General features: G+C 46.9%; 1 protein-coding gene across 1 annotated transcript; it reads left to right on the forward strand.

The window, feature by feature from the left end:
- The first annotated feature begins 2,082 nt into the window (after positions 1-2,082).
- Positions 2,083-38,227, forward strand: LOC138528293 (pepsin A-like). The gene is made up of 9 exons (XM_069639757.1): positions 2,083-2,135; positions 6,080-6,236; positions 11,943-12,060; positions 15,462-15,580; positions 15,676-15,872; positions 18,027-18,143; positions 18,903-19,047; positions 36,908-37,006; positions 38,033-38,227. Exons 1-9 carry the CDS (start codon positions 2,083-2,085, stop codon positions 38,156-38,158), a joined length of 1,131 nt encoding a protein of 376 aa, XP_069495858.1. The 3' UTR covers positions 38,159-38,227.
- Positions 38,228-72,089: the final 33,862 nt, after the last annotated feature.

Below are 72,089 nucleotides of genomic sequence, written 5' to 3' on the forward strand. Positions count from 1 at the left end.
GCATGGCATGGGCCCACTCATTCCTCAGAGGTTTGGTCCTACCTCGGCCCAACCGCTTAGGGGTCTATCCCCACTGTTTCAAGGATCATTCATTACTAATGTAAGCTAAGCAAGTGTACTCCGTTAAGCTCATAGTATTAGCACTTTCTCCGAACTTGGCAGGTTAATTGTTGGGGGGGAGGAGCCGGGAGGGGGGAAGAGGGGTTGGGAGTTTGGGCAGCGGGAGGGGGAGGGAAACCAATCGGAAAATGTTACTGACAATATGCTCTTCTTCTTGTTTAACTTCTTTATTGCTAATTGGACAGGCCGCACGGCCCTCCCTGTTATGTATGTTGTCAATAAACAAATATTTAAAAAAATAAAGAGAGCTTGAGTCCCCTCACTAGTGGGCAGGACCCAAGGAGTGAAGGTAGCCCAACCGGTATCCGAAATCTGTGACAGTGCAGTTTACCGAGCACTGACACTGCAAAGTGCCGCTGTACTGAAAAGAGCCTGTAGCTGCCGATGACCTTCAAACGGCTGCCACAGGAGCCCTCCAGATGGCCTCCCTCTTGTCCCCACGACTGGGGCTCAGGAAACCAGGGTCTGCATCACTGCACCAGGACAGAATCCAGCTGGACCACGCTTCTTCTAACCAGAGGTACTGTTTAGACTTGGGGTACTTACCTCAGTGTCTTTTTTAGCTGTGTTCTTCTCAGTTGGGAATTGCATTAGCTTACCCTAGAGTTGATTTCAACTCTCCTTTCACAGGTTTAACAGCTTGTGACCCTACAAATGATTTCTACAAATTCTCTAACTTTGTATAAGACTTTTGATCTAAGAAGTGCCTCAGCTCCATAGACTTTGCTCCAATTGACTTTACCTGTCCTGGCTCCCTGCAGACTCTTCTAGTACATTGACTTTGATATTTCTGTCCCTCATAGGTGGTAACTTGTTTTAGACGGTCATAGCTGGGAAAGGCAAGTCTAGATCTCATTGGAAGATGTAAGTGCCCTCGCCTATACTGAGAAACGGTTTAACCTTTTTCCTTCCTTAAACCTTTCCTTTGTGCAACCTCAGAATCTGCAAAGTGCATTCAGTCTGATATATAAATGCCATTACTGGCCCTGTGAACAAAGTCCCCTCAGGGTGTAGGAAGTGTGTAGAAAGCATGTCTAAAGAGTATCCAGGAAACGTGTGCTGATCCTGAAAAGGATTTTAAAGTATATTTGCATTGCTACATACATTGTCATTTTAACTAATGCTTACTTAGAAATTGATGTTAAATAAAGAAATACTTATTTATAACTGATATCTTGAGTGTAAGTGTTACTTGGTTACCTGTGTTAACGAATTTCATTTCTACAGCTCACATTAACCCCTCTTGAGATGGGCCTGGCTGCTCATTCACACTACCAACTTGTGTAGTACAGCCCTATACCAAAATGTGGGTTACCTCATACCAATCAGATGCATGTTGTGTAGTCTCACACAGTTTTACTACCCCAATCCTTACCTAACATTGACTTTCACATTTCACACTATATTGTCAGGTCTCTACATGCAGAATGTATGATATATGTTGTTTGATGCTTTCTTAATATAGCATAATTGTCATACTTTCAGTTCGGCAGGCACAGGGGATCCATCACACAAGGTAATGCGAAGGAAAGTCCAGGGTGAACCTCCACCCAGGAAGGTACCCAATGGGTCCTAATCTCAGGCTGCAAAGTCTTTGTATTTGCCAGAGGTCATATGTCCTCCCACTTTACTCTGAACATACATTTCAGTGCAGTGATAGGGGAGTATTTCCGTGCATTAAAGCATACATTCCTTCTAATCTATCCCCAGCGTATGGGGCTCACAATGGAAAGTGTGTGATTTCCTGTAGATAATGGCAATCTCCTGAGATTAGGAGCCTCTTACCTTGATGTTGGGTAGGATAGTGAACGCCTATCTCGCGCGCTAACCTGCAATCGGGCTCTCAAGGTTGTCCAAGTGGTCAACTCTGCAGTATATAAGGGCCCTCTTTACATGCGCCTGCACAGCTGGAGTCCTGAGCATTAGTTCCTTGTTAGATACTGTGGACACTCGCGAGGAACCATGAAGTGGCTGCTGCTTCTGGGGCTGGTGGTACTTTCTGAGTGCCTGGTCAAGTGAGTACTCACTTCTGTGTTGCCTTAACAGCTTCTACTCTGAATAGTTCTGTACTTACTACTTGTTGTAATGCATGCCTTTGGCGGGTTTCTGTTTCTAAATGTGTGGGTCACTCTTGTATTATAAGTATTGTACAATTCAACGTCTCTTTGGTAGGTGTTTCATGGATATATATATATATGCAGGAAATAACATTTTACAAACAAAGACCAAGAGTAGTGTTGGTTTCACCTGCCAGTGAAAGCCATTCCCTACTGGGGAACGCAGCTACCACAGTTGTATGGACCTGCCCTTCTAGGCCCCCGCTGCTCTTAGCTGAGTGCCCCCAGATAAGGCTGACTTGGGAAAGCTTGGCCCGGCTGTAGATCTATCACAATTCATCTCATGCTGAGGGGCTCCGTTTCCTCTGTGAACCCCCTCTTAACCCCTCCTGCCTTCATTTCTCTCTTGGGGTGCTCTCTTTCCTCTGTGAACCCCTTCTCCACCCCTCCTGCCTTCATTCCTCTCTTGCGAGGCTCTCTTTCCTCTGTGAACCCCCTCTCCACCCCTCCTGCCCTTCATTCCTCTCTTGGCGGGCTCTCTTTCCTCTGTGATATCCCTCTTCACCCCTCCTGCCTTCTTTCCTCTCTTGGGGGGTTCTCTTTAGTAAGCATCTCAGTAAGGGTAGCTGATGCCAGAGGTTGCGGAAACTCAAGCACTGCCTTTCCCACTAGTGAGTGCCCACAACCAATGCACTGGATAGATTGTTCCTCTAAAGCATTCTCGACTGACTTCTTTCATCCAAGAAACCTGCCCCACTGCACCCCTCTTGGAACTCCACCTCTTTCCAGAGTACAACTCAGCCTTAGAGCCCACAGTCTCAGGCAGTTCCCCAATATCAGCTCTAGAGCCCACAGTCTCGGGCAGTTTCCCATATCAACCCTGGAGCACACAGTCTCCGGCAGTTCCCCATATCTGCCCTACAGCTCACAGTCTCAGGCAGTTTCCCATATCAGCCCTAGAGCCCACAGTCTCGGGCAGTTCCCCATATCTGCCCTCGAGCCCACAGTCTCAGGCAGTTTCCCATATCTGCCCTAGCGCCCACAGTCTCAGGCAGATTCCCAACTCAGCCCTAGAGTTCACAGTCGTAGGCAGTTTCCCATATCAGCCCTAGAGCCCACAGCCTCAGGCAGTTTCCAAAATCAGCCCTAAAGCCCACAGTTTCAGGCAGTTTCCCGTATCAGCCCTAGAGCCCACAGTTTCAGGCGGTTTCCCATCTCAGCCCTGGAGCCCAGAGTCTCAGGCAGTTTCCCATATCAGCCCTCAAGCCCACAATCTCAGGCAGTTTCCCATATCAGCCCTGGAGTCTGCAGTCTCAGGCATATTCCCATATCATCCCTGGAGCCCACAGCATCAGGCAGTTCCCCATATCAGCCCTAGAGCACACAGTGTCACGCAGTTTCCCATATCAGCCCTGGAGCCCACAGTCTCAGGCAGTTTCCCATATCAGCCCTAGACCCCACAGTCTCAGGCAGTTTCCCGTATCTGCCCTAGAGCCCACTGTCTCAGGCAGTTCCCCAGATCAGCCCTAGAGCACACAGTGTCAGTCAGTTTCCCATATCAGCCCTGGAGCCCACAGTCTCAGGCAGTTTCCCATATCAGCCCTAGACCCCACAGTCTCAGGCAGTTTCCCGTATCAGCCATAGAGCCCACTGTCTCAGGCAGTTCCCCAGATCAGCCCTAGAGCACACAGTATCAGGCAGTTTCCCATATCAGCCCTGGAGCCCACAGTCTCAGGCAGTTCCCCATATCAGCCCTTGAGACCACTGTCTCAGCCAATTTCCCATATCAGCCCTGGAGCCCACTGTCTCTGGCATTTCCCCATATCAGCCCTGGAGCCCACAGTCTCAGGCAGTTCCCCTTCTCAGCCCTCGAGCCCACTGTCTCAGGCGTTTCCCATATCAGCTAGTTTCCCATATCAGCCCTGGAGCCCACAGTCTCAGGCAGCTCCCCATATCAGCCCTTGAGACCACTGTCTCAGCCAATTTCCCATATCAGCCCTGGAGCCCACTGTCTCAGGCAGTTTCCCATATCAGCCCTGGAGCCCACTGTCTCAGGCAGTTTCCCAATACCAGCCCTACAGCCCACAGTCTCAGGCAGTTCCCCTTCTCAGCCCTAGAGCCCACTGTCTCAGGCGTTTCCCATATCAGCTAGTTTCCCATATCAGCCCTGGAACCCACAGTCTCAGGCAGTTCCCCATATCAGCCCTGGAGCCCACAGTGTCAGGCAGTTTCCCATATCAGCCCTGGAACCCACAGTCTCAGGCAGTTCCCCATATCAGCCCTGGAGCCCACAGTGTCAGGCAGTTTCCCTTATCAGCCCTGGAGCCCACTGTCTCAGGCAGTTTCCCATATCAGCCCTGGAGACCACTGTGTCAGGCAGTTTCCCATATCAGCCCTGGAGACCACTGTGTCAGGCAGTTTCCCATATCAGCCCTGGAGCCCACAGTCTCAGGCAGTTTCCCATATCAGCCCTTGAGCCCACTGTCTCAGCTAGTTTCCCATATCAGCCCTGGAGCCCACTGTCTCAGGCAGTTTCCCATCTCAGCCCTGGAGCCCACAGTCTCAGGCAGTTTCCCATATCAGCCCTGGAGCCCACTGTCTCAGCTAGTTCCCCATATCAGCCCTGGAGCCCACTGTCTCAGGCAGTTTCCCATATCAGCCCTGGATCCCACAGTCTCAGGCAGTTTCCCATATCAGCCCTTGAGCCCACTGTCTCAGCTAGTTTCCCATATCAGCCCTGGAGCCCACTGTCTCAGGCAGTTTCCCATATCAGCCCTGGAGCCCAAAGTATCAGGCAGTTTCCCATATCAGCCCTGGAGCCCAAAGTATCAGGCAGTTTCCCATATCAGCCCTGGAGCCCAAAGTATCAGGCAGTTCCCCATATCAGCCCTAGAGACCACTGTCTCAGGCAGTTTCCCATATCAGCCCTAGAGCCCACTGTCTCAGGCAGTTTCCCATATCAGCCCTGGAGCCCCATATCCCTTCTCAATGAGAGAATTTGCTTTATTATCATTAAGTCTAACTTTAGACCACACGCGGTGGTGTTGTTCTGGGGAATTCCGTGAGCCACTCTCCCCTTTGCAAACCCCCCACTGCTGAGACTGGGGTGCCACGCTTACGCCACCCCTTTCCCAGCGCAAGAAGGTGGCGTCACCTTCTGAGTGCACTCACCACTAATGTCGCTCTGCACGGAAGATGCAGGCGTGCAAAGATGCACACTTTCAGGGGGTGCATGGAGTAATCCGGAGTGTGGCACGGAGCTGCCAAACCACGCGGATGAGCTTCACAAACGCATGTGTTTCTTCCCCACAATGGATCACCCACCCCTTAGGAATCCATAGAGATGCACTTCTTATGTTCAATATACTTATGTCCCTTTGATTGACCGGGCCACCCTAAAGCCAAAACTCTATTACAAACTCTAAAACGCAATCATGTTTGTACGTTTTATTTGCCTGCAAACTCCAGAAGCCTGCCTCAGGGTGGTCTCCCGATACTCTTGCCCACCTGGGAAAAATAAGCCACGTGTACCCTACTGTCTTCCAGATGTGTGAATGGCTCTAAGCAATTAAATCTTGTTTCACAATAGCAACGAAAATACTCTAAGTGCTAAGGACCAGTATTCTCGTCCTTGTTGCATAGACTTGATTACAGCTCAGCAGTGAAGGGGTTAAGTGCACTACACTGCCACTGATGATGAAATGCTGCACAGCTTCATGTATGGTCTTGACTTTTTCATCTTGACACAAAGATCCTGTGTTTCATCTATGTCTCCAGGTGAGATACCCTTGCAATGGGCGTTTCATTAGATGTCCCTGTCTTCCATGAATGCGATTCTGTGGGAAAGGTATTGAATTCTTCTTTCCAGCCAATCACGCCTCTCGCTCTTTCTCTGCCTTTAGGATCCCGCTGCATAAAGGGAAATCCCTCCGGGATCGCCTGCGGGAAGATGGGAAGCTCAGGGATTTCCTGAAGACCTACAGAGTGGATCCATCCAGCAAATACTTCCCAATCATGGAAGGTCAAGTGTCCAACGAGCCCATGACCAACTACATGGATGTGAGTACCTATTGCTCCACACACAGGATCTGAGTGGGGGGCGGGGGCTATAAGGACTAAAGAATACTGACTACCTATTGCAATTAGGGGCGAGCGGAACTCTGAGGGCAAAAGCCTGTCCAGTGGCTTCTGCGTGCCATTCTCATGGTCCATGCATGGGAATTGTGAGTGTTCCCCTCAGCCTTTCCATTGGAGGTGGAGGAGCAGGGGAGCCTTTCAGTGGCTGGAACTCTCTGCATGACTGAAGAATGCTGGACATTGAATGTATTCCGATCCTATATTAGGCCAATCTTTCTGTGTGCCCCTATTGGTGAGAACATTTGACTCCTTCCACCCCAACGTCTGGTGGCATCTGTGTGTTCCGTTCCCATCTATGCAATCACTTTAGATTGCTCTCGGCTGCTTGATGCACATGATGAGGACAATGGCAATCCCTTGAGGATATGACCATGATGAGGACAATGGCAATCCCCTGAAGAGATGACCATGATGAGGACAATGGCAATCCCCTGAAGAGATGACCATGATGAGGACAATGGCAATCCCCTGAAGAGATGACCATGATGAGGACAATGGCAATCCCTTGAGGAGATGACCATGATGAGGACAATGGCAATCCCCTGAAGAGATGACCATGATGAGGACAATGGCAATCCCCTGAAGAGATGACCATGATGAGGACAATGGCAATCCCCTGAAGAGATGACCATGATGAGGACAATGGCAATCCCCTGAAGAGATGACCATGATGAGGACAATGGCAATCCCCTGAAGAGATGACCATGATGAGGACAATGGCAATCCCCTGAAGAGATGACCATGATGAGGACAATGGCAATCCCCTGAAGAGATGACCATGATGAGGACAATGGCAATCCCTTGAAGAGATGACCATGATGAGGACAATGGCAATCCCCTGAAGAGATGACCATGATGAGGACAATGGCAATCCCCTGAAGAGATGACCATGATGAGGACAATGGCAATCCCCTGAAGAGATGACCATGATGAGGACAATGGCAATCCCCTGAAGAGATGACCATGATGAGGGCAATGGCAATCCCCTGAAGAGATGACCATGATGAGGACAATGGCAATCCCCTGAAGAGATGACCATGATGAGGACAATGGCAATCCCCTGAAGAGATGACCATGATGAGGGCAATGGCAATCCCCTGAAGAGATGACCATGATGAGGGCAATGGCAATCCCTTGAGGATATGACCATGATGAGGACAATGGCAATCCCCTGAAGAGATGACCATGATGAGGACAATGGCAATCCCCTGAAGAGATGACCATGATGAGGACAATGGCAATCCCCTGAAGAGATGACCATGATGAGGACAATGGCAATCCCCTGAAGAGATGACCATGATGAGGACAATGGCAATCCCCTGAAGAGATGACCATGATGAGGACAATGGCAATCCCCTGAAGAGATGACCATGATGAGGACAATGGCAATCCCCTGAAGAGATGACCATGATGAGGACAATGGCAATCCCCTGAAGAGATGACCATGATGAGGACAATGGCAATCCCCTGAAGAGATGACCATGATGAGGACAATGGCAATCCCCTGAAGAGATGACCATGATGAGGACAATGGCAATCCCCTGAGGAGATGACCATGATGAGGACAATGGCAATCCCTTGAAGAGATGACCATGATGAAGACAATGGCAATCCCTTGAGGAGATGACCATGATGAGGACAATGGCAATCCCTTGAGGATATGACCATGATGAGGACAATGGCAATCCCCTGAAGAGATGACCACGATGAGGACAATGGCAATCCCCTGAAGAGATGACCATGATGAGGACAATGGCAATCCCTTGAGGAGATGACCATGATGAGGACAATGGCAATCCCCTGAAGAGATGACCATGATGAGGACAATGGCAATCCCCTGAAGAGATGACCATGATGAGGACAATGGCAATCCCCTGAAGAGATGACCATGATGAGGACAATGGCAATCCCCTGAAGAGATGACCATGACGAGGACAATGGCAATCCCTTGAGGATATGACCATGATGAGGACAATGGCAATCCCTTGAGGAGATGACCATGATGAGGACAATGGCAATCCCCTGAAGAGATGACCATGATGAGGACAATGGCAATCCCCTGAAGAGATGACCATGATGAGGACAATGGCAATCCCCTGAAGAGATGACCATGATGAGGACAATGGCAATCCCCTGAAGAGATGACCATGACGAGGACAATGGCAATCCCTTGAGGATATGACCATGATGAGGACAATGGCAATCCCCTGAAGAGATGACCATGATGAGGACAATGGCAATCCCCTGAAGAGATGACCATGATGAGGACAATGGCAATCCCCTGAAGAGATGACCATGATGAGGACAATGGCAATCCACTGAAGAGATGACCATGATGAGGACAATGGCAATCCCCTGAAGAGATGACCATGATGAGGACAATGGCAATCCCCTGAAGAGATGACCATGATGAGGACAATGGCAATCCCCTGAAGAGATGACCATGATGAGGACAATGGCAATCCCTTGAAGAGAGTGGTAACACTTTGACACATCCCTTCACGGCTATGGGGCAACTGTGACTATAGTGCTTATCTGAGAGAGAAATGTTGACTTGATATCCACGATGACTCCCAGGTTGCTAGGTGGAGAGCCCATAGATGATGGCCAATCAGATGGAAGTGGAGGGAAGAGGTCATAGCAAGAGCAGGAGAGCAGTTAATAACGGTGTTGCTGTGGAAAATTGAAAATAGTGGCTACACTTTGTTAGTAGTTGGGATTTGCTGCTTTGTAATGGAAGTGTTGAGGGTGACTTAATTCCTGCCCCCCATGGAAATATTATAGATCTAAGGCAATCATCGATTATATCATAGTGTCAAGAGGCATGTGTGCTAGATGTGTCAACATGAAGATAAAGCCCACAGAGAAAAGTGACAATAGCATGGTGACTCTTAGATTAGCCTGTGAGTGTGATGAGCAGAGAAGGTGCCAAAAGACCGAACTAGGGCCAAATCAGGGGCGCAACAGATTGGGAAGGTTTGAGGGTAACGGACGCATGTTAAATACAAAATTGAAAGAAACTGTAATGTCGTTACCCCAAACCAACTCTCCTTGGCTTGCTACCTGGAACATTTGAGAACCTTGTGTAGGTGATCTGAATAGTCCTCAAATTGGTAAGAACATGTCGTTGTCAACATATCAATACAGTTTTGATCAGGAAACTTGGTCTCGGAAAAGAGGACTTTGAGAAAACGTGGGAATCTTAAACAAACCTGTAGTGTCTAGTTCTGAGTTAACGTTGAATAAAACAGAATTGTTGTTAGCGTTTAGGAATTGGAATAATTCAAACAGACTAATAAGAATGCAAAGACAGGGAGAATCTCTGCTGACCCCGCTTATATCAAAGACAAGAGACATGGTGGGTCTTTAGTAAGTAGGAAGAAAGCTTCCCAAATACAATGTCAAAGTAACTGTGTGTCTGAAGAGGTCTGGTCAGTACATTTTAGGAGCCTTTTCTGTAAACCAGGGAAAGTTGTGACCAATGAACATCCCAATGTTCCTTGGGTGATCAGTCCTTCACTGGGCCTAAAGGCCTATCAAATCTGATCTGGCCTCGTGGTTAATGGTCCTCCTTCTTCTCTTTAAAAACATTATTGCTAAGAGGTGCTGCCCGGAGATTTGGAAGATGGCTGTTATTATACCAATCTATAAGAAGGGCGATCGGATGGATCCTATTTTCTATCGTCCGATCACCCTTCTTGATGCGGATAGAAACATTGTAGCTGTGGCCATCCTCTTGGAACTGGAAGGTTCGGCTGAAACAAAAGGCATCTTAGATAAATGCCATATAGCTTTCAGGAAAGGCGTGTCGACCACTCTCAATGGCTTATTGTAAACATGTTGTGGGATTGTTCCTGGAAGGCAGAAAATCCCCCTTTATATATGTCCATGATTGACGTTTCTAAAGCCTTTGATACTATAAATTGATCTTTTATCTGCGGAAAATTAAGATCGTGGGGAATCCCCCCTGGGCTATTAGCAATAATTGTCTACTTGCACCAAAATACGACCCTTCAGGTCTGGCTGGATTCTCAGGGACATCTGCAAAGCCTGATAAATATGGAGAGGGGAGTAAGGCAGGGTTGTATACTTGCGCCCTGCCTGTTTAACTTCCTGGCTGACCTGAATGAGTCTGTGTGAGCATGCGCTGGCTAGTCCAAGGATTAGTGCTCGTAAGATCAACTGGCTAGGATATGCTGATGACGTCCTTGTCTTAAACTTCACGCCTCGAGGTGTACAACCATTGTTGATGGCGATAAGTGGATATACAGAAAGAATCAAGCTTCTTATCAATCCTAGTAAGACTCAGATTATAAGATTTAGTAATCCAACAAAAAATAGGGTCGGTGTTAGATGGTCCCTCAATTTGCGGATCATTTCATTGACAGGGGGAATGCACTTACCTTGGCTTGGCAAGTTTGACGTCTCACCCGAGCTTGAAATGGGTAGAGGACAGGCTAAACGCTGAGGTGGACCAAATCTTATCTTAAATGGAGAAAATCAAAGGATCGTATTGCAAGTTCTCTCTATTGTCATTAATGAAATTCAATAAAGGCAAAGCGATACCTACCTTATTATATGGCACTGACGTAGAGTGCCAGACTTGGAGTCTAAATTGGGAGCACCTGTAGGGGAGACTCTGGAAGAGAGTGCTATGCCTCGCCCAGTCTCTTCCTATTTCTGCACTACGGCATGAGCTTGGTCTGAACTCTCTAAAGGTCCGTGTGGATTGGAGAGTGCCACAATTGCATCGTTCTGTTAAATGTCCACAGGCCAACTCCCTGTTTGCAGAGATGCTTCAGGAGGAGACTAGGCAGGTCAGGACCATCTTCAGGAAACTAACAGAGAGGGTGGGTAATATTCTTAGTTTGGCATCCAATGATCCTAACAGTCTAAAGAAGGCTTTAATTGAGACGGATGGGTAAGAACTATCGATGTGGTCCGCTCATTGAAGCTTTATGATAGCTACTCTTTTTTGGATAAATCGAATGGTGTCATGCCAGCTTACCTGAAGAAATGTCCAGATTATAGAGGAAGAAATGAGCTTTTGGGATTCTGTCTGAATTTTTTACCAACAGGGGCGATTCTGGCAAGTAGAGCAAAGTGGTGTATGAGAACTGTGCCTTATTCCAAGGCCAATCTCTACGCCATATTCTTACAGAGCGCACGGGCCTCAAGATCTTTGTATTGTCATTTTGTTCACAATGAAGACTGGCTCCAGACGGAGGAATTTTGGCAAACTCTATCCTCAGCCAACAAAACATTTTTATCCATTGAACTTGTAAAAGTATGAATAACTCTTGATTTGATGAATGATGCCGCATTGAATTGAGTCTGAATACCCGAGAACTTGCTGGAATAAGTGACATATATTCTTTTATGTTTATGTTATGTGATGGTTTTGTGTTTTTTTTTCAAGGATCTGGAAAGTGATATATATGGCTGTAACACATTAATAATACATATAGAAACGTAAAGAAAAATAATGGACCTGATAATACATCTCTGACTTGCCAAATATAGCACCTTAAAGTGTAATTGCAGGATTTTTAGATAAGAATATTAGAACTGCTAGAGTTTATCATGGACAAGCATTTCACTTCCAAATTCCCTTTTGCGATCCAACAGATGTCGTACTTCGGAACAATCTCTATTGGGACTCCGCCCCAGCAATTCACTGTGATCTTTGACAGCGGGTCTTCCAACCTCTGGGTTCCATCTACCTCCTGTACCAGCAGTGCCTGCTGTAAGTATGTCCTTTGCTCCAGTAAAGCCACTCAGCATTAGGAACATGTTCCCAAGGATCCTCTGCACCTTAACAAAAGTCCACATTCTCTCTGTCCCAGCGACGATCCCTTCCTAATGTCCACTGTGTTTCTGAGCACTCAGTGACTTGATAACCCTAAGCATAGTCCCATCACCCTGAGTGATGTGGGTGCATACCATTAATCTACATAATGGTGTCCAAAACATTTTACCAATTTTTCCTCATTATCACACTTGATCACCATTCCCAGCATGCATTCTGGGGTATATGCATATGTGTTTTGTGTGACTTTAGTGCTTCAAGGAGAAACACGATGGCAATGGCCAAACCCGGGACAGTTGCTAGTGGTCTCACAAATGTGGTAGCCAAAGTTGGTGGAGTGGATGGGGCCTGGAACATTAAAAGGGGGTGGTACAAAGTGACGGACACTGTGAATAACATTATTGATCAAGAGTACAATTTTGTACATGTTTAAAGTGTGGTTAATTGAATATTGGGAAGGGATAATGCCACTCCTGCTTGGGGGCATTCTTCAAGAGAGAGCACATGCCTTTTGATGGCCATTTTGAAGCTTATCACTTTTGTGAGTTTCTTAATCTCTGGAGATAGGGTCCTGCAGCGGGTTGTGCCAGAAGGGATAGGATCTAAGCAGGAGATGGCACAGGCCCTGTACACTGGGAATCATGAGGTAGAGAGGGTCTTGGGACCTGAGTGTAAAAGAGGGATAGGGGCGAAAGATAGTTACTAAGGTTTGGGGGGCAAGTGTGTGGATGGATTCAAAGACCACAACACATAATTTGAAAAGAGAGCCACTTTGCATGGAGAGCCAACCACAGTAGAAATGGGAATTTATTGAGGGAGATAAAAGTGGATGCAATTCTCAAAATTAAAAGCTTTGTCACTAGGACCAAATGAGTAATGTTGGAGAGTGGGGAGAAGGATGGAGCAATCATCCAGTTTGCTGAAAAATCCTGTTACCGCTGGATTAATGCACCACCCCACTATGAGTTGGGTGGAAAGTTGGAGGATTGACCTCCCACTCTGAAGCGGGAGGTAAATCTGCTGACTTTCTGCCCATTTTCAGTGGAATTACCACAGTAGAATACTGCTACAATAATTCCACTGAAAATGCCCCATTGATTCCTATGGACTAAAAATAAATATGGACTAACACTGCCACCACCACTTGTGATCTGGCAGTAATACCACCGGACGGAGTGCTGGTAACGGTAATTGAATTGGGTGGAATTCTGTCAGATTTGCCACCGGAATACTGCCCAACTCGAAATGAGGCTCATTAGTGAGTCAGGGTGTGAATAGCCCCAGCTGAGCAGAGCACTCGTGGAAAGAGTTGCCCGTCGATTGGTGCCCTTTCAGGGAAGCAATGGATGATATGTTTCTAGTTAGTATTAGGGGTTGCCAGGTCTTCTGGACTCTGTCCTTTCAGACTACACCGCTCATGGTCAAACACCTCAAAGGGATGCCCTGTCTTATTAGCTCAAACCCAGAAGGGAACACCTCCGATGCGGCCCTGTGATTGTGTGAGCAGAAGGGAACACCTCGAATGCTGACCTGTGACTGTGTGAGCAGAAGGGAACACCTCGGATGCTGACCTGTGGTTGTGTGAGCAGAAGGGAACACCTCGGATGCTGACCTGTGACTGTGTGAGCAGAAGGGAACACCTCGGATGCTGACCTGTGATTGTGTGAGCAGAAGGGAACACCTTGGATGCAGACCTGTGTTTGTGCAGGCAGAAGGGAACACTTCGGATGCAGACCTGGGATTGTGTGGGCAGAAGGGAACACCTCAAGTGCAGACCTGTGATTGTGTGGGTAGAAGGGACCACGTTGGATGCAAACCTGTGGTTATGTGGGCAGGAGGGACCACCTCGGATGCAGACCTGTGATTGTGAGGGCAGAAGGGAAGATCTGGGATGCAGACCTGTGATTGTGTGAGCAGAAGGCAACACCTCAGATGCAGACCTGTGATTGTGTGGGCAGAAGGTTACACCTCTGATGCTGACCTGTGATTGTGTGGGCAGAAGGGAACACCTTGGATGCAGACCTCTGAAATTATGGGCAGAAGGGAACACCTTGGATGCAGACCTGGGATTGTGTGGGTAGAAGGGAACAGCTCAGATGCAGACCTGTGATTGTGTGGGCACAAGGGAACACCTTGGATGCAGTCCTGCGACAGGGTGGGCATAAGGGAACAGCTAAGATGCAGACATGTGATTGTGTGGGCAGAAGGGGACCACTGGGATGCAGACCTGTGATTGTGTGGGCAGAAGGGGACACCTTGGATGCAGACCTGTGATTGTGTGGGCAGAAGGGGACACCTTGGATGCAGACCTGTGATTCTGGGGGTAGGAGGGAACACCTCGAATGCAGACATGTGATTGTTTGGGCAGAAAGGGAGCCTCGGATGCAGACCTGTGATTGTGTGGGCAGAAGGGAACACCTCAGATGCAGACCTGTGATTGTGTGGGCAGAAGAGAACACCTCGGATGCAGGCCTGTGATTGTGTGGGCAGAAGAGAATACCTCAGATGCAGACCTGTGATTGTGTGGGCAGAACTGAACACCTCAGAAGCAGACCAGCGATTTTGTGGGCAGAAGGGAACACCTCGGATGCAGACCTGTGATTGTGAGGGCAGAAAGGAACACCTCGGATGCAGACCTGTGGTTGTGTGGGCAGAAGGGACACCTTGGATGCAGATGTGTGATTGGGTGGGCAGAAGGGGACACCTGGGATGCAGACCTGTGATTGTGTGGGCAGAACGGAACACCTCAGATGCAGACCTGTGATTGTGTGGTCAGAAGAGAACACCTCGGATGCAGGCCTGTGATTGTGTGGGCAGAAGAGAATACCTCAGATGCAGACCTGTGATTGTGTGGGCAGAACTGAACACCTCAGAAGCAGACCAGCGATTTTGTGGGCAGAAGGGAACACCTCGGATGCAGACCTGTGATTGTGAGGGCAGAAGGGAACACCTCGGATGCAGACCTGTGGTTGTGTGGGCAGAAGGGACACCTTGGATGCAGATGTGTGATTGGGTGGGCAGAAGGGGACACCTGGGATGCAGACCTGTGGTTGTGTGGGCAGAAGGGGCCACCTCGGATGTAGACCTGTGATTGTGTGGGCAGAAGGGACCACCTTGGATGCAGACCTGTGATTGTGTGGGCAGAAGGGACCACCTTGGATGCAGACCTGTGATTGGGTGGGCAGAAGGGAACACCTCGGATGCAGACCTGTGGTTGTGTGGGCAGAAGGGAACACCGCGGATGCAGACCTGTGGTTGTGTGGGCAGTTAGTGTGCAGACTGGGAAGGACAGTGGGATTGGAATGTTGTCCTAATGAACCCTTTGTTTGTATCCACAGCAAACCACAACCAGTTTAACCCTTCCAGTTCCTCCACCTTCCAGTCCACCAGCCAAAGCCTGAGCATTGCCTACGGGACAGGAAGTATGACTGGGGTCATTGGCTACGACACTGTGCAGGTAAAAGGAATAGGCATGACGATTCTCACGGTGATAGAGCCGGATAGTCACAGCTTTGCTTCCTACTCCTGACCACTCCTATTCTTCGCTCTTAGGTTGGAGGCCTGACAGTCACGAGCCAGGAATTCGGCCTGGCCTACACGGAGGCGGACTTCTTTTCCCAAATGCAGTTTGATGGCATCCTGGGTCTGGCGTTCCCGAGCCTGGCATCCGACGGTGCCACCCCCGTCTTTGATAACATGTGGAGCCAGGGTCTGCTCTCACAGGACCTCTTCTCTGTCTACCTGAGCGCGTGAGTCACAGCTGATATGACCAGCTTCACTGCATGTGTGCAAACATGACACTCAACAAAGGCACATGGCGGTCTCCTGCCTGTTCTCTTCCTTCTGCTTTCTCATTAAATATATAAATAAGTCCATAGATGGCCAGTGACTGTAATGCAGAGGGTGCCCTCTGCCTTAGTGCCTAGAGAAGTCAAGGTGGGCACTGGTCTCGCGCTCACAGATGATGCAATGGAACAGATGCAGCCGGAAACCAATTCACAGAGGGGTGTACAGAAGGGAGAATATTGGAGGTCTCGAGGACCTTAACATTGCACATTGTGGAACCTATGTTCAGGAATGTCATAGGAAGGCGCGTGTTGAGTGTGAATCGCAGCCTAGCTTTAAAGATCAGTGAACACAATGACAGAGGTATCATGTCCAAGACAACTGGTACTGAGACGAGGGAGAGCAGTGAAGTAGGAGACATGCCAAAAACATCCTAAGAAGACAGGAGCAGATCCATGCTGCCCAGAGTAAAGGAGACACTGTGCACATCACGGAGGGATGGCCGGTGCTGGATGATTCTGAACAGTATTGGGGGAGTGGTAGGAAGCTAATTAATCAGCACAGTATGTCTCGAGGATGAAGCATAAGATTTAAAATGGAGGACAAATGAAATGTGAATAAGTGCCTGACAGCAAAGGCATGAGCTGACAGGATGGGCTGTGATTGCTAAATAGGTTTTGAGGGAGTCAGGAAGGGGTGAAGTAGAGTAAACCTACAGGAGCAGATAGTTCCAATTCAAGGGCTGAAGTGGGAGAAGACCCTGGTTCTTCTGGTGCTGAATGTACCCCCTCTTACATATGTTGGCTCTCTGCATTGCAATGGCCCAGATCCACATGCCCCCCTGAAATGACTCTTCTCACACAGATGGCCAGAGACCATCATTTATTTACATACGGTTAAGACCTACAATGTGCCCCACCGGCCTTGCCCACGGGTCCTTTTAACTGACAAGATAAACGCTGACATCCTCATTCCACCCTTGCCAGTTCCACATTCCACGCATTCCATATACAACATTCCCAGTAACATCACAGGATGCTGCACCCCCACTAAGCGGGATGAGAGGGAAACCCAGATGCATTCTGGGATAAACCATTGGACTCTGGGAGGACTGCACGTCCTAGAAGGATTGGAGAGACACCTCCATTGCATCCAGTCCTAGGAAGGACGAGTGATTAAAGAGAGCGCTCCCCCTTGCATGTACTTGAATCTGACACTCGAGAATAGGAAGCCAGAGTTGAAGAAGGCTCCTATGCCGGGTGCAGAAGAGCATAACACCGAGTTGATTGGCAGCTAGTAACACACTCATCATCTATGACGTCATAATGGATACACAGGCGGATCCTATCTGAAACAGGGCCATTGCTGTCATGATCCCCCAGGATCACTCACTAACACGCATCCTGCTGTCCCCTACCCTGGGTTGGAGGGAGGGCCATTATTGTGCATAAGAGATATTCCATCTCCTTGATGTCAGAACATGCAACGTGCAGCCAGACAACAATACAAAACGTTGATCCTACAGTATTGATATGATATGATATGATATGGCATTTATAACGCGCCTATACACAAGTGTTTCAAGGCGCCACGAGGCAAGGGAGGGGGAACAGAGGGAAGACAGAGCCAACGATCTTACTAGGCCAGGTGACATTGAGATCGCGCAAGTGCAGGGGAAGGGGAGAAGTGCAGGGGGAAGGGGGGGGACAGTGCAGTACATAAGATAACAATAAAATAAATAAAAGCCAATACATATAATAAATAAGAAGTGCAGGCAAGTGCAGGCAAGTGCAGAGGTAAGTGCAGGGGTAAGTGCAGACATCAGGTGTCAGGTGCTGGTGGGGGGCTGTAGGGATACAGAAACAGCCGAATGCAGGGCGTGCCAGGGGGGCAGTGCAGGTGTGCAACTGGCGGGGAGGGGACCTGAGCCAGAGAAGCAGAGGGTGGCCAGGTGACCAGTGCAGATTCAGGTTCAGCCAGGAGATCAGCAGGGGAGAGGAGGAGATTAAGCAGAAGCAAAGAGGAAGGTCTTGAGGTGCTCCACATGTGGATTCCTGATGTTCTCTTCATCTGTGTAGTCAGGACTGGAAACTCAAGTTCTATTTTCTGTCTCCCAGGAACGGAGCCAGCGGGAGCGTGGTGATCTTTGGAGGGTATGAAACTTCTTACTACTCCGGCACCATGAACTGGATCCCTCTCTCCTCAGAGACCTACTGGCAGATCACCCTGGACAGGTATGTAGACCGCATCCTCTCAACATGCAAAGGATCCTAGTGGCGGAAAGGGATCAATGTGGCCCAAGTCAGAGAACTATTTAAAAAAGAGTCATATATGAGTGTGGAAGAATGCCAGCGTGAGGTTATATTGGTAAACATGCAATGATGTGCCCAGCTCCATGTAAGTCATGTGCAGCCACTCAAGCAATGTGCTGTGCATCTCATCAGAGCCAGAGTGCAACCAGTTAGGACTGAAACTTGCGAGCATTTCAGAAGTCAAAGCCCCTCTTCCAGAGACTCAACCTGGCCCAAATATTACTCTTATATCTATATATCTATGTGTCTTTCCATCTTTCTTTTTTTAAAAGGTATTTTCCTTTCGTTTTGTTTGATGAACTGGGGTGATATTTTAATACAAGGTGTTTGTTTAGCAGAGGTAATGGTTTAAAATCGTATTCAGATAAATGAGTCCTTATAGTTACAACTGGTTCAAACTTATAAGAGCAACAAAGGAGGGGAATTGCTCATTTTAATGTGAGGCTCAAACCCCATCTGCAGCCAGAGTTTTGGGGTTCGACTGATTAGCCCCAATGTGAGCCACACTTCGCATCAAGCACTTTAAAGCACTTTAAAGCGCGCTCACTCATAGCTCAAAATTGCTATTCCAGAGGAAGATAGTTAGCTGGATTTCTGAGTGGTGTCACATGGTTATTCAGAGTCACTCTGTACATTTCCTTTTGATCTTCATGTTCATCTCTGTCTCACGTGATTGCTCAGCGTCTCCATGAACGGAAACATCATCGCCTGCAATGGCGGCTGCCAGGCCATCATCGACACTGGAACGTCTCTGATCGCTGGTCTAGAGCCTGGCATCTCCAACATCCAGAGCGCTATCGGGGCATCGCAGAACTCTTATGGGGAGGTAAGGATGGCAGTCTCACCTTCTAAAGATTATAATCCTCAATATGCTTGCAGGTTGGGTGTCAATGGTCCTGCTGGAGGACTTTGCCAGCTTCTGCTCTGGTGCAAGGATCCTCACTACCCAATGCACCCATTGACTTAGCAGAGGTACGCCTCAGGCTCTTCACCAATGAGCTTCATGTGGGGCTCCTGAGTACATGTATGCTCTGCTTTTTCAAGCATTTCCTCCTATTTGATCATGCAGTGCACCTTACTTATGCTTTTCCTGTATCCCTAGGGCCATGTGAATGCACCTTACTTATGCTTTTCCTGTATTCCTACGGCCATGTCAATGCACCTTACTTATGATTTTCCTGTATTTCTACGACCATGCCAGTGCACCTTACTAATCCTTTTCCTGTATCCCTATGGCCGTACCAATGTACCTAACTAATCCTTTTCCTGTATCCCTATGGCCATGTGAATGCACTTTACTTATGCTTTTCTTGTATCCCTACGGTTATGCCAGTGCACCTTACTTATGCTTTTCCTGTATCCCTACGACTATGCCAGAGCACCTTACTTATCCTTTTCTTGTATCCCTATGGCCATGTCAATGCACCTTACTTATGCTTTTCCTGTATCCCTAGTGCTATGCCAATGCACCTTACTTATGCTTTTCCTGTATCCCTACGGCTATGCCAGTGCACCTTACTTATGCTTTTCTTGTATCCCTACGACCATGTCAATGCAAATTACTTATGCTTTTCCTGGACTTGTACTGCCATGCCAATGCACCTTACTTATGCTTTTCCTGTATCCCTACCGCAATGTCAATGCACCTTACTGATGCTTTTTCTGTATCCCTCCGGCCATTTCAATGCACCTTACTGATGCTTTTCCTGAATCCCTACGGCCATACCAATGCACCTTACTTATGCTTTTCCTGTATCGTTACGGCTATGTCAATGCACCTTACTTATGCTTTTCCTGTATCCCTACGGCCATGCCATTGCACCTAACTAATCCTTTTCCTGTATCCCTACGGCCATGTGAATGCACTTTACTTATGCTTTTCTTGTATCCCTACGGTTATGCCAGTGCACCTTACTTATGCTTTTCCTGTATCCCTACGACTATGCCAGAGCACCTTACTTATCCTTTTCTTATCCCTATGGCCATGTCAATGCACCTTACTTATGCTTTTCCTGTATCCCTAGTGCTATGCCAATGCACCTTACTTATGCTTTTCCTGTATCCCTACGGCTATGCCAGTGCACCTTACTTATGCTTTTCTTGTATCCCTACGACCATGTCAATGCAAATTACTTATGCTTTTCCTGGACTTGTACTGCCATGCCAATGCACCTTACTTATGCTTTTCCTGTATCCCTACCGCAATGTCAATGCACCTTACTGATGCTTTTTCTGTATCCCTACGGCCATTTCAATGCACCTTACTGATGCTTTTCCTGAATCCCTACGGCCATACCAATGCACCTTACTTATGCTTTTCCTGTATCGTTACGGCTATGTCAATGCACCTTACTTATGCTTTTCCTGTATCCCTAAGGCCATGTCAGTGCAACTTACTTATGCTTTTCCTGTATCCCTACGGCCATGCCAGTGCACCTTACTTATGCTTTTCCTGTATCCCTACGGCTATGCCAGTGCACCTTACTTATGCTTTTCTTGTATCCCTACGGCCATGTCAATGCAAATTACTTATGCTTATCCTGAACTTGTACTGCCATGCCAATGTTGCTTACTAATGCTTTACCTGTATCCCTACGGCCATGTCAATGCACCTTACTTATGCTTTTCCTGTATCCCTACCGCAATGTCAATGCACCTTACTGATGCTTTTTCTGTATCCCTACGGCCATTTCAATGCACCTTACGGATGCTTTTCCTGAATCCCTACTTCCATGCCAATGCACCTTACTTATGCTTTTCCTGTATCCTTACGGCTATGTCAATGCACCTTACTTATGCTTTTCCTGTATCCCTAGTGCTATGCCAATGCACCTTACTTCTGCTTTTCCTGTATCCCTATGGCCATGTCAGTGCAACTTACTTATGCTTTTCCTGTATCCCTACGGCCATGCCAGTGCACCTTACTTATGCTTTTCCTGTATCCCTACGGCTATGCCAGTGCACCTTACTTATGCTTTTCTTGTATCCCTACGGCCATGTCAATGCAAATTACTTATGCTTTTCGTGGACTTCTACTGCCATGCCAAGGCAGCTTACTAATGATTTTCCGGTATCCCTACGGCCATGTCAATGCACCTTACTTATGCTTTTCCTGTATCCCTACCGCAATGTCAATGCACCTTACTGATGCTTTTTCTGTATCCCTACGGCCATTTCAATGCACCTTACTGATGCTTTTCCTGAATCCCTACGGCCATGCCAATGCACCTTACTTATGCTTTTCCTGTATCCGTACGGCCATGACAATGCATTTTACTGATGCTTTTCCTATATCTATACGGCCATGCCAAAGTACCTTACGTATGCTTTACTTGTATCCCTATGGCGATGTCAATGCATCTTACATTGATTTTCCTGTATTCCTATGCCCATGCCAATGCACCTCACTAATGCTTTTCCTGGATCCCTACTGTCATGTCTGTGCACCTTATTTATGCTTTTCTTGTATCCCTAACTCCATGCCAATGCACTTTACTGATGCTTTTCCTGGATCCCTACGGCCATGCCAGTGCAACTTACCTATGATTTTCCTGCATCCCTACGGCCATGTCAATGCACCTTACTTATGCTCTTCCTGTATCCCTACGGCCATGTTAATGCACCTTACTTATGCTTTTCTGTATCTCTATGGCCATGCCAACGCACCTTACTTATGCTTTTCCTGTATCCTTACGGCCATGCCAGTGCACCTTACTAATGCTTTGCCTGTATCCCTATGGCCATGCCAGTGCACTTTACCTATGCTTTTCCTGTATCCCTACAGCCATGCCAGTGCACCTTACTTATGCTTTTCATGGATCCCTACGGCCATGCCAGTGCACCTTACTTATGTTTTTCCTGTATCCCAACAGCCATGCAAGTGCACCTTACTTATGCTTTTCCTGTATCCCTACGGCCATGCCAGTGCACCTTTCTTATGCTCTTCTTGTATCCCTACGGCCATGTCAGTGCACCTTACTTATGCTTTTCTTGTATCCCTACGGCCATATCAGTGCACCTTACTTATCATTTTCCTGTATCCCTACGACCATGTACAGCCATGTCAGTGCACCTTAGCGATGCTTTTCCTGTATTCCTACGGCCATGCCAATGCACCTTACTGATACTTTTCCTGTATCCCAACGGCCATACCAATGCACCTTACTTATGCCTTTCCTGTATCCCTACGGCCATGCCAATGCACATTAATTATGCTTTTCCTGTATCTCTACTTCCATGCCAATCCAGCTTACTAATGCTTTTCCTGTATCGTTACGGCCATGCCAATGCACCTTCCTTATGCTTTTCCTGTATCCCTACGGCCATGCCAATGCACATTACTTATGCTTTTCCTGGATCTCTACTGCCATGCCTATGCAGCTTACTAATGCTTTTCCTGTATCCCTACGGCCATGTCAATGCACCTTATTTATGCTTTTCCTGTATCCCTACCGCATTGTCAATGCACATTACTGATGATTTTTCTGTATCCCTACGGCCATTTCAATGCACCTTACTGATGCTTTTCCTGAATACCTACGGCCATGCCAATGCACCTTACTTATGCTTTTCCTGTATCCCTACGGCTATGTCAATGCACCTTACTGATGCTTTTCCTGAATCCCTACGGCCATGCCAACGCAACTTAATTATACTTTTCCTGGATCCTTACGGCCATGTCAATGCACCTGACTTATGCTTTTCCTGTATTCCTACGTACCTGTTAATGCACCTTACTTATGCTTTTCTGTATCTCTATGGCCATGCCAACGCACCTTACTTATGCTTTTCCTGTATCCTTACGGCCATGCCAGTGCACCTTACTAATGCTTTTCCTGTATCGCTACGGCCATGCCAGTGCACTTTACCTATGCTTTTCCTGTATCCCTACGGCCATGCCAGTGCACCTTACTTATGCTTTTCATGTATCCCTACGGCCATGCCAGTGCACCTTACTTATGTTTTTCCTGTATCCCTACGGCCATGCAAGTGCACCTTACTTATGCTTTTCCTGTATCCCTACGGCCATGCCAGTGCACCTTTCTTATGCTCTTCTTGTATCCCTACGGACATGTCAGTGCACCTTACTTATGCTTTTCTTGTATCCCTACGGCCATATCAGTGCACCTTACTTATCATTTTCCTGTATCCCTACGACCTTGTACAGCCATGTCAGTGCACCTTACTGATGCTTTTCCTGTATTCCTACGGCCATGCCAATGCACCTTACTGATGCTTTTCCTGTATCCCTACGGCCATACCAATGCACCTTACTTATGCTTTTCCTGTATCCCTACGGCCATGCCAATGCACATTACTTATGCTTTTCCTGTATCCCTACGGCCATGCCAATGCACCTTCCTTTTGCTTTTCCTATATCCCTACGGCCATGTCAATGCACCTTCCTTATGCTTTTCCTGGATCTCTACTGCCATGCCTGTGCAGCTTACTAATGCTTTTCCTGTATCCCTACGGCCATGTCAATGCACCTTACTTATGCTTTTCCTGTATCCCTACCGCATTGTCAATGCACCTTACTGATGCTTTTTCTGTATCCTTACGGCCATTTCAATGCACCTTACTGATGCTTTTCCTGAATACCTACGGCCATGCCAATACACCTTACTTATGCTTTTCCTGTATCCCTACGGCTATGTCAATGCACCTTACTGATGTTTTTCCTGAATCCCAACGGCCATGCCAATGCACCTTACTTACGATTTTTCTTTACCATACGGCCATGTCCATGCACCTAACTGATGCTTTACCTGTATCTCTACGGCCATATCAATGCACCTTACTGATGCTTTTCCTGTATCCCTACGGCCATGACAATGCATCTTACTGATGCTTTTCCTGTATCTATACGGCCATCCAAAAGCACCTTACTTATGCTTTACTTGTATCCCTATGGCGATTTCAATGCACCTTACATTGATTTTCCTGTATTCCTACGACCATGCCAATACACCTTACTTATGCTTTTACTGTATTCCTGTGGCCATGCCAATGCACCTCACTAATGCTTTTCCTGGATCCCTACTGTCATGTCAATGCACCTTATTTATGCTTTTCTTGTATCCCTAACACCATGCCAATGCACCTTACTTGTGCTATTCCTGTATCTCTATGGCCATGCCAATTCACCTGACTCATGCTTTTCCTGTATCCCTACGTCCATGTTAATGCCCATTACTTATGCTTTTCTGCCATGCCAACACACCTTACTTATGCTTTTCCTGTATCCCTACAGCCATGCCAGTGCACCTTACTAATGCTTTTCCTGTATCCCTACGGCCATGCCTGTGCACCTTACTTATGCTTTGACTGTATCCATATGGCCATGCAGTGCACCTTACTTATGCTTTTCCTGTATCCCTACGGCCATGCCAGTGCACCTTACTTATGCTTTTCCTGTATCCCTACGGCCATGCCAGTGCACCTTACTTATGCTTTTCCTGTATCCCTACGGCCATGCCAATGCACTTTATTTATGCTTTTACTGCATCCCTACGGCCTTGCCAGCGCACCTTACTTATGCTTTTCCTGTATTCCTACGGCCATACCAATGCACCTTACTAATGCTTTTCCTGTATCTCTATGGCCATGCCAACACACCTTACTGATGCTTTTCCTGTATCCCTACGGCCATGCCAGTGCACCTTTCTTATGCTCTTCTTGTATCCCTACGGACATGTCAGTGCACCTTACTTATGCTTTTCTTGTATCCCTACGGCCATATCAGTGCACCTTACTTATCATTTTCTTGTATCCCTACGACCATGTACAGCCATGTCAGTGCACCTTACTGATGCTTTTCCTGTATTCCTACGGCCATGCCAATGCACCTTACTGATGCTTTTCCTGTATCCCTACGGCCATACCAATGCACCTTACTTATGCTTTTCCTGTATCCCTACGGCCATGCCAATGCACATTACTTATGCTTTTCCTGTATCCCTACGGCCATGCCAATGCACCTTCCTTTTGCTTTTCCTATATCCCTACGGCCATGTCAATGCACCTTCCTTATGCTTTTCCTGGATCTCTACTGCCATGCCTGTGCAGCTTACTAATGCTTTTCCTGTATCCCTACGGCCATGTCAATGCACCTTACTTATGCTTTTCCTGTATCCCTACCGCATTGTCAATGCACCTTACTGATGCTTTTTCTGTATCCTTACGGCCATTTCAATGCACCTTACTGATGCTTTTCCTGAATACCTACGGCCATGCCAATACACCTTACTTATGCTTTTCCTGTATCCCTACGGCTATGTCAATGCACCTTACTGATGTTTTTCCTGAATCCCAACGGCCATGCCAATGCACCTTACTTACGATTTTTCTTTACCATACGGCCATGTCCATGCACCTAACTGATGCTTTACCTGTATCTCTACGGCCATATCAATGCACCTTACTGATGCTTTTCCTGTATCCCTACGGCCATGACAATGCATCTTACTGATGCTTTTCCTGTATCTATACGGCCATCCAAAAGCACCTTACTTATGCTTTACTTGTATCCCTATGGCGATGTCAATGCACCTTACATTGATTTTCCTGTATTCCTACGACCATGCCAATACACCTTACTTATGCTTTTACTGTATTCCTGTGGCCATGCCAATGCACCTCACTAATGCTTTTCCTGGATCCCTACTGTCATGTCAATGCACCCTATTTATGCTTTTCTTGTATCCTTAACACCATGCCAATGCACCTTACTTGTGCTATTCCTGTTTACCTTTGGCCATGCCAATTCACCTGACTCATGCTTTTCCTGTATCACTACGTCCATGTTAATGCCCATTACTTATGCTTTTCTGCCATGCCAACACACCTTACTTATGCTTTTCCTGTATCCCTACAGCCATGCCAGTGCACCTTACTAATGCTTTTCCTGTATCCCTACGGCCATGCCTGTGCACCTTACTTATGCTTTGACTGTATCCATATGGCCATGCCAGTGCACCTTACTTATGCTTTTCCTGTATCCCTACGGCCATGCCAGTGCACCTTACTTATGCTTTTCCTGTATCCCTACGGCCATGCCAGTGCACCTTACTTATGCTTTTCCTGTATCCCTACGGCCATGCCAATGCACTTTATTTATGCTTTTACTGCATCCCTACGGCCTTGCCAGTGCACCTTACTTATGCTTTTCCTGTATTCCTACGGCCATACCAATGCACCTTACTAATGCTTTTCCTGTATCTCTATGGCCATGCCAACACACCTTACTGATGCTTTTCCTGGATATCTATTTCCATGCCAATGCACCTTACTAATGCTTTTCCTGTATCCCTACGGCCATGTCAGTGCACCTTACTTATGCTTTTTCCTGTATCCCTATGGCCATGTCAATGCACCTTACTTATGTTTTTTCTGTATCCCTACAGCCATGTCAATGTACCTTACTGATGCTTTTCCTGTACCCCTACGGCCATGCCAATGCACATTACTTATGCTTTTCCTGGATATCTACTTCCATGCCAATGCACCTTACTGATGCTTTTCCTGTATCTATACGGCCATGCAAAAGCACCTTACTTATGCTTTACTTGTATCCCTCTGGCGATGTCAATGCACCTTACATTGATTTTCCTGTATTCCTACCACCATGCCAATACACCTTACTTATGCTTTTCCTGTATTCCTACGGCCATGTCAATGCACCTCACTAATGCTTTTCCTGGATCCCTACTGTCATGTCAATGCACCTTATTTATGCTTTTCTTGTATCCCTAACTCCATGCCAATGCACCTTACTTGTGCTATTCCTGTATCTCTATGGCCAGGCCAAAGCACCTTATTTATGCTTTTCCTGTATACCTACGGCCATGCCAGTGCAACTTTATTATGCTTTTCTTGGATACCTGCGGCCATGCCAATGCACCTTATTATGCTTTTCCTGGATCCCTACAGCCATGCCAATGCACCTTACTTATGCTTTTCCTGCATCCCTGCGGTCATGCCAATTCACCTGACTTATGCTTTTCCTGTATCGCTAAGTCCATGTTAATGCCCATTACTTCTGCTTTTCTGTATCTCTACGGCCTTGCCAGTGCACCTTACTAATGCTTTTCCTGTATCCCTACGGCCATGCCTGTGCACCTTACTTATGATTTGACTGTATCCATATGGCCATGCCAGTGCACCTTACTTATGCTTTTCCTGTATCCCTACAGCCATGCCAGTGCACCTTACTTATGCTTTTCCTGTATCCCTACGGCCATGCCAGTGCACTTTACTTATGCTTTTACTGCATCCCTACGGCCATGGCAGTGCACCTTACTTATGCTTTTCCTGTATCCCTACGGCCATGCCAGTGCACCTTACTTATGCTTTTTCTGTATCCCTACGGCCATACCAATGAACCTTACTAATGCTTTTCCTGTATCCCTATGGCCATGCCAACACACCTTACTGATGCTTTTCCTGTATCCCTACGGCCATGTCAATGCACCTTACTTATGCTCTTCCTGTATCCCTACGGCCATACCAATGCACCTTACTACAGATTTTCCTGTATACCTATGGCCATGTCAATGCACCTTACTTATGTTTTTCCTGTATCCCTACAGCCATGTCAATGTACCTTACTGATGCTTTTCCTGTATCCCTACGGCCATGCCAATGCACCTTACTTGTGCTTTTCCTGTATCCCTACGGCCATGCCAATGCACATTACTTATGCTTTTCCTGGATATCTACTTCCATGCCAATGCAGCTTACTAATGCTTTTCCTGTATCCCTACGTCCATGTCAGTGCACCTTACTTATCCTTTTCCTGTATTCCTATGGCCATGCCAATGCACCATACTGATGCTTTTCCTGGATCTCTACGGCCATGTCAATGCATCTTACTTATGCTCTTCCTGTATCCCTACGTCCATATCAGTGCACCTTACTTATCATTTTCCTGTATCCCTACGGCCATGCCAATGCAGCTTACTAATGCTTTTCCTGTATCTCTACTTCCATGCCAATGCACCTTACTAATGCTGTTCCTGTATCCCTACGGCCATTTCAATGCACCTTACTTATGCTCTTCCTATATCCCTACGGCCATACCAATGCACCTTACTACAGATTTTCCTGTATCCCTATGGCCATGTCAATGCACCTTACTTATGTTTTTCCTGTATCCCTACAGCCATGTCAATGTACCTTACTGATGCTTTTCCTGTATCCCTACGGCCATGCCAATGCACATTACTTATGCTTTTCCTGGATATCTACTTCCATGCCAATGCAGCTTACTAATGCTTTTCCTGTATCTCTACGGCCATGTCAATGCATCTTACTTATGCTCTTCCTGTATCCCTACGTCCATGTCAGTGCACCTTACTTATCCTTTTCCTGTATTCCTATGGCCATGCCAATGCACCATACTGATGCTTTTCCTGGATCTCTACTGCCATGCCAATGCACCTTACTCATGCTTTTCCTGTATCCCTATGGCCATGTCAATGCACCTTACTTATGCTTTTCTGTATCCCTACCGCAATGTCAATGCACCTTACTGATGCTTTTTCTGTATCCCTATGCTAATTTCTATGCACCTTACTGATGCTTTTCCTGTATCTCTACGGCCATGCCAATGCACCTTACTTATTCTTTTCCTGTTTACCTATGGCTATGTCAATGCACCTTACTGATGCTTTTTCTGTATCCCTACGGCCATGTCAGTGCACCTTACTTATTCTTTTCCTTTAACCTATGGCCATGTCAATGCACCTTACTGATGCTTTTCCTGTATCTCTATGGCCATGTCAATGCACCTTACTGATGCTTTCCCTGTATGCCCACGGCCAAGCCAAAGCACCTTACTTATGCTTTTCCTGTATCCCTACGGCCATGTCAATGCACCTTACTTATGCTTTTCCTGTATCCCTACCGCATAGTCAATGCACCTTACTGATGCTTTTTCTGTATCCCTACGGCCATTTCAATGCACCTTACTGATGCTTTTCCTGAATACCTACGGGCATGCCAATACACCTTACTTATGCTTTTCCTGTATCCCTACGGCTATGTCAATGCACCTTACTGATGCTTTTCCTGAATCCCAACGGCCATGCCAATGCACCTTACTTATGCTTTTCCTGTATCCCTACGGCTATGTCAATGCACCTTACTGATGCTTTTTATGTATCCCTCCGACCATGTCAGTGCACCTTACTTACGATTTTTATTTACCATACGGCCATGTCCATGCACCTAACTGATGCTTATCCTGTATCTCTACGGCCATATCAATGCACCTTACTGATGCTTTTCCTGTATCCCTATGGCCATCACAATGCATCTTACTGATGCTTTTCCTGTATCTATACGGCCATGCAAAAGCACCTTACTTATGCTTTACTTGTATCCATATGGCGATGTCAATGCACCTTACATTGATTTTCCTGTATTCCTACGACCATGCCAATACACCTTACATATGCTTTTACTGTATTCCTACGGCCATGCCAATGCACCTCACTAATGCTTTTCCTGGATCCCTACTGTCATGTCAATGCACCGTATTTATGCTTTTCTTGTATCCCTAACACCATGCCAATGCACCTTACTTGTGCTATTCCTGTATCTCTATGGCCATGCCAAAGCACCGTATTTAGCACCGTATTTATGCTTTTCCTGTATACCTACGGCCATGCCAGTGCAACTTTATTATGCTTTTCTTGGATACCTACGTCCATGCCAATGCACCTTATTATGCTTTTCCTGGATCCCTACAGCTATGCCAATGCACCTTACTTATGCTTTTGCTGCATCCCTGCGGTCATGCCAATTCACATGACTCATGCTTTTCCTGTATCCCTACGTCCATGTTAATAACCATTACTTATGCTTTTCTGTATCTCTACGGCCATGCCAACACACCTTACTTATGCTTTTCCTGTATCCCTACGGCCATGCCAGTGCACCTTACTTATGCTTTTCCTGTATCCCTACGGCCATGCCAGTGCACCTTACTTATGCTTTTCCTGTATTCCTACGGCCATACCAATGCACCTTACTAATGCTTTTCCTGTATCCCTATGGCCATGCCAACACACCTTACTGATGCTTTTCCTGGATATCTACTTCCATGCCAATGCACCTTACTAATGCTTTTCCTGTATCCCTACGGCCATGTCAATGCACCTTACTTATGCTTTTCCTGTATCCCTACAGCCATGTCAATGCACCTTACTTATGCTCTTCCTGTATCCCTACGGCCATACCAATGCACCTTACTACAGATTTTCCTGTATCCCTATGGCCATGTCAATGCACCTTACTTATGTTTTTCCTGTATCCCTACAGCCATGTCAATGTACCTTACTGATGCTTTTCCTGTATCCCTACGGCCATGCCAATGCACATTACTTATGCTTTTCCTGGATATCTACTTCCATGCCAATGCACCTTACTGATGCTTTTCCTGTATCTATACGGCCATGCAAAAGCACCTTACTTATGCTTTACTTGTATCCCTATGGCGATGTCAATGCACCTTACATTGATTTTCCTGTATTCCTACGACCATGCCAATGCACCTCACTAATGCTTTTCCTGTATTCCTACGGCCATGCCAATGCACCTCACTAATGCTTTTCCTGGATCCCTACTGTCATGTCAATGCACCTTATTTATGCTTTTCTTGTATCCCTAACTCCATGCCAATGCACCTTACTTGTGCTATTCCTGTATCTCTATGGCCATGCCAGTGCAACTTTATTATGCTTTTCTTGGATACCTACGGCCATGCCAATGCACCTTATTATGCTTTTCCTGGATCTCTACAGCCATGCCAATGCACCTTACTTATGCTTTTCCTGCATCCCTGCGGTCATGCCAATTCACCTGACTTATGCTTTTCCTGTATCCCTACGTCCATGTTAATGCCCATTACCTTTGCTTTTCTGTATCTCTACGGCCTTGCCAGTGCACCTTACTAATGCTTTTCCTGTATCCCTACGGCCATGCCTGTGCACCTTACTTATGCTTTGACTGTATCCATATGGCCATGCCAGTGCACCTTACTTATGCTTTTCCTGTATCCCTACGACCATGCCAGTGCACCTTACTTATGCTTTTCCTGTATCCCTACGGCCATGCCAGTGCACTTTACTTATGCTTTTACTGCATCCCTACGGCCATGCCAGTGCACCTTACTTATGCTTTTTCTGTATCCCTACGGCCATACCAATGTACCTTACTAATGCTTTTCCTGTATCCCTATGGCCATGCCAACACACCTTACTGATGCTTTTCCTGTATCCCTACGGCCATGTCAATGCACCTTACTTATGCTCTTCCTGTATCCCTACGGCCATACTAATGCACCTTACTACAGATTTTCCTGTATACCTATGGCCATGTCAATGCACCTTACTTATGTTTTTCCTGTATCCCTACAGCCATGTCAATGTACCTTACTGATGCTTTTCCTGTATCCCTACGGCCATGCCAATGCACCTTACTTGTGCTTTTCCTGGATATCTACTTCCATGCCAATGCACCTTACTAATGCTGTTCCTGTATCCCTACGGCCATGTCAATGCACCTTACTTATGCTCTTCCTGTATGCCTACGGCCATACCAATGCACCTTACTACAGATTTTCCTGTATACCTATGGCCATGTCAATGCACCTTACTTATGTTTTTCCTGTATCCCTACAGCCATGTCAATGTACCTTACTGATGCTTTTCCTGTATCCCTACGGCCATGCCAATGCACCTTACATGTGCTTTTCCTGTATCCCTACGGCCATGCCAATGCACATTACTTATGCTTTTCCTGGATATCTACTTCCATGCCAATGCAGCTTACTAATGCTTTTCCTGTATCCCTACGCCCATGTCAGTGCACCTTACTTATCCTTTTCCTGTATTCCTATGGCCATGCCAATGCACCATACTGATGCTTTTCCTGGATCTCTACGGCCATGTCAATGCATCTTACTTATGCTCTTCCTGTATCCCTACGTCCATATCAGTGCACCTTACTTATCATTTTCCTGTATCCCTACGGCCATGCCAATGCAGCTTACTAATGCTTTTCCTGTATCTCTACTTCCATGCCAATGCACCTTACTAATGCTGTTCCTGTATCCCTACGGCCATTTCAATGCACCTTACTTATGCTCTTCCTATATCCCTACGGCCATACCAATGCACCTTACTACAGATTTTCCTGTATCCCTATGGCCATGTCAATGCACCTTACTTATGTTTTTCCTGTATCCCTACAGCCATGTCAATGTACCTTACTGATGCTTTTCCTGTATCCCTACGGCCATGCCAATGCACATTACTTATGCTTTTCCTGGATATCTACTTCCATGCCAATGCAGCTTACTAATGCTTTTCCTGTATCTCTACGGCCATGTCAATGCATCTTACTTATGCTCTTCCTGTATCCCTACGTCCATGTCAGTGCACCTTACTTATCCTTTTCCTGTATTCCTATGGCCATGCCAATGCACCATACTGATGCTTTTCCTGGATCTCTACTGCCATGCCAATGCACCTTACTCATGCTTTTCCTGTATCCCTATGGCCATGTCAATGCACCTTACTTATGCTTTTCTGTATCCCTACCGCAATGTCAATGCACCTTACTGATGCTTTTTCTGTATCCCTATGCTAATTTCTATGCACCTTACTGATGCTTTTCCTGTATCTCTACGGCCATGCCAATGCACCTTACTTATTCTTTTCCTGTTTACCTATGGCTATGTCAATGCACCTTACTGATGCTTTTTCTGTATCCCTACGGCCATGTCAGTGCACCTTACTTATTCTTTTCCTTTAACCTACGGCCATGTCAATGCACCTTACTGATGCTTTTCCTGTATCTCTATGGCCATGTCAATGCACCTTACTGATGCTTTCCCTGTATGCCCACGGCCAAGCCAAAGCACCTTACTTATGCTTTTCCTGTATCCCTACGGCCATGTCAATGCACCTTACTTATGCTTTTCCTGTATCCCTACCGCATAGTCAATGCACCTTACTGATGCTTTTTCTGTATCCCTACGGCCATTTCAATGCACCTTACTGATGCTTTTCCTGAATACCTACGGGCATGCCAATACACCTTACTTATGCTTTTCCTGTATCCCTACGGCTATGTCAATGCACCTTACTGATGCTTTTCCTGAATCCCAACGGCCATGCCAATGCACCTTACTTATGCTTTTCCTGTATCCCTACGGCTATGTCAATGCACCTTACTGATGCTTTTTATGTATCCCTCCGACCATGTCAGTGCACCTTACGTACGATTTTTATTTACCATACGGCCATGTCCATGCACCTAACTGATGCTTTTCCTGTATCTCTACGGCCATATCAATGCACCTTACTGATGCTTTTCCTGTATCCCTATGGCCATGACAATGCATCTTACTGATGCTTTTCCTGTATCTATACGGCCATGCAAAAGCACCTTACTTATGCTTTACTTGTATCCCTATGGCGATGTCAATGCACCTTACATTGATTTTCCTGTATTCCTACGACCATGCCAATACACCTTACATATGCTTTTACTGTATTCCTACGGCCATGCCAATGCACCTCACTAATGCTTTTCCTGGATCCCTACTGTCATGTCAATGCACCGTATTTATGCTTTTCTTGTATCCCTAACACCATGCCAATGCACCTTACTTGTGCTATTCCTGTATCTCTATGGCCATGCCAAAGCACCGTATTTATGCTTTTCCTGTATACCTACGGCCATGCCAGTGCAACTTTATTATGCTTTTCTTGGATACCTACGTCCATGCCAATGCACCTTATTATGCTTTTCCTGGATCCCTACAGCTATGCCAATGCACCTTACTTATGCTTTTGCTGCATCCCTGCGGTCATGCCAATTCACCTGACTCATGCTTTTCCTGTATCCCTACGTCCATGTTAATAACCATTACTTATGCTTTTCTGTATCTCTACGGCCATGCCAACACACCTTACTTATGCTTTTCCTGTATCCCTACGGCCATGCCAGTGCACCTTACTTATGCTTTTCCTGTATCCCTACGGCCATGCCAGTGCACCTTACTTATGCTTTTCCTGTATTCCTCAGCCATACCAATGCACCTTACTAATGCTTTTCCTGTATCCCTATGGCCATGCCAACACACCTTACTGATGCTTTTCCTGGATATCTACTTCCAGGCCAATGCACCTTACTAATGCTTTTCCTGTATCCCTACGGCCATGTCAATGCACCTAACTTATGCTTTTCCTGTATCCCTACAGCCATGTCAATGCACCTTACTTATGCTCTTCCTGTATCCCTACGGCCATACCAATGCACCTTACTACAGATTTTCCTGTATCCCTATGGCCATGTCAATGCACCTTACTTATGTTTTTCCTGTATCCCTACAGCCATGTCAATGTACCTTACTGATGCTTTTCCTGTATCCCTACGGCCATGCCAATGCACATTACTTATGCTTTTCCTGGATATCTACTTCCATGCCAATGCACCTTACTGATGCTTTTCCTGTATCTATACGGCCATGCAAAAGCACCTTACTTATGCTTTACTTGTATCCCTATGGCGATGTCAATGCACCTTACATTGATTTTCCTGTATTCCTACGACCATGCCAATGCACCTCACTAATGCTTTTCCTGTATTCCTACGGCCATGCCAATGCACCTCACTAATGCTTTTCCTGGATCCCTACTGTCATGTCAATGCACCTTATTTATGCTTTTCTTGTATCCCTAACTCCATGCCAATGCACCTTACTTGTGCTATTCCTGTATCTCTATGGCCATGCCAGTGCAACTTTATTATGCTTTTCTTGGATACCTACGGCCATGCCAATGCACCTTATTATGCTTTTCCTGGATCTCTACAGCCATGCCAATGCACCTTACTTATGCTTTTCCTGCATCCCTGCGGTCATGCCAATTCACCTGACTTATGCTTTTCCTGTATCCCTACGTCCATGTTAATGCCCATTACCTTTGCTTTTCTGTATCTCTACGGCCTTGCCAGTGCACCTTACTAATGCTTTTCCTGTATCCCTACGGCCATGCCTGTGCACCTTACTTATGCTTTGACTGTATCCATATGGCCATGCCAGTGCACCTTACTTATGCTTTTCCTGTATCCCTACGACCATGCCAGTGCACCTTACTTATGCTTTTCCTGTATCCCTACGGCCATGCCAGTGCACTTTACTTATGCTTTTACTGCATCCCTACGGCCATGCCAGTGCACCTTACTTATGCTTTTTCTGTATCCCTACGGCCATACCAATGTACCTTACTAATGCTTTTCCTGTATCCCTATGGCCATGCCAACACACCTTACTGATGCTTTTCCTGTATCCCTACGGCCATGTCAATGCACCTTACTTATGCTCTTCCTGTATCCCTACGGCCATACTAATGCACCTTACTACAGATTTTCCTGTATACCTATGGCCATGTCAATGCACCTTACTTATGTTTTTCCTGTATCCCTACAGCCATGTCAATGTACCTTACTGATGCTTTTCCTGTATCCCTACGGCCATGCCAATGCACCTTACTTGTGCTTTTCCTGGATATCTACTTCCATGCCAATGCACCTTACTAATGCTGTTCCTGTATCCCTACGGCCATGTCAATGCACCTTACTTATGCTCTTCCTGTATCCCTACGGCCATACCAATGCACCTTACTACAGATTTTCCTGTATCCCTATGGCCATGTCAATGCACCTTACTTATGTTTTTCCTGTATCCCTACAGCCATGTCAATGTACCTTACTGATGCTTTTCCTGTATCCCTACGGCCATGCCAATGCACCTTACTTATGCTTTTCCTGGATATCTACTTCCATGCCAATACAGCTTACTAATGCTTTTCCTGTATCTCTACTGCCATGTCAATGCACCTTACTTATGCTCTTCCTGTATCCCTACGTCCATGTCAGTGAACCTTACTTATCCTTTTCCTGTATTCCTATGGCCATGCCAATGCACCATACTGATGCTTTTCCTGGATCTCTACTGCCATGCCAATGCACCTTACTCATGCTTTTCCTGTATCCCTATGGCCATGTCAATGCACCTTACTTATGCTTTTCTGTATCCCTACCGCAATGTCAATGCACCTTACTGATGCTTTTTCTGTATCCCTATGCTCATTTCTATGCACCTTACTGATGCTTTTCCTGTATTTCTATGGCCATGCCAATGCACCTTACTTATTCTTTTCCTGTTTACCTTTGGCTATGTCAATGCACCTTACTGATGCTTTTTCTGTATCCCTATGGCCATGTCAGTGCACCTTACTTATGCTTTTCCTTTAACCTACGGCCATGTCAATGCATCTTACTGATGATTTTCCTGTATCTCTACAGCCATGTCAATGCACCTTACTGATGCTTTTCCTATATCCCTAAGGCCATGTCAATGCACCTTACTGATGCTTTTCCTGTATCCCTACGGCCATGCCAATACACCTTACTTATGCTTTTCCTGTATCCCTATATCCATATCAGTGCACATTACTGATGCTTTTCCTGTATCCCTACGGCCATGTCAATGCACCTTACTTGTGCTTTTCCTGTATCCCTACGGCTAGCTGTGAGAATGTCCAGTGATATCCGCTTATCATTCTAACACATTCTCCCCCCGCTGCTTCTTTCTTTTCCTCCCACCATAGTACGTGGTTAACTGCAACAGCATCAGTTCCTTGTCTGACATCATCTTCACCATCAACGGGGTCCAGTACCCAGTGCCGGCCAGCGCCTACATCAATCAGGTAAGGCAGTCATGGCGCTTCTGTCATGTGACCCCTCGGTCCTTTCTAGCAGCTTCTCATGGGTCACCAGATCAGGGACCCCTTCTGCATAGAGAGTTAAGAATGGGTAGGATCTCTGAGCAGAAAGAACTAATACTGAGTCTCCCCTAAAATGCGAGGTGACGTCATCCCCAGGGTTACAGGCAGGCATTGTGTTGTCATATGCCACCCCAGTCACGTAGGCAGGTGCAGGTTCCTCTAGCATGAGGGGCTGGTGGTTTAGGAGCTGACATTCTTCTCTGCAACACTTTATTCTCACATTAGAACTATTAAATATTTGTTCTCTGCCTTGAAACATTTCATAAAATATAACCTGATTTTCCTCTGCTGTGCAGTCTGAAGTTGAGCTACTACTAATGCTTTGGAGTAGCCAGAATAGGTCTAGACATGCATCACTGTTTCACCTGTCCGTGGCATCAGCAGACACTTCTCTCTGCTATATATTTAAGCAATAACGCCTGATCTGGGCTCTGGATCAGGTGGTGACGGCCTGGGGCCAGGTTTACACACCTGAGCGCATCTAGGACCCTAGAGATGGGCACCCGGCACCGTTACTGCCCAATCCAGACCCGCAGGAGTGTGGACAGTGATCCTCACTCTGCCCATCGGACTTAACCAATGTATTCATCATCCCAACCCAGCATTACCAACGTCCTTAGGGTGTGAACTGAAGAGGTTTGAGTTTGGATAAAAGGCACTGGCAGGTTAGATATTCCACAGGACTTGTCTACTAATCAAGTCATTGCTAGAACATTCTATAACCACTGTTTCCAAAGCGGTACCCAGTGGATACAGGGAGTTCTCATCCAGCCCATGTTTGTGAACCAAGATCACACCTTGAAAGGCCTATTGCTTTGCCAAGGACTTGGCCACTAGCTCTGCTCCTTCCCTTGATTGTCTACATACCATGATTGCCTTCAGACCTAAACATGAAAAGCATGAGATGATGAACCAAGACATAAAATGCCTATGTCTCTCTTCCAACAGAACTCCTGCTCCAGCAACTTCCAGGACACAAGCGGAGTCTGGATCCTGGGTGACGTCTTCATCAGAGAATATTATGTTGTCTTCGACAGGGCATCAAATTATATCGGCCTCGCCCCCGTCGCCTGAACATAACAATGTGCGAATCTATGCGTGTTTGTCATCATGCAGTGACCAATTAATAAAGAGGTGCAATCACTAAGTGTCGGGGTCATTAACTGAACGTTACAGCCCTGTCAACTGCAAGTGGATGGCCAGGATCTCCAGTAGTGGATAGTATTGGATCAGAGAGGCACGCTGCAAGTGCAGGGCATGGATCTCCAGGAGTGGACAGCATTACATCAGAATGGCAGGCTGAAAGTGGAGGGCCAGGATCTCCAGGAGTGGACAGCATTAGATCAGTGAGAGAGTCTGCAAGTGGAGGGCCAGGATCTCCTGGAGTGAGCAGCATTAGATCAGAAAGGCAGGCTGCAAGTTGAGGGCCAAGATCTCCAGGAGTGGACAGCACTAGATCAGAGAGGCAGGTTGCAAATGGAGGGCAGGATCTCCAGGAGGGGACAGCATTAGATCATAAAGGAAGGCTGCAAGTGGAGCACCAGGATCTCTAGGAGTGGACAGCACAAGATCAGAAAGGCACGCTGCAAGTGGAGGGCCAGGATCTCCAGGAGTGGACAGCATTATATCAGAGAGACAGGCTGCAAGTGGAGGGCCAGGATCTCCAGGAGTGGACAGCATTAGATCAGGAAGGCAGGCTGCAAGTGGAGGGCCAGGATCTCCAGGAGTGGATAGCATTAGATCAGAGAGACAGGCTGCAAGTGGAGGGCCAGGATCTCCAGGAGTGTACAGCACTAGATCAGAATGGAAGACTGCAAGTGGAGGACCAGGATCTCCAGGAGTGGACCGCATTAGATCGGAAAGGCAGGCTGCAAGTGGAGGGCCAGGATCTCGAGGAGTGGACAGCAGGAGATCAGAAACGCAGGCTGCAAGTTGAGGGCCAGGATCTCCAGGAGTGTACAGCATTAGATCATAAAGACAGCTGCAAGTGGAGGGCCAGGATCTCTCAGAGTGGACAGCATTAGATCAGAGAGACAGGCTGCAAGTGGAGGGCAAGGATCCCCAGGAGTGGACAGCATTCGATCAGAGAGGCAGGCTGCAAATGGAGGGCCAGGATCTTAAGGAGTGGACAGCATTAGATCAGAAAGGCAGGCTGCACGTGGAGGGCCAGGATCTCCAGGAGTGGACAGCAGGAGATCAGAAAGACAGGCTGCAAGTGGAGGGCCAGAATCTCCAGGAGTGGACAGCATTAGATCAGAGAGGCAGGCTGCAAGTGGAGGGCCAGGATCTCGAGGAGTTGTCAACATTAGATCAGAATGGAAGACTGCAAGTGGAGTAGCAGGATCTCCAGGAGTGGACAGCATTAGATTGGAAAGGCAGGCTGCAAGTGGAGGGCCTGGATCTCGAGGAGTGGACAGCAGGAGATCAGAAAGACAGGCTGCAAGTGGAGGGCCAGGATCTCCAGGAGTGGACAGCATGAGATCAGAAAGGCAGCTGCAGGTAGAGGGCCAGGACCTCCAGGAGTGGACAGCATTAGATCAGAGAGGCAGCTGCAAGTGGAGGGCCAGGATCTCCAGGAGTGGACAGCATGAGATCAGAAAGGCAGCTGCAAGTGGAGGACCAGGATCTCCAGGAGTGGACAGCATTAGATCAGAAAGGCAGCTGCAAGTGGAGGACCAGGATCTCCAGGAGTGGACAGCATTAGATCAGAGAGGCAGGCTGCAAGTGGAGGGCCAGGATCTCCAGGACTGGACAGCATGAGATCAGAGAGACAGGCTGCAAGTGGAGGACCAGGATCTCCAGGAGTGGACAGCATTAGATCAGAGAGACAGGCTGCAAGTGGAGGTCCGGGATCTCCAGGAGTGGACAGCATTAAATCAGAGAGGCAGGCTGCAAGTGGAGGGCCAGGATCTCCAGGAGTGGACAGCATGAGATCAGAAAGGCAGCTGCAAGTGGAGGGCCAGGATCTCCAGGAGTGGACAGCATGAGATCAGGAAGGCAGGCTGCAAGTGGAGGGCCAGGATCTCCAGGAGTGGACAGCATTAGATCAGAAAGGCAGGCTGCAAGTGGAGGGCCAGGATCTTAAGGATTGGACAGCATTAGATCAGAGAGGCAGCTACAAGTGGAGGGCCCGGATCTCCAGGAGTGAACAGCATTAGATCAGAGAGACAGGCTGAAAGTAGAGGGCCAGGATCTCCAGGAGTGGACAGCATTAGATCAGAGAGACAGGCTGCAAGTAGAGGGCCAGGATCTCCAGGAGTGGACAGCACTAGATCAGAGAGGCAGGCTGCAAGTGGAGGGCCAGGATCACCAGGAGTGTACAGCACTTGATCAGAGAGGCATGCTGCAAGTGGAGGGCCAGGATCTCCAGGAGTGGACAGCACTCGATCAGAAAGGCCGACTGCAAGTGGAGGGCCAGGATCTCCAGGAGTGGACAGCATTAGATCAGAGAGACAGGCTGCAAGTGGAGGGCCAGGATCTCCAGGAGTGGACAGCATTTGATCACAGAGACAGGCTGCAAGTGGAGGGCCAGGATCTCCAGGAGTGGACACCATTAGATCAGAGAGGCAGACTGCAACTATAGGGCCAGGATCTCCAGGAGTGGACAGCATTAGATCAGAAAGGCAGCTGCAAGTGGAGGGCCAGGATCTCCAGGAGTGGACAGCATGAGATCAGGAAGGCAGGCTGCAAGTGGAGGGCCAGGATCTCCAGGAGTGGACAGCACTCGATCAGAAAGGCCGACTGCAAGTGGAGGGCCAGGATCTCCAGGAGTGGACAGCATTAGATCAGAGAGACAGGCTGCAAGTGGAGGGCCAGGATCTCCAGGAGTGGACAGCATTTGATCACAGAGACAGGCTGCAAGTGGAGGGCCAGGATCTCCAGGAGTGGACACCATTAGATCAGAGAGGCAGACTGCAAGTGGAGGGCCAGGATCTCCAGGAGTGGACAGCATGAGATCAGGAAGGCAGGCTGCAAGTGGAGGGCCAGGATCTCCAGGAGTGGACAGCTTTAGATCAGAAAGGCAGGCTGCAAGTGGAGGGCCAGGATCTTAAGGATTGGACAGCATTAGATCAGAGAGGCAGCTACAAGTGGAGGGCCCGGATCTCCAGGAGTGGACAGCATTAGATCATAGAGGCAGGCTGAAAGTGGAGGGCCAGGATCTCCAGGAGTGGACAGCATTAGATCAGAGAGGCAGCTGCAAGTGGAGGGCCCGGATCTCCAGGAGTGGACAGCATTAGATCAGAGAGGCAGGCTGAAAGTGGAGGGCCAGGATCTCCAGGAGTGAACAGCATTAGATCAGAGAGACAGGCTGAAAGTAGAGGGCCAGGATCTCCAGGAGTGGACAGCATTAGATCAGAGAGACAGGCTGCAAGTAGAGGGCCAGGATCTCCAGGAGTGGACAGCATTAGATCAGAGAGACAGGCTGCAAGTGGAGGGCCAGGATCTCCAGGAGTGGACAGCATTTGATCACAGAGACAGGCTGCAAGTGGAGGGCCAGGATCTCCAGGAGTGGACACCATTAGATCAGAGAGGCAGACTGCAAGTAGAGGGCCAGGATCTCCAGGAGTGGACAGCTTTAGATCAGAAAGGCAGCTGAAGGTGGAGGGCCAGGATCTCCAGGAGTGGACAGCATTAGATCAGAGAGACAGGCTGCAAGTGGAGGGCCAGGATCTCCAGGAGTGGACACCATTAGATCAGAGAGGCAGACTGCAAGTAGAGGGCCAGGATCTCCAGGAGTGGACAGCATTAGATCAGAAAGGCAGCTGCAAGTGGAGGTCCAGGATCTCCAGGAGTGGACAGCATTAGATCAGAGAGACAGTCTGTAAGTGGAGGGCCAGGATCTCCAGGAGTGGACAGCATTAGATCAGAGAGGCAGGCTGCAAGTGGAGGGCCAGGATATCCAGGTGTGGACAGCATTAGATCAGAAAGGCAGGCTGCAAGTGGAGGGCCAGGATCTCCAGGAGTGAACAGCACTCGATCAGAAAGGCAGCTGCAAGTGGAGGGCCAGGATCTCCAGGAGTGGACAGCATTAGATCAGAAAGGCAGCTGCAGGTAGAGGGCCAGGATCTCCAGGAGTGGACAGCATTAGATCAGAAAGGCAGCTACAAGTGGAGGGCCAGGATCTCCAGGAGTGGACAGCATTAGATCAGAGAGACAGGCTGCAAGTGCTAGAGGTCATTTCTTGTGTGTTTCTTTTTATATTATTGTGGTTTGTTTGGCATCATTTTGCATAGAAGACCCATGAAAGCAAACATACAAAAAAAGAAAAGGGTGGGCGGATGAGAGAATGAGGTGCATTGACACAGACTTCCAAGAAGGCATCATTAGTGAGGGAAGTGGCACGAGAACCAGTGCATGGGTAGTGTTAGGCAAGACTGTATGCAGTAACCCTGTGGGAGATTACACCTACCTTGTGCTCTTGGCAATAGTTAAACCTACAGTTGGTATAAGCATGTACTACACAAGTTGGTAGAGTGACTGAGCAGCCAGGCTTATCTCAAGAGGGGTTAGTGTGAGCTGTAGGGTTGTAACTTAGAGTTTCACAGTGACAAGTATCAAAATAAAACGTATACTCAAGGTTCCTCGATTAAAACATTATTCATTTATTCAACAGTCAGTTTGAATACACCTTCTTTAGAAGGGAGCAAATATGCAACACTTAAAATATACTAAAAAAATACACACTCTCAGTTTCAGTAAATCAGTAGATACCCTTTGGGGATGGCACACAGACACTTCCTACACCCTAAGGTGACTTAAATAACTAGGACACTGTGGACAATGATTTACCACTAGTACATTTGAAGCAATACTGAGCTTGGTTTCAAAAGGAAAACCTATGGCAAACGAGATCGCAGAGCTACAGTCTTCAGTGGTATCTATACAATTTGCCCTCAAAATCCTGCTGCAAATGTCAGTAGAATTCTGGCCAATACCATCACACGCACGACGACCCAGGACCAGCCGGGAAACGAACGTGAAGAGGCCGATGCTAATCTGTCTGAAGCCATCCAAATTGCAGAGGATGATAATGATCAACAAAACAACGAGAACTCTCCGGATCTCGAACAAAGCCTGTTGGTCTACTTCTACCGGAAACAACGCTGACTGGCAAAGAAAGCACTAAAGAATACAAAATCTAGCACACAACCAGCATCGGAGCCAGATGTGTCCTCCCCCATAATGCAGTCCAAAAAAGCCAGGAAGAGAGCGACCAAAGCCAGGAGAAAGATCCGTCCAGCCAAAGGCCATTTAACCAGCTGGCTGCTTAAAGGAGCAAGTGAAATTGGCTGACTTGGTTGAAGTTGACAAATTGCTTGACATTTTAGACCACAGTGAAGACGAAAGGGTGCCTCATACGCCTGCCATATCAGTAAAATCGTCTGATATAGGCGACAAATCGACGAGGACAACTCCAATATTCTGGACGAGTGCAAAGAGCCATCCAACAATTGTGTGTGTCTTATAAAGAACTTATATCAGAGTGGCAGAAACAAATGGCTAGCACAATTCGAACTATGGGTGAGGTTCAATTCGGTCCCGGAACTTCAAGGCCTCAAATCTGATGATTTCTTATTTGTCGAGCCACTCAAGGGTCCTAACCCGAACGTTTCTGCCCTACACTGCAAATTTGCATCAACAGCTAAGATCATCATAAAATACAAAGAAGACCTGAGGCTAGCGGACATTGATATTGATGTCGATCTGAATAAGGCCAACCCTAATGCAGCACCAGAGGAGTCGATATCTCCAGCCAAACCCTTATTATCCCCTTCTGCTATGGAAGGGAAGCAAGTGGACATTGCGGAACTACAGGAAACTCTAAAGCGGTTGCTGGACTCTCTTCCGGGTGTGGTAGCCAACAATTGAGAGTTCACTATCCTCACATGGAACTGTAGAGGCTTCTCCCACTTGCTGAGAGCGGAAGGATCGGCCAAAGCTTTGGCCAAGCATAGCTGTTTCTGTTTGCAAGAACCCTGGGCAACTGACTCCTTGATCTTTGATGGGTATATGGGGCATCACGCTTTTGCAACCAGAGGAGAAAAAGGTCGTCCCTCGGGTGGCCTACTAATTGGCGTGACCAATTCTCTAGCCTCTTGTCGGGTTAATCGTTATCAAGAAAATAACCTTATTGCAGTCGAAGTGGAGTTGGGACATGAACGTAGACCAGAAAGATTCCTCCTCGTTAATGTATACAATCCACCTGGAGCAGCAAAAAGGGAATTAATCCAAGTAGCACTGCAGGAGTTAATGACATCTTGGTCAACAAAATTTGGGAACTCAGCAGTGGTAGTGCTTGGTGACTTTAACTGTCATATAACAGGGGCGGAAATCTCTTCTTCGAAACCCAAGCTGAAAGAAAATTGTACAATGATGCATAATAAACAGGACGCCGAGGGGATGGGTTGGTTACAGCTGTTCGATGGTTGGAAACTCGAAATGATCAACGGCTGCACCCCCGGAGATACACCGGGTAAACAGCCATGGACAAACGGTACGGCAGTTAGTACTTTGGATTACATTTTTCTACGTCCCAAAATGTTACAACTAGTTGTTGATATGTCAGTGACATTGAACAACTGGAGTGACCATGCTTTCCTCCGATGCACTTTCAACATTGTGTGGGACAGTTGTGTGCAGAGCAACATGGGTACAGTTAAGGTAAATCAGGCAGGGAATAGAATAAGTTGGTCAGACAACATCAGCCGGGCCACTAAAGCCTTACTAGATGAGGATACCTGTAGCCTGCCTAAATTCTATGCCATGTCCATGAATTCTATTGAGGAGTGGATGGCGGCCTTTTCTATTAAACATGCCACATCTACCAGAAGACCAATGACAAGAGTGAAAGGAAATGTGCAGTCATTTAACAGTGAGATTAGGGATGCCAAGAGGGTTCTAAGACCTAATCTCCCCAGAATTAAGGCACAGAAGTTACCCATTTCAGAATATGATGCTTTAGCAAGGAAAATAAAATATAGATACAGGACCACCATTAAGAACATCAAAAGGGCTGTAAGAAATTGTGCTCATCAGCAATTAGTCAAAACCATTTGCTCTAAAAATTCGCGAAGCATTTGGTCACTTCTTAGCGAGTCCAGAGGAAAAAGTAAAAGCACGCTGGATAACCCATTAAGTAGAGCTGAATGGGAAAAATATTTGGATGATCGCAACCCTGCATTAGAACCAGACGAGATGAATTCTACCAATGAAGCACTGTCATATCGCCCTTTTGATGTTTCCCCGGGAACTATACTGGCCAAAATCAAAGACCTAAGATCCTCAAGAGCACCTGGCCCTAATGGATTGGCCAATGCCGTCATCAAGAACTACCCTGAATTTTGGTCCAGTCTATTAGCCATCCTGTTCGATAAGATCTTGGAACATGGAATAATCCCCCACTCCTGGCAATCTGCAATACTCGTCCCTATTTTCAAAAAAGGAAATAGATTAGATCCTAATAACTATAGGTTATTATCTATGTTAGATACTACAGGAAAACTATTTGCATCTTTGCTATTGAGTGAAATGCAGAAATGGGTGGCTAATGCCAACATTCTGTGTACATTTCAGTGTGGATTTAGGCCAGAATATTCCACGACACACAATCTCGCTGTGATGGACATCTTACGCACTAGAGCACTCACCAAAGAGCAGCCTCCACTTTTCGCATTGTATATATATTTTAAGGCGGCATTCGATTCCGTCCCCAGAGACAGGTTGTGGCTCAAATTAGAAGCCATTGGGTGCCCAAAGGGATTACTATACTACCTCGGACTCCTCCATCATAATACTACAGTCAGGCTCAAACTAGATCAGGAAGGGCATCTGACTAATATGGTTTAGCAAAATAGGGGAGTCAAACAAGGGGGTGTCACTGCACCATTGGTCTATAACCTATATGTGCATGACATACCTGTAATAATTGAGGCCGCTAACAATTGCCCCCCTAAAATTGGAGACTCTCACTGTGCTGTGTTAGCTTATGCAGATGACTTGGTACTGCTGGACAATACCATAAGCGGCCTCAGAAGCTATAGCACTATGGGAGCATGACAATAACAACGGGCTGACGATTAACCTAGATAAAACCAAGGTCATCAGATACACGCACAAAAGAGTCCGTCGGGTCAACCTCATGGTGGGCAACACGAGCATAGCATACACACCATGCTATCGATACCTGGGGATCCAATTCGAACCACATGGCGATTATAACGCATGCAGACAAACACGTATTACCAAAGCCACACAAGTGTATGCCCTTATGGCTAATTCTTCCTACAAACAGGGGGGATTCACAATGTGGGCTACGCAGCACTTATACATCCAGGTGTTCTCTTCAATGATCACCTACCACCTGGAGTCCCAATGGCCCTCATACTGCTCAAACTCGGTCTCCTCTCTTTAAAAGCTACTGTCCTAAAAAAGAGAGCAGACTTTTTTCTGAGGTTGACTGGCGGCTCCACCAACCCATTATTGATAACTATACGACAGGAATTTGGTAAAAGCTGCACCACTAGCTCACTGTATGAGCCCATGATCAAATTCCTAACAGAGATACGATGGAATCACAGAGGAACTAGCTACTCGAAAGAAGTGCAAAATGCACTCCATAAGCAGGTAGACTTATGGGACTGGCAAGAAAACTATGCCCATTTGAGCAAGCTAAAGCGATACCAGTTTGTCCATCACAGACACTATGACTTCATGAAGCCCCAGGCATACCTAAATCTCTGCCCAGCAATCAGACTCAGACTATTCATCTTGCTAAGAGTGGAACAACTCCCCACTAGGATGAACTTGGGAAGTAGAGCAAAAATAACGATAGAAGATCGAATTTGTCGACTCTGCAAACAAGCAGACACCCCTGAGACTGTGAGACATTTACTAACTAAATGCCATGGCCAAATCCATCCAGGAAATGTTAGCCAAATAGGTACATAATTTAGGAACCATTGGCGATCGATCTTTTAGGCAATATTGCATAAACTCTGGGAATATGAGCCTATTAGTGGCTTTATACAACATATGGACAAGGATTGAATCTAAATTGGGCCCTCTGCTATAAAGTGTGATCAGAAATAACCACACCAACTGTGACTGAGGTTATCCTGAGTTGAGTATCAGCATAATTTTTTACAGGCAATACTCATTTCTTCTTTTTAACATTTCCTGTGGCTGATACAGGGAGGTATCTTGTTAACTGTGTAATTATGTGAAGATGTATATATATATATTGACATTGTGTACTCTATTTCTATTCTGTTTTACTCATTTTGTATGTTTGTTTTTTGATATGTGTAAAGTTTAATTTACTTAAACTAAATCACATGAAATAAATTAATTAAAAGGAACATGTTAGAGGGAGAAAACATTGGTTAACACATTTCTTAAACAGGTAAGTACGTTTGAACCCCCCAATGCAATGTAGATCATTTCCCAACTAAAGAAGTGAAGAATGTATGACTTTTTGGAGGGACAGATCAAAACACATAGTCAGAGGTTAGAAGAGTCTATCAGGGAGCCAGGAAAGCCAAAGTCAATTGAGAAAAGTCTAGGGGAGCTGAAGGTCATCTTGAAGGTAAGTAAAAAGTTTTGCACAATGTTACAGAGAGTTTCTGTTGCTAAATAAATCACTGTTGGGCCACAAACTGGGAGGCGCTCCTGGGCAAAACTGCAAGCAACTCTGCAAAATATAACAAAGGCAAGTATCAACTGCTAGAAAGTTACACAGCAACAGGTAGGTACCCCTTAGTTTACAGTACCTTAGGTCTGAAGAAATTGGTTCCGGCTGGCTTCTGTTCCTGTTGTAGTATGTCAGATCCTGTTGCTCCTAAGCCTCATTCATGTGGACAAAAGGGGGGACGTCTGGGGACTCCTGCACTACAGTTTGAAGGTCAGCAGCAGCAATGGCAAACTTCAGATCAGAGGCACTTTGCGGTTTAAGCTTCTTGCGAAAAGCACCACTGCGGTTCTCAGACACTTGTTGGACTTTCCTCGCTTTTGTGGTCCAACACTATGTTGAGGTGGCTCAGGCTTGGTTAGTCCTGTTGCATGGATGTCCAGAGGCTCTTCCTGGAGCTCGAGTCCGACTTAAAGATGATGCACTCGATTCTGGTGTTCCTCTCCCTTGCAATTGGTTCCAGCAGCAATGGAAGTACAGCCAGCGTTGAGAGGATTTCCAGATGAGTTTGTCTTGGGGTTGATTGGTCCCACCAACCTAAGGGGAGAAGTCGTCCTTTGCAGGGCTTCTCTAGTCTAGGCAAATTCGGAGCTTCAGCACTGCAGCAGGGCTTCACCGGGAAAACCAATTGTCCAGGAGTCGCAGCAAGCATCTCTTCCAAGTTCCTTGGATTCCTTCGCCCAGTGGTCGACTCTGCCTTCCAAGCAAAAGACCTTGCCTTTTATGCAGGTTTCTCCCATGTCCATCACACAGCAGGATGGCTGTCCTCCCAGGACAGCCAGCCAGCCAATCAACTTTGGGTGCATTCCTGTAACCAAGGAGACTAAGCACAGAGAGTTTTGGGAACCTAGTTCGGTTACTGCCCTGCAAAACACGCTGGAGCCAGAGGCGGGCTTCACCAGTGAATCCCGCCAAAGACAAAATGAACAAAGGGACCAAACCTGGTTTGGCGTGCAGAGTAAAGCTCATATAGGTCCTTTGCAACAGAAAATGGAAAGAAAAGAAGACCAGGACCATTTTGACAAAATGAGCACGCTCTGTGCTTTACATCAGTTGTGAATGCAGCCCGCGGTAAAAACACTGAATGATAATAAAAAGTAAACCAATGCCACCAGCCATTAATTGTAGAAAGGTTTACATACAAATGTTACATGAGGATCTAAACACAGGGGATACTAAGTAATCCCTCCAGCACTCTATTGTAAGATAGCGTGTGCTGGGTCTAGAAAGTTACAAACTTAAGTAAAGTCAATTTCACTTCACTGCTCTTGGAAACAGTAGTTTATCCAGTTGAAGGTATTTAAATCTGAAATACTTCCCAGTGCCACTGCACAGAAGGTTCTGGTGTCAAAATGTAAAAAGATGTTGCCTATGGAGTTTGTCAGACTCCAAAACCAAAAGAAACACAGAGATCAAATCACAGAAAATTACATGAGAAAGTTGGAAAAATGTCTCACTCCCTCCAGGATGAAAATGAAAAGTCCTAATGTCCAGCAAAACTGCTGGAGGTCTCTAAGGTAGATACCTATTTAAGAGACGTTACAGGGGGGGGGCAGTATTGATTACTAGAGAGGTGAGGAAGTCAGAGATTACCACAATTCTCTTTGAGGAATCTAATGGGCCTGCAACCTCTGGTTGGGCAGATGTTTTGGACTATGACTCCCACGATGCTTCCCCATTGATTGTGCTGGCTAGGGCTGAAGGGAGCTGAAGTTCAAAACATCTGGAGAGCTAAAGTTTGCAGGCCCTGTAACAATCATTTCTGGGGCTAGGAAATGGAGAGTCAGGGGTGTTGGGAGGTCCAATTAAGGAAGCCAAACTAGATGATTAATCTGTGAATGCATTGACCAAGAACCCTTTTTCCAACCTGTTTGGAAAATCTTGCAATTAGCTTTGAGTTCTTAGGTTAGGCTGTTTTAATATTTGGTAGGGAAAGTCTTTTTTTCCACCCATCATTTTTTAATAGGGTGGGAATCAGTCTTTTTCCTGTTAGTGGGTCTGTGTAACCTGCCGAGTTGTAATGTTTCACAAATTGGGCTGGGATCAGCAGCCTCGCTTCTAGATTCCTGAGGCATGCAGATGGATTTAGGCGCCGTTTCGATTCTACTGGTGTCCATGTGAGTGCTCTGGGGCCATGTGAGTGCTCTGAGGCCCTGTGAGCGCTCTGAGGGCATGTGAGTGCTCTGAGGCCATGAGAGTGCTCTGAGGCCATGTGAGTGCTCTGAGGCAATGCGAGTGCTCTGGGGCCATGTGAGTGTTCTGAGGCCATATGAGTGCTCTGAGGACATGTGAGTGCTCTTAGGCCATGTAAGTGCTCTTAGGCCATGTGAGTGCTCTGAGGCCATGTGAGTGCTCTGAGGCAATGCGAGTGCTCTGGGGCCATGTGAGTGTTCTGAGGCCATATGAGTGCTCTGAGGCCATGTGAGTGCTCTTAGGCCATGTGAGTGCTCTTAGGCCATGTGAGTGCTCTGAGGCCATGTGAGTGCTCTGAGGCAATGCGAGTGCTCTGGGGCCATGTGAGTGTTCTGAGGCCATATGAGTGCTCTGAGGCCATGTGAGTGCTCTTAGGCCATGTGAGTGCTCTGAGGCCATGTGAGTGCTCTAAGGCAATGTGAGTGCTCTGAGGCAATGCGAGTGCTCTGGGGCCATGTGAGTGTTCTGAGGCCATATGAGTGCTCTGAGGACATGTGAGTGCTCTTAGGCCATGTGAGTGCTCTTAGGCCATGTGAGTGCTCTGAGGCCATGTGAGTGCTCTGAGGCAATGCGAGTGCTCTGGGGCCATGTGAGTGTTCTGAGGCCATATGAGTGCTCTGAGGACATGTGAGTGCTCTTAGGCCATATGAGGTGCAATTATGTACTGCAAGGCCCAGGGTCATTCTGTCCCTATGTTTTGCATGAGCTGGAGTTGCTGGTATTATCTACTTTTGCCAAATAGCATCTTGCTAGTTACCACTTTTTTTACTGCAAATGTATAGATGGGGCATTTGGGTTAGGTATTTGGAAGGTGGTCGGGAGAAAGGTAAAGGCGGGCTGGTGGTCTCCCCTTATTGGTTGTGGTGAAAAGTGCACAAATCAGAAGAATAAAATGCCAAAATGCAATTAGGCAAAATAAATTGCAAGGAATATTCACAGATCCAAGTTGCTTGGCTGTACTTTTTTTTGGGGCCTACAGGCTGCCTGAATTCTCCAGGTCTAAAGGAACTAGTGATCTGTTTAGGACTCAGGTGTCTGCAACCTGTGTGACTCCCTTTAGCTGCCTTTGCCTCCACCTAGTCTCCTCCTTCTACTCCTTCGGCTATCTCCCACCCTGAGACAGCCCTCTCTAACTTTCACTGTTCCATATCCAACACTCTTGACATTCTTGCCCCTGTCATGGGAGTCCGACTGAAGCCTGCCATGAAGTGCAACTCTTGGTACAACTCTGATCTGGCTGCCCTTAAATGCAAGTGCAGAGCAGAGGAACGGAAATGGGGATCCTCTGTGCACCCTCTGACAAACTGGCCTGCCGCTTTCTTCAAAGGCTATATAGACTCTGCATCGACTTCAAGAAAAGAGTCTACATTAGATCCTGCCTCTCCATGGCACAGCCAAGCTCTTTAAAGTCAGTAGAGAGCTGTCCAACACTACTGCAGCCGCATCCTCTACTGCACCTACCTGGGCCCTTTGCTCGACCCTGGCCACCCATTTTACCACCAAAACACAGGATATCCTGTCCTCCCTCTCTTCTTCTCCCCATTCCAGCATCAACATCTCTTGGGCCCTCCCTCTCCCCTCTGACACCTGATGAGGTCTTTAGACAAGTCCACTCTATGAAAGCCTCTTCCAAACAGGTGGACCCCTGCCCCTCCAAAACGATCAAGGACAATATTGACACTTTGCTCCAGCCTTGGCCAACATTTGCAATCTCTCTTTCGCCATAGGAGTTTTTCCCTCTATTCTCAAGCACTCCCTTGTGCACCCCCTGTAAAAGCAAAAGAAAATATTGAGGCTGAGTACCTTCAAAGGAAATACACCGAACACAGGCTATAAAGATTCACAGATCTTTATTCAATGTAACTGAACAGTTTTCAAAGGAACAAAGTATCAGATAGCTATCTGGCCCTCAGTACATCACAGCGAATACCAACCCTTTCAGTGTGTGTAGTGAGTGGGGGTGTACATCAGAACATTTGCTCTTTTATACAATTTCTAATCTGATGTCTAGCACATCTATAGGTCAATCATTCCTCGGGTTAGGGGTTTGTGCCGGATTCACTTCTAATTCAGTCATCTATATACATATGGGTTATTCCTAGTTCATACACAAACAGGTCACAATGCCAACAGTGTATCTTCAGATCTAACATTAAGCCTCCGTACATGTTTTATACAATGTAGTTCAACAAATGTTCACATTCAGTATTTAAACAACAATGTGCTTAATATATGCTCACGGATCAGTTTAGTTGGCACAGGTAATCCTCAAACCACAGGTCAACGATGGACAAGGTCTTATTACATGACCCTAACATTTAGCCTGCGGGCAGTTTAGGCATTAACCTAAATGCGAAGGTCGAGTAGGCCATGTTACAAACAGAAGAATACTGTCCACCATTTTAGAACACAGGGTGACTTTGGAGCGAGAATCAAAATGGTGGATAAACCTAAAATGGCAGCAAAGTCGATCTAAGATCGGAATCTTGCAACGCAGATTTCTTCGCAGAGCGACTTGGCTTAGGCCAATATATACAATAAAGGAGGCATGACATGATATCCCGTTTAACACTTCAGCTCAAAAAACCCTCTGCCGACCTGTCTATTCTGGCTAACTATCACCTGTTCTCCATCACCCCCTTACTGGTAAAACTCCTGGAGAGGCTGGCTATCACCCAACTTCCCCTCCAGACTGAATTTGTAAGTTGTCTCTATGACCCTCAGACTGGCTTTAGAGCATCCAGAGGCATGGAAACTGCTCTTCTGAACACACATGAAGACCTGCTCTCAAATCTTAACTCTAACTCTCCCTCTACCCTCATTCTTCATGACCTCTCTTCTGCTTTCAATACGGTAAACCACAACATCCTGATCACTCTCTCCATGATACCCTGGGCAACAAAGATCAGGTCCTGGTGTGGTTTGCTTTATTTCTCTCTGAATGGCGCTGCCAGGTGCAACTTGGGTCCATTCTCTCTCTATCACTCTCTCTACTTGTGGTGTAACCGAGCAACCTAACCTGTCCCTCTAGTTCTTCAATATCTACATGCCCCCCTTAGCCCACAGAAGCTCTACCTTTACCTTTAACTTCCAGTGTTATGTGGCTGACACGCAGCTCTCTTTCAGGCTACACTCAGGCTCCTCCTCTTGCTCCTCCTCACTCATCCCTGACTGTCTATACGCAATCCAGTCCTGGTGTGCTGCTAATGATCTCTGCCTGAATGCCAGTAAGACAGAGAACATCCTCATTGGGACACTTGCTCACGCTTCCCCACTTTCACAATGGCCGGACTCCCTTGGCCCTTTACCCTCACCTACAAATGAGGCAAATAATCTTGGGGCCATCTTCAACTCCACTTTCTCCTTCTCTTCTCACATCTCAGACATCTCCAAAAAGTCCTACTACCAACTGCACCTCCTCAGAGGTATTCTACCTTTTGTCACTTTCTCCCCAGAAGCTCACCACCTCAAGAGCCCTGGTTCTTTTTAGGCTGGACTATTGCAACAGCCTCTTTCTCAATTGTCCTACTTCAGCTCTCCGTCCTCTACAACTCATCTAGAACAGAACCGCAAGACTTATCCTTGGCCTCAAGCTCAGGGTCTGCATCTCTCTGGCACTGAAATCCCTGCACTGGCTCACTGTGGCTGCAAGGATCAAGTTCAATACCCTCTTCGTAATCCACAAGGCTTTCTGGGTCCGGGGCCCGCACTACCTACAACGCTCTCTTCCTAAATACTCTTCCCCTCGAGTCCTCTGCTCGTCCTCCTCCAACTCTCTGTGGGTGTGCCGCTTTTACAAACTGAAATTTGGGGGTAAATCTTTATCCTATACAGGTGCCTCGCTCTGGAGCAGCCTCCCTGCCTCTCTCCATCTTGAGCCGGAGCACCGTAAGTTCCAGAAACTCCTCAAGGCCCTCCTCTTCTCTTCTTTCTTAAATCTCCCTCGCCTCTGCTAACCTCTGATTTGTTTTCTCCACCCTCCTTCTTCTCCTCTCTAATTCAGATCAGTTTTTTGCTGGCTGGTTAACCGGTTTACCTCCTGAGCCTTACAGGTCCCAGACTCCCCCACCCCAGTCTTTGCAATTGCCTCAGGGCCACTGCACTCCTTTTAGCATTAGTGCACTTCTGCTTACGCTTCAGGAGTGAGGCAGCCTCTCTGCACTGAACCCAGAGACCTGTTGGACCAGATGGGTTTGTTCCACCACACTCCCTCTTCCTCGCACCGCCATCTGTACACATGCATGACGTAAATGTAGTAGGACTAGTAAAAAAATAAATACAAATACAAAATACAAGTTAGTCTTTCGTGTCCCCCCTTTTTTCTGTCCTCCCCTCCCAAGCTTGGTCAGAACTGTAACACGTCATGCACTTGCACTAGGAGAAATGCTGTCAGGTTTAGCATGCTAGTTTTTCTGTTTTCTATTTGAGCTCATTCTGAATCTTCAAGGCCTAAGAATGATTTCTGTATTCCTGTGTTCCCTTCCCGCCTTGAAGCACTTTGAAGCACTCCACCTGTGTATAAGCACTGCTTAAAAAAAAATACAATTACAATTATATTGAGCTCTCCAGATCTTTTGGACTACACTTCCTATCAGACCTACTCAGCCTTGTTAAGTGTGAGGGTTCATGGGAGCAGTAGTCCAAAATATCTGGTGCCCACTAGTTGCAGGACCTTGGTAGGTCAATATTTTGTGCCATCACTAGACAGAGCAAGCACTTCCTTGGCATATTCAGTAGAAAACGGGTACTTTTGTGACATTTCATTTTTATGAGGTGCATAAGAGGATTCCGTATTTTAAGGATCCCCTAGCTTTTTTAAATTCTTGGATGGTTTGGGGGTGAAACTGGCCCCTTCAAATGAAGGAGAGAGGGAGAAAGATGCAGTGAGTGCTCAGACTGCTTCTTGCCACGGTGCATTGGTACCATGAAGGGCAGCGCCAGGGCAGGCTGCTAGAAGATGCTGCCGCCGCCTGCAAAGATTCTTTCACAGCTTTATTTCTCAAAGAGTCCCTTTATTGTTTAGGCAAGACTCTGGGCCTCATTACACGGTAGGCGGTAAGATACCGCCTTTACCGGCATGGCGCTAATAATGTGTCTGTGTAGGTAAGAGGCCACTAATAACGTGGCATCACCAGTACGCGGGCATGAGCTTTGAGTTCTTAGGTTAGGCTGTTTTAATATTTGGTAGGGAAAGTCTTTTTTTCCACCCATCATTTTTTAATAGGGTGGGAATCAGTCTTTTTCCTGTTAGTGGGTCTGTGTAACCTGCCGAGTTGTAATGTTTCACAAATTGGGCTGGGATCAGCAGCCTCGCTTCTAGATTCCTGAGGCATGCAGATGGATTTAGGCGCCGTTTCGATTCTACTGGTGTCCATGTGAGTGCTCTGGGGCCATGTGAGTGCTCTGAGGCCCTGTGAGCGCTCTGAGGGCATGTGAGTGCTCTGAGGCCATGAGAGTGCTCTGAGGCCATGTGAGTGCTCTGAGGCAATGCGAGTGCTCTGGGGCCATGTGAGTGTTCTGAGGCCATATGAGTGCTCTGAGGACATGTGAGTGCTCTTAGGCCATGTAAGTGCTCTTAGGCCATGTGAGTGCTCTGAGGCCATGTGAGTGCTCTGAGGCAATGCGAGTGCTCTGGGGCCATGTGAGTGTTCTGAGGCCATATGAGTGCTCTGAGGCCATGTGAGTGCTCTTAGGCCATGTGAGTGCTCTTAGGCCATGTGAGTGCTCTGAGGCCATGTGAGTGCTCTGAGGCAATGCGAGTGCTCTGGGGCCATGTGAGTGTTCTGAGGCCATATGAGTGCTCTGAGGCCATGTGAGTGCTCTTAGGCCATGTGAGTGCTCTGAGGCCATGTGAGTGCTCTAAGGCAATGTGAGTGCTCTGAGGCAATGCGAGTGCTCTGGGGCCATGTGAGTGTTCTGAGGCCATATGAGTGCTCTGAGGACATGTGAGTGCTCTTAGGCCATGTGAGTGCTCTTAGGCCATGTGAGTGCTCTGAGGCCATGTGAGTGCTCTGAGGCAATGCGAGTGCTCTGGGGCCATGTGAGTGTTCTGAGGCCATATGAGTGCTCTGAGGACATGTGAGTGCTCTTAGGCCATATGAGGTGCAATTATGTACTGCAAGGCCCAGGGTCATTCTGTCCCTATGTTTTGCATGAGCTGGAGTTGCTGGTATTATCTACTTTTGCCAAATAGCATCTTGCTAGTTACCACTTTTTTTACTGCAAATGTATAGATGGGGCATTTGGGTTAGGTATTTGGAAGGTGGTCGGGAGAAAGGTAAAGGCGGGCTGGTGGTCTCCCCTTATTGGTTGTGGTGAAAAGTGCACAAATCAGAAGAATAAAATGCCAAAATGCAATTAGGCAAAATAAATTGCAAGGAATATTCACAGATCCAAGTTGCTTGGCTGTACTTTTTTTTGGGGCCTACAGGCTGCCTGAATTCTCCAGGTCTAAAGGAACTAGTGATCTGTTTAGGACTCAGGTGTCTGCAACCTGTGTGACTCCCTTTAGCTGCCTTTGCCTCCACCTAGTCTCCTCCTTCTACTCCTTCGGCTATCTCCCACCCTGAGACAGCCCTCTCTAACTTTCACTGTTCCATATCCAACACTCTTGACATTCTTGCCCCTGTCATGGGAGTCCGACTGAAGCCTGCCATGAAGTGCAACTCTTGGTACAACTCTGATCTGGCTGCCCTTAAATGCAAGTGCAGAGCAGAGGAACGGAAATGGGGATCCTCTGTGCACCCTCTGACAAACTGGCCTGCCGCTTTCTTCAAAGGCTATATAGACTCTGCATCGACTTCAAGAAAAGAGTCTACATTAGATCCTGCCTCTCCATGGCACAGCCAAGCTCTTTAAAGTCAGTAGAGAGCTGTCCAACACTACTGCAGCCGCATCCTCTACTGCACCTACCTGGGCCCTTTGCTCGACCCTGGCCACCCATTTTACCACCAAAACACAGGATATCCTGTCCTCCCTCTCTTCTTCTCCCCATTCCAGCATCAACATCTCTTGGGCCCTCCCTCTCCCCTCTGACACCTGATGAGGTCTTTAGACAAGTCCACTCTATGAAAGCCTCTTCCAAACAGGTGGACCCCTGCCCCTCCAAAACGATCAAGGACAATATTGACACTTTGCTCCAGCCTTGGCCAACATTTGCAATCTCTCTTTCGCCATAGGAGTTTTTCCCTCTATTCTCAAGCACTCCCTTGTGCACCCCCTGTAAAAGCAAAAGAAAATATTGAGGCTGAGTACCTTCAAAGGAAATACACCGAACACAGGCTATAAAGATTCACAGATCTTTATTCAATGTAACTGAACAGTTTTCAAAGGAACAAAGTATCAGATAGCTATCTGGCCCTCAGTACATCACAGCGAATACCAACCCTTTCAGTGTGTGTAGTGAGTGGGGGTGTACATCAGAACATTTGCTCTTTTATACAATTTCTAATCTGATGTCTAGCACATCTATAGGTCAATCATTCCTCGGGTTAGGGGTTTGTGCCGGATTCACTTCTAATTCAGTCATCTATATACATATGGGTTATTCCTAGTTCATACACAAACAGGTCACAATGCCAACAGTGTATCTTCAGATCTAACATTAAGCCTCCGTACATGTTTTATACAATGTAGTTCAACAAATGTTCACATTCAGTATTTAAACAACAATGTGCTTAATATATGCTCACGGATCAGTTTAGTTGGCACAGGTAATCCTCAATCCACAGGTCAACGATGGACAAGGTTTTATTACATGACCCTAACATTTAGCCTGCGGGCAGTTTAGGCATTAACCTAAATGCGAAGGTCGAGTAGGCCATGTTACAAACAGAAGAATACTGTCCACCATTTTAGAACACAGGGTGACTTTGGAGCGAGAATCAAAATGGTGGATAAACCTAAAATGGCAGCAAAGTCGATCTAAGATCGGAATCTTGCAACGCAGATTTCTTCGCAGAGCGACTTGGCTTAGGCCAATATATACAATAAAGGAGGCATGACATGATATCCCGTTTAACACTTCAGCTCAAAAAACCCTCTGCCGACCTGTCTATTCTGGCTAACTATCGCCTGTTCTCCATCACCCCCTTACTGGTAAAACTCCTGGAGAGGCTGGCTATCACCCAACTTCCCCTCCAGACTGAATTTGTAAGTTGTCTCTATGACCCTCAGACTGGCTTTAGAGCATCCAGAGGCATGGAAACTGCTCTTCTGAACACACATGAAGACCTGCTCTCAAATCTTAACTCTAACTCTCCCTCTACCCTCATCCTTCATGACCTCTCTTCTGCTTTCAATACGGTAAACCACAACATCCTGATCACTCTCTCCATGATACCCTGGGCAACAAAGATCAGGTCCTGGTGTGGTTTGCTTTATTTCTCTCTGAATGGCGCTGCCAGGTGCAACTTGGGTCCATTCTCTCTCTATCACTCTCTCTACTTGTGGTGTAACCGAGCAACCTAACCTGTCCCTCTAGTTCTTCAATATCTACATGCCCCCCTTAGCCCACAGAAGCTCTACCTTTACCTTTAACTTCCAGTGTTATGTGGCTGACACGCAGCTCTCTTTCAGGCTACACTCAGGCTCCTCCTCTTGCTCCTCCTCACTCATCCCTGACTGTCTATACGCAATCCAGTCCTGGTGTGCTGCTAATGATCTCTGCCTGAATGCCAGTAAGGCAGAGAACATCCTCATTGGGACACTTGCTCACGCTTCCCCACTTTCACAATGGCCGGACTCCCTTGGCCCTTTACCCTCACCTACAAATGAGGCAAATAATCTTGGGGCCATCTTCAACTCCACTTTCTCCTTCTCTTCTCACATCTCAGACATCTCCAAAAAGTCCTACTACCAACTGCACCTCCTCAGAGGTATTCTACCTTTTGTCACTTTCTCCCCAGAAGCTCACCACCTCAAGAGCCCTGGTTCTTTTTAGGCTGGACTATTGCAACAGCCTCTTTCTCAATTGTCCTACTTCAGCTCTCCGTCCTCTACAACTCATCTAGAACAGAACCGCAAGACTTATCCTTGGCCTCAAGCTCAGGGTCTGCATCTCTCTGGCACTGAAATCCCTGCACTGGCTCACTGTGGCTGCAAGGATCAAGTTCAATACCCTCTTCGTAATCCACAAGGCTTTCTGGGTCCGGGGCCCGCACTACCTACAACGCTCTCTTCCTAAATACTCTTCCCCTCGAGTCCTCTGCTCGTCCTCCTCCAACTCTCTGTGGGTGTGCCGCTTTTACAAACTGAAATTTGGGGGTAAATCTTTATCCTATACAGGTGCCTCGCTCTGGAGCAGCCTCCCTGCCTCTCTCCATCTTGAGCCGGAGCACCGTAAGTTCCAGAAACTCCTCAAGGCCCTCCTCTTCTCTTCTTTCTTAAATCTCCCTCGCCTCTGCTAACCTCTGATTTGTTTTCTCCACCCTCCTTCTTCTCCTCTCTAATTCAGATCAGTTTTTTGCTGGCTGGTTAACCGGTTTACCTCCTGAGCCTTACAGGTCCCAGACTCCCCCACCCCAGTCTTTGCAATTGCCTCAGGGCCACTGCACTCCTTTTAGCATTAGTGCACTTCTGCTTACGCTTCAGGAGTGAGGCAGCCTCTCTGCACTGAACCCAGAGACCTGTTGGACCAGATGGGTTTGTTCCACCACACTCCCTCTTCCTCGCACCGCCATCTGTACACATGCATGACGTAAATGTAGTAGGACTAGTAAAAAAATAAATACAAATACAAAATACAAGTTAGTCTTTCGTGTCCCCCCTTTTTTCTGTCCTCCCCTCCCAAGCTTGGTCAGAACTGTAACACGTCATGCACTTGCACTAGGAGAAATGCTGTCAGGTTTAGCATGCTAGTTTTTCTGTTTTCTATTTGAGCTCATTCTGAATCTTCAAGGCCTAAGAATGATTTCTGTATTCCTGTGTTCCCTTCCCGCCTTGAAGCACTTTGAAGCACTCCACCTGTGTATAAGCACTGCTTAAAAAAAAATACAATTACAATTATATTGAGCTCTCCAGATCTTTTGGACTACACTTCCTATCAGACCTACTCAGCCTTGTTAAGTGTGAGGGTTCATGGGAGCAGTAGTCCAAAATATCTGGTGCCCACTAGTTGCAGGACCTTGGTAGGTCAATATTTTGTGCCATCACTAGACAGAGCAAGCACTTCCTTGGCATATTCAGCAGAAAACGGGTACTTTTGTGACATTTCATTTTTATGAGGTGCATAAGAGGATTCCGTATTTTAAGGATCCCCTAGCTTTTTTAAATTCTTGGATGGTTTGGGGGTGAAACTGGCCCCTTCAAATGAAGGAGAGAGGGAGAAAGATGCAGTGAGTGCTCAGACTGCTTCTTGCCACGGTGCATTGGTACCATGAAGGGCAGCGCCAGGGCAGGCTGCTAGAAGATGCTGCCGCCGCCTGCAAAGATTCTTTCACAGCTTTATTTCTCAAAGAGTCCCTTTATTGTTTAGGCAAGACTCTGGGCCTCATTACACGGTAGGCGGTAAGATACCGCCTTTACCGGCATGGCGCTAATAATGTGTCTGTGTAGGTAAGAGGCCACTAATAACGTGGCATCACCAGTACGCGGGCATGAGCTTAGCGCCATGCCGGTAAGGACCCTACTGCCATGCCATTAAAGACCCCGTAAAGACCCTTAACGGCACCGATGAAAGCGCTGATAGCACTTCCGACCTCCTAAAACACGACATTAGCAGTGACCGCTATTAGCGGTCACCGTAAATAAGCAGAACCGGAAGTAGCGTCATCGCATAGGAACGGGAAATAGCACGGTGGCCATCTTTAAAAACACAATCCATTGCCATCCTCTGCCCCCAGGACCTGCATCCACACCAGAGCCATACAAAATCCTTCAAGACCCACTGACAATGTCCAAGGCAATTAAAAAAGGAGCAGAGCGGCAGCGTAAGGAGCGATTTACCAATGAAGAGCTCATTATGGTCACTGACACACTTGCTGCCAACGCGGAGGTGGTGTTCGCCAATGACATGCGGCGTGTCACTCTAATAAAAAAAAAGTGATCTGGGCAGAGGTGGCCCAGAAAGTCAGTTCGGTGGGCACCCCCCCCCCGCACTGTGAAAGCTGTCAGGAAGCGGTGGGACGATCTCCGCCTCCGTGTACGCAGCATCCTGGCTGCCAACCGGAACCTGGCCATGGGCACAGGAGGCGGGGGAGGATCCCCAGTTAAACTAATGGAGTGGGAGGAGACCTGTTCGAGCACCATAGGTGTGCAATCTATCGAGGGAGTTGGCGAAATGGAGCGCCCACATCGTCAGATGGAGGTGAGTGTCCACACAAAAAACTGCACTGTGAAAGATGAGGTACCTCCCCAAATGTGAGCCCTAAATCATCTCATGGATGTGGCCATCAAACATACATGCACACAACCCTGCCCATATGCGTTTCACATCCCAAAACACACATGCATGCATCACCACAGACACATGTCACCCAGACTCATGCATAAATGACCCACCCAGCAGTCTTACGACCTGTATGCCCAAACAATTCTGAATGCATAGAACAGCATGAACAACAACATCTGCATGAAGCACGTTGACCAATCAGCAATGCCATCCCCCTCTTTGTCTCCCACAGGCTCACAGACTGACAGCGATGAGCAGGACATTGTGACACAGGCTCCCCCGCCAAGAAACAACCCAGTGGAAAGGAGTCAGGCAACATCGGCAGCACGTCGAGGGGCACAGGGAAGAGTGCACTCCCACAGAGGGCCAAACACACCCAAGACGTGAACCTACAGCAGAACCAATTGCAGCACCCACTCTAGTAATCCCCCCAACGCACGAACCACCTGCGGAAGGGACACTGTCTGCTGCCAATAGTTCCATCGGCGAGGCAGCTGCCACAGCACCCATGTCCGATGTGGAGGACACTTGTGACTCGGGCATACAACAACACACACCCAGCCCCTAGCAGTCAAAAGAACCAAGCCCACGCCCCACTTCACAATCCAGCAGCCATGGCCAGTCTGGTGTTGAAATCGTGGCAGGGTGCAGGAGTCCACCGGTGTCATCACCTGATGCTGGACGTATAGAACAAGGTGCGGCATCCACCCCACAAGCAAGACACAGTGGCCATGACATGGCCATCATCAGACAACGGCAGGATGGCATAACTGCGCTGGTTGGCCAGCATGAGGAGTGCAGGGAGCATGCAAGGGACATCAGATAGGCCATGGAAGCCAGCACCAACAGGCTATGTGAGGAAATGTCACTTGTGAGGCAGGTCCTCACACGCATAGCTGACGCAATGGACAGACAGAAACCCCCACCAGCACCGGAACAACCGTGCATCTCCTTCTCTTCTAGCTCAAGGCAGACCAGCCCCCGGCGCCGGTCCTTGCGAGCTATGCGGCGCACGACCTCTCAACCCCCTAACGGTGGCAGTGGGGATGGGAACTAGGGCCAGCCAGATGTTGCTGACACATGTACAGCAAGGCATAACTGTTGTACCAGCCAAATATATGGGGTTGTTGTGGGGGAGGGGGGAAAGGGTGTTTTGGGAGTGTTGTGGGGGGAGGGGGGAAAGGGTGTTTGGGAGTGTTGTTCGGGGAGGGGGGAAAGGGTGCTTTGGGAGTGTTGTGGGGGGAGAGGGGAAAGGGTGTTTTGGGAGTGTTGTGGGGGAAGGGGGAAAGGGTGTTTGCGTAGTTGGGTCCATGCACTTCTTTACCTCATAATACATTAAACACACTGGTGACAAGTTAAATCAGAGGATTGGACCTTATCATTGTGTATGTGAGCTTTATTGGGGGACAGGGCCCAGTGTGCACTTCACCACAAACCCCAGTGGACAAATACCCACATCCATTCAACAGAGTTCAACCATGTGAATCAGAATATTTGGTTGATCAGATGCTGACGCACAGCACGTCCCTCCTGGGCATTGCCTCATGCATGACCTACAGCCCTGTCTCCTCCCTCCTCATTCCCATCATCATCCTCATCAGGTGGTTGCATTTCAATGTCAGGGGGCATTGGCACATTCCATCTGATACACATACTGTGCAGCATGACACATGCCATGGTGATCGTGGACAGGTACAGGAGTGCCCCACCCGACCTGCTGAGGCACCGGAACCGTGTCTTCAAAAGGCCAAATGTCTGCTCAGTTACCACGCGGGTACGGGTATGTGCACGATTGTATTCCTCTTCATGCCTGTTCTGTGGGTTCCGTACAGGGGTAAGGAGCCCCCTCCTCAGGGGATAGCCAGCATCACCCACCTGCATGGGTGCAACGATGGGTATGTGTTAGTGTTTACATCAAGTGAAACCTGTACATATCACACAAATCAACTTTGCATTGTGATTGACATCCACAAATCCCAGAATGCATGGAGGCAATCAGAGTAACTGCAATGTGGGAAGGTAAGGTAGTCCTTGCAAGTAGACATGCACCATGCATGCCTACGGCAGTTATTGCCATGTTCTGGTTGAGGTCAAGTCATTAGTGTTTCTGGGCCCTGGCAACGTCTGTACCACACTGCTAGTGTACTGCCATTCTGTAATCAATGTCCCCATGCTGTGAAGTGGCACTTCAGCAGTGGTGTACGGGTGTGTTTCAGTACAATGGCTACAGGTGATCCCTTTGCATGCACTCAAGAGCTCATATGTGTTGTGATGTTGTTCAGTGCACATTTCCATTTTGCATATTGGCGACATGTCGCTGCTTTGTGTCATATGGGGTATGGTATGATGTGCAATGTGCATGTGGATAGATATGTCATGTTTGGCGTATTGGATTAATTTCTTTGTTGTGCAGCTTACAACTTGCATGTGGTTTTGTCTCAGGTACATTGTGGGCTGCCTTGGTGGACAGTGGTGTAAATCTGTATGTCCACTTTTTATACAGACAACAGCCCACACCCAGTTGGAGTATGTATCCCCCCCAATCACACCCAGTTGGAGTATGTATCCCCCCCCAATCACACCCAGTTGGAGTATGTATCCCCCCCAATCACACCCAGTTGGAGTATGCATCGCTTTCCCCCCAATCACACCCAGTTAAAGTATGCATCTCTTACCCCCAATCACAATCCACATCACACTGCCATGTGCTTGCCTTGCTACTCACCAAGTAGCCACAAACGTTGTCCAGCATGTCGCTCCATGTAGCGTGGTATTGTTGAGTTCCGCAGAACCATTGAATCATGGGTTGATCCAGGATATCGGGCGCAACAATGTGTGATGATCTTATTTGAGTCACATACCATTTGGACGTTAATGGAGTGGTATTGCTTTCTGTTTCGGTAGACTGCCTCATTGGCATGTGGGACCACCAGTTCCACATGGGTACAGTCGATGGCCCCGATGCAACTAGGGATGCCTGCCAGTGAATAGAAGCCAACTTTGGTGTTGGAGATCTCCTGGGCAGTCCGTGGCAGGGATATGTGTTCACTTGTGTGCTTCAGGAGGGCATCGAGAATACTGGTTGTGATATGCCATGCATCTGCCCTACCGTATGCTGGTAGATGCCTGTGGCCAAGAAGTGGAGCACAGTTACCACCTTCAGTAGAGGGGGGATGGCAGTACGGATGTCTACGAGGCTGACTATGTTGTTGCGTATCATGTCCACAATGGTGGTGATGGCATCCCGGTCCAGACAGTACAGGGTGTGTATCTGCTCAGGGGTTAGGTTGAATGGACTGGCTCTAATCGTGGGGATTGCTGGCTGCCTCTGTGGTATGACTAGGTGCACTGGTGGTGCTTGCTGGGCCTGTCTCGGCCTCCTCCTCCTCCTGCGTCTCCTCTGTGCTGCCTGTTGTTGTTGGTGCTGCAATGCAATCATGTCCTCCAGCCCATGTAATGCTGCTAGTATTGGAACCATCTTGGTGTGGGAAGGGGTGTGGTGTGCTCCTTTTGCAATTTTGTGCTGCCCCAGTCTCCATTGCCTCCACCTGTGCTGATTGTGGCCACCTGTGGCCGTTGGGAACACTGCACATGTCCCTTAACGGGTGGTCCGCGATGCCGGTATTTCTGCCTTGCCGGTATGGGCTTTTTGGGCCTGCTCCATGCCGCTATTAGCATGTCTGCATGCCTTGTGATGAACTCCTATTTCCGCCATGCCGCTAATGCCGTCATGAGGGGTCGCGCACCTGCGACCTTGCCGCTATTAAGGGCAACGTTCTTAGCGATGCCGCTAATAGCGGATAGACAGGTCGTAATTGGCATGAGCTGTTAGCGATACTGGTAATCCTTTACCGGCACCGCTTTTCCCTTACGGCCTACAGTGTAATGAGGCCCTCTGTGTGTTTCCTTTTTCTTACAGTGGGTTTAATCACCCAGGTGCATCTGGGAACTTTCAATAGAATGTGTTGATTGAGTATAAGTATACCTCGCTATACGGAAAGTATAACATGCAAAGAACCCGGTGCGGCGGAAGGGCGTTGCATCAAGCTGTGCCATGCTGTCCTGGTGGATGAGTGGTGCAGAATGCCATTTGAGAATGCTACATTAGTGAAACTATAGTCAGTCAGTTTATTCAGATAACACAATCCATCAGTTTATTCAGATAACACAATCTATAAAACTAGTACAACATACATACAAAAAAACATCATCACACAATTGCATACCAATGTTAAAATGAACTGTTGATAAAAAGCAGAACAAATGCAAATATAAAAGCTGAGTACAGCATACCCGAGCACTGCTACCCCCAGCCCCTAGCTGTCACCTGCCTGCAGTTCTGATGTATAGCACAATATTGCTTCCAAGTTTAATTTGTGCTTTAAAGTTTTTAAACGTACACTCATACATACATACATACATATATATAACGTGTTTAAAGACTCATCTGTATATTTCCTTGTGTCGGAGAAACATATAGAATACAGATTGACTACCCCTCTCTTCAAGTCCTCTATGAACCACAGGTAAGGGTAAAGGTTGCCCTGTTTGATACATTGTCAGGGTATACACATTTTTAGGAGAATTACTGAAGCAATGCAACTTTGCAAAATATGAATCTCTTTAATTATTTTTCATAAAAACACATTAAAAAACTTTACAAACATTTTTATCTAATGATCATCAATCATACCATTCAATCACCATGCTCCTATTCTAACAAAGGGGTACTATAACTTGAAAATTCTTCCAGCCTAACAGTTATTATAAGTATGCGTACAAGACATAGGAAAAAGAAATCGGATTTTCCCTTATCAGTCGACATATGTTTCGGCCCTTGATGGTGTGCCACTTATGTCAGTAGTGGTCACTGAAATAGATGTTGGGCCATCTTCAGGACAAAGGTTACTTCTAGAAGATCAGTCTTGTTCCCCATTTGACACAAATTGACAAATCTAAAAACATAAACATACATACATTAATGTAAAAAAGAGATTGTGTTTCCCAATAGAACTTATTTAAGGCGATGGCTAGCATAAGCTATTCTAGACATAAACACAGAACCCACCTGCGGTCCATAAACTGTAATTTGGACTACCGAGCTTTGTTGGACTCTTGGGTTTTGTAATAATTTAACATCCAGTGTCCAGTTTCTTATATTAATGAGGGAAAAAGAGCTGATCAGTCTTCGATTTATACTGGTTCAGAGAAGAAAGTGCATCTGATTAACAAAAGAAACTTACAAGTAAGACAAGTCTGTGTATGTGTCTTTTAATCCAGTCTTGATTTGGCCAGAGTCAACAGAAGTCCATTTACTTGCATATGAGCTTGACTGTTAAGGCCAGCAAGGACGAAAGTTCCAGTAGCTGGTGTTCTGCCTAGATGTAAGAAAGGCCATATTAATCAATAAATATATTATTGAACCTGATCTTACAGATTCAGAACATTTACACTGAAATGTTTTGTTTATTTTAATTGCTTCTACTTCATATTGACTGTGCGGTGGGGAAGGGGGAGCGGGAAAGGTGTAGTTTCAAGTGGGAATAAACACCTAATGGACGATTATTTAATGAGTGCACTGTCCCTTTAACAGCATTCTATTTCGATGCGGTCTACGAATGCTGTTAAATCTATATAGCATCACTCGATTTTGTATAAAGAGGACAGGCGCTGTAAAGGCAGGAGCCGCATTTCATTATATTAACTGGCAAGACATTCCCTAACTTAGATAACCGCAGGTCATGTATTCTGCGCGGTCATGTCACACGGATTCTTTTGTAGTGTTCTCATTCACCAGAACATATGGCGTGATGTTCGCATCTACTATAGAGCACTTGTGTGCACCGTCTCACTTAGACGAACGCCAGTAATACATTGTTCGCGTGTGTTCTTTCAAACTTGTTAGGCAGCATTCTATTACAAAGGCGCGTTCATTGCTCACCTTAGTCGGTTACGTGTTTGCTTCGGAGTCAGACCGCGTTTCTTCTCTCACCGGCAGCAACTCGTACTGGTTAGCCCTGGAGTATTTAAAGGAGTCACGTGGTTCATGAAACATCACGTGACATCTCCTAACGTTAATGGTGAACATGTGCATTGATGCGAGAATGCTGGTACATGTAGTGTTTCTTATTTAACAGGGGTCCGCTGTATTGTGTGTTTTAATGAACCGGTTGCAATCTACTTATATTGGAGGATCCAGCAAATGCTGTATAACATCCAATAGGTCTGCAACATGGATTTAAAGACGTAACGCCCAAATTAGGCGATCTGACGATAGTACTTCTTTAATCAGGAATTTAACTCAACTAGTTGCTATAGAGGGATAGTTTCAACGATTGCCCAAATAAGACAATTGTTGTTTCGACCGATTTGTGCAAAAAGTAGAATATGCAAATACATTTTACTCCACGTCCTCATAGTTGGCCACGTACAGTGGTATGGATGTTATTCAGAGTTGATGCAAACCTGAGCATTTACAGGTACATATGAAGGCATCGTATAGTAAAGTTGTTTTCATCACCAGCTTATCTTCATTTTGCTAATGGGGATAGTTAACAGGGACTTGTTAGTCTATAATGGCATGGTTGAAATTGCATCAAATAAATGCATTCCATTCTATGGCAATATTAAGGCTGTGTTTGACTGTGTCAAGATTGAAAATCCATTTTTGCTCACATCTAGTGAGATTCAGGTCCATATTACCTCTTCTTGGGGATGGTTTAATGACCTGAATAACACACCATAATAAATCAGTGCATTTATGTTGTTTCTTAATATATTGAGCCACTAGAGGTTTGTTGTCGATTTTATTATGAACACAGGATTTATGTTCACAAATTCTTTGACGTACCTGTCGTTTAGTCTTCCCTATATACACAAGGTTGCACAGGAATTTTATAGCATATACAGCCCATTGTGTAAGACAATTGGTGAACGTCGTGAGCTGAACTGTTCTATTACATAGTTGAATGCTTTTCATAGTAGCAGTCTGTGCACAAACAGAGCATTTGCCACAGCGATGGTGGCCCACAACTGGTGGTAAACCCCATAGCTGAGTCTGAGATGTTGTAACCATGGGCTTATTAGGGTAAGTGTGGACCAAAGTGCCCTTAATGTTTTGTTGTCTTTTAAAGGCAAAACGAGGCACAAATGAATTAAAATCCTCTGTTTTGATCACATACCAATGTTTTTTAATGATCTTTCTTAGATGGCTACTAATTGGACTGTAACCTATTTTCTTCTGTGAAATGCTTTGCTTCGGTAACGGATACATTTGCTCGAGGCCCATCTGTTCACAATTCTTTTAACACATGTCCTCGCAAAAACATGTGAGGTGAGGCCCTCCGCAAACCCCCACACTCCCAAATCACCCACAATAATTAAATACCTAAACCCAAACCCCATCTATATTTGTGAGGAAATGTGTTACACAAGGAGAACAACTGGGCTTCAAGCAACTGGGCCTCGAGCAAATGGGCCTCGAGCAACTGGGCTTCAAGCAAATAAGCTCCGAGCAACTGGGCCACGAGCAACTGGGCTTCAAGCAAATGAGCCTCAAGCAACTGGACCTCGAGAAAACAGGCCTGCAAGCAAATGGGCCTCCAGCAAATAGGCCATGAGCAACTGGGCCTCGAGCAACTGGGCTTAAATCAAATGAGCCTCGAGCAACTCGGCCTTGAGCAACTGGGCTTCAAGCAAATAAGCTCCGAGCAACTGGGCCTCGAGCAACTGAGCTTCAAGCAAATGAGCCTCGAGCAACTGGGCCTTGAGAAAACAGGCCTGCAAGCAAATGGGCCTTCAGCAAATAGGCCATGAGCAACTGGGCCTCGAGCAACTGGGCTTAAATCAAATGAGCCTCGAGCAACTGGGCCTCGAGCAACTGGGCTTAAATCAAATGAGCCTCGAGCAACTGGGCCTTGAGCAACTGGGCTTCATGCAAATAAGCTCCGAGCAACTGGGCCTCGAGCAACTGGGCTTCAAGCAAATGAGCCTCGAGCAACTGGGCCTTGAGAAAACAGGCCTGCAAGCAAATGGGCCTTCAGCAAATAGGCCATGAGCAACTGGGCCTCGAGCAACTGGGCTTAAATCAAATGAGCCTCGAGCAACTGGGCCTCGAGCAACTGGGCTTAAATGAAATGAGCCTCGAGCAACTGGGCCTTGAGCAACTGGGCTTCAAGCAAATAAGCTCCGAGCAACTGGGCCTCGAGCAACTGGGCTTCAAGCAAATGAGGCTCGAGCAACTGGACCTCGAGAAAACAGGCCTGCAAGCAAATGGGCCTCCAGCAAATAGGCCATGAGTTACTGGGCCTCGAGCAACTGGGCTTAAATCAAATGAGCCTCGAGCAACTGGGCCTTGAGCAACTGTGCTTCAAGCAAATGAGCCTCGAGCAAATGGGCCTTGAGAAAACAGGCCTGCAAGCAAATGGACCTTCAGCAAATAGGCCATGAGCAAATGGGCCTTGAGCAAATGGGTCTGTAAGCAAATTGGCCTTGAGCAAATGGGCTTCAAGCAGCTAACAGTTTAATTTCTGCCTCTCAGCACTGGAATCAGTCGGATCCCTAAACTCATCCCAGTGTGCTCTAGGCCGTTACTGATTGTATTCATATTGGTCAGGCCTATTTTGATATCTTTCAGGAGACTGCCTCATGTTAGTGTTTCCCTGAACTCCTCGGACAGAGGAGGTGGAGAGCGTGGGGTGACTGTCTCCTGTCCACGGTCTCCCTGTAGGGAGGTCTGAACATAAGAGCGGGTAATACACGGTACTTTTCGTCTCTCATTTGATCAATACTGCTCCCTTTGCTGATTTCCATTTTCCATGAACATATCCACATATCTTGGCCCTGTTTGATTTCCATATGTCATTGTAGCACGGTTAAACCTACTCTACCCCCCAATGCCTGGTAGGGTACATTTTTCATTTCACTTTGGGTGCTATCAGGCCCTACAATATCATACTGAAATCCCACAGATGGCAAATTGCCAAGACACCTGCGACTAATGTAAGGATCCCTCTGGCTGGGGTCTGTAGACTGAAATGCCGTTGCTTGGGGTGCTGTCTTCCCCTGCATGGCCACACCCCAGCCTTCTGGTTATGTGGAGTGCCACTATGTATCTGAGCAGTCTCCATTGACATGACTTTCCCAGATTTGATTTGTAACACTTCAGGCGCAGATTCTCTTGCCTTCTGCTTATGTTACCCTCATTCTGTGCAATTATCTAATAGCTTTCAGTGACTGATCAAGAATCTACTGCAAGCTTCTGTCTCTAGTGAATTCATGGGCTAGTTGGAAGACCAACTCTTGTTGCAGGCCGCACAAAAACATGGTCTTGAATTCTACTGAGTTTATATCACAGCTGATTTCAAATCAGCAGAAACCTTGTTTTAGATTGTGCAAGTAATGTGGCGATTCATCTGGTTGAACTGTCATAGTATATTCTGCATTTTGTATGTCTTGAATATCCGCAATGGAAGTGCTTCCTAATCGCCCTCTCAGAATGATCCCATTGCACATTCTCCTGTTGATTCCAAACCTGTATAAAGCTAGCAGGACCAGGTCCATTATTTGATGGAAAAGCCTGACATATTGAGTTTCAGACAGGTCTAAAGTAGGAAACAACTTGAGGAAGTCCTCCAAATGTTCCTCAATAGAAACACCTGAATATTTCCTAAATGGTTTGATTACGCTCTTAATATCTTTCATGATTTTAATTGCATTAAACTGTACTTTGTTTTGACCCCCTTCCCTGCACCCCACCCACAGTGGCAGGCCCATTCCCTATCCCTGCAGTATGGCCAGCTCCCGAGTGCACATCGGTGCTCATCAGCTGGCTGGCTTGGCACAGCCTCAGTTTGAGAAATGCCCTGCTGTCCTCGGAATTTCGAGGAAAGCTCCAGATTTCTAAAATCCAACTTTTGCCTTTTCCTTTCTCTAATGTGTGCCTGTAGTTCCTGTGTTTCTTCATTAAATGCAAAGCTTTCTTTCCTAAACTGAACTATTAACTCATTAATGTTTGTGATCTGTGCTTTGTAGTCACTGATCATTTACAAGATTCAATAATGTTCAGACATCAAATTAAACACTTCTCTTTCTAGTGATTGTATATGCCTAGAGCTCAGCTTATTATTTTCAAGCAGCGACTGCATCTCAGATAAACAAAATTCCTATCTTCCTGAATACTCGCTAGGATTGTTTCTAAGTGGGTAACTTCCCCTTCACACTCCCCCACTTACCTCTCTTTTTGCACAGCCTCCATATTTAAAGCATCACATTTGGCTTGCAATTGTGCACTGAGCTCTCCCTTTTCTAAACTCTCTTCTAACTGTAACAATTTTTCACGCACAGACACTAGTTCCCATTAAAAGCCTTCAATAACCTCACCATCCTTCATTCTCAGTTCAATGAGCCTGTGTAAAGCGAGCCCTGCTTTCAAGCCAAGACAAATCGAACAGTCTATTTGTACCTTCCGGTCCTCGGAGTGAAAGAGCCTGAGTAGCCATGACTATGGTACTGTCCCCTCTGCAAACAACTCTTCCGGGCATTCTTTATCCAGTTCTGAGACTATTCGCTCTCGCCAACCCGAAGTAGTTCTGACGTCCAGATTGCTAAAGCAAAAAACTTGATTTCTGTGAATATGTAGTGATCAGCAACTTCGAAGTCTGCCATTTCTGCAGTGTGCCCATGTGAGCACTGAAATATTTCAAAACGAATATTCAAAGTGTGCCTAGCACAGTACA

This window comes from Ambystoma mexicanum, chromosome 7q (assembly GCF_040938575.1).
Source record: "Ambystoma mexicanum isolate Mex_15411 chromosome 7q, UKY_AmexF1_1, whole genome shotgun sequence".
NCBI lineage: Eukaryota > Metazoa > Chordata > Amphibia > Caudata > Ambystomatidae > Ambystoma > Ambystoma mexicanum.

Coding starts and splice junctions, on each gene's coding strand:
- LOC138528293 (XM_069639757.1), top strand. CDS start 2,083: ATGAAGTGGCTGCTGCTTCTGGGGCTGGTGGTACTTTCTGAGTGCCTG. Junction 15,873..18,026: donor TTCTCTGTCTACCTGAGCGC/GTGAGTCACAGC, acceptor TCTGTCTCCCAG/GAACGGAGCCAGCGGGAGCG. Junction 19,048..36,907: donor CGCAGAACTCTTATGGGGAG/GTAAGGATGGCA, acceptor CTCCCACCATAG/TACGTGGTTAACTGCAACAG.